General features: G+C 39.0%; 1 protein-coding gene across 2 annotated transcripts; it reads left to right on the forward strand.

Annotated features, from left to right (window-relative positions):
- Positions 1-8,716: 8,716 nt before the first annotated feature.
- Positions 8,717-56,870, forward strand: LOC130605159 (nipped-B-like protein). 2 transcript variants are annotated; one of them, XM_057420424.1, is made up of 9 exons: positions 8,717-8,863; positions 11,162-11,327; positions 12,408-12,538; positions 17,046-17,145; positions 18,664-18,815; positions 19,850-20,010; positions 23,573-23,666; positions 37,215-37,847; positions 54,054-56,870. In XM_057420424.1, the coding sequence occupies exons 1-9, from the start codon at positions 8,800-8,802 to the stop codon at positions 55,727-55,729; spliced, it is 3,177 nt and encodes a 1,058-aa protein (XP_057276407.1). In that variant the 5' UTR covers positions 8,717-8,799; the 3' UTR covers positions 55,730-56,870. The 2 variants fall into 2 exon arrangements, with proteins under 2 accessions (XP_057276407.1, XP_057276408.1); XM_057420425.1 differs by lacking the exon at positions 37,215-37,847.
- Positions 56,871-62,595: the final 5,725 nt, after the last annotated feature.

Below are 62,595 nucleotides of genomic sequence, written 5' to 3' on the forward strand. Positions count from 1 at the left end.
GGAAGATGTGCTCAAAGCAGGTTCTATGGAATGATATTGGACATCTTTCAAAATATTTTTTTTTCCTTATCTACCCCAATACTAGCACAAAAGGAAGGCTCCCAGCCTCGGGCTAAACAAAAGGAGATGCTAGAGCTCCCTGGTTATATTCCAGTCCCCAGCTATAGCCTTGAGAAATAGGACCCAGCCGGGTTGGTGGGTCAGGGAAGAATCTGGACACAGCAACTGAATAATTCCATGATGTTAGTAGGGGTCATCACTGCATATTGAAATGCATTGTTGCAAAAAAATTATGCAAAATAGCTGTAGCTTTTCCCAGAAGTAAGAGGAACCTGATCAGGCATCCAAGCCCATGAACCAAAGTCAGTTTCAGTCTTTCAACAAGTTGCTCTGACAAATTAGTTAATACATTTCTATCACTTACATGTGCCAAAGTAATTTTCTGAAAGTGAACTAATTAAACAATGAACTCCTAAATCAGCAAACAGACAAAGAATTGTATTTCAGATAAACCAAAGTACAATGAAACTAGTAATTTGGTTAAGTTTATTGTTGCTGCTAAGACCTAGATGTGCAACATGCAAAGTTGACTCTTATTGTCAAGAGAAGACTTAAGGATGCTTGAGTGATCAAGAATCAAAATATTTACCTTGGCAGCAAAGACAAAAATAGGAAATAACTCAAGCAGCCTCTAGGCAAAGCAGTATGCTGAAAATGTCTCATATTGTACTGGTAACAGATCAACATAAGAAAGGACTCCAGTGTGCAACTACTGAACTCCTGCTGTCTATCAATAACAGTTTATCCAGCATCTCCTGATAGCAACTTATCCAGCATCTCCTTCTGAAAAAGCAACACCAAAACCAAAGGCCCCATAGAATACATAAAATGCCCATCATGTTAGATAAATGCCATGGGACTTTTATGCTGCTGCAACCTACTGCTGACTACAAATAATAGTCATTATAGGCTTTGAAAAAGTCATCCGGAATTAAAAAACCCACAAACACACAAGCATAGAAAACAGAAAAATCTAGATGCATTGTTTTAGCTCTGTGACATAAAGATGATTAAGCAGAAGTAAATTTTTTAGCTGCACCTGTAAAAATATGAAGAGGACCTTCAAAGAAATAGCAAATCTTCAATCAAATTTCAGATCATGATAGCAGAGAACATAGTATATTTAGGAAGACTCGTAGCAAGCAACGAAAACCTGTGTTTAAAGTTCTGTGTTTTACAGATAATGAAATCCTGTAATAACAATATATACAATGAAGGAGTAACATTCAACATTAGATTCTGCAGTGAAATAATCACTTTTTAAAAAAACAAAACTAAAAAAAACAAGCAAAAAAACCCCAAAACCAAACCAACCCCCCCCCCCCCCCCCCAAAAAAAAAAACAAAAACGAAAAATAAACTCAAAAAACCCCGAACAGACCACCAAACAAAAAACAAACCGACAAATTCTTTTCAGGTGAGATTTGAAGACCCAAAAGGTGTTTTGGCACAAGTCTTAAAAAACATGTACTCATTTGTCCTAGAACTAAACCTTGCGTTACATACATGTTGTTATTTTTGGAAAGACAGTCCTTCAAATATATTATAAGACAACTCAGACATCTCCTTAACACAAACAGCTACAGTTTCTCCCATTACTCATATCTGTTTCAAACATTAACAAAGTAAAATGTCTTGTTCAGAATGCAGTAACTGTAAAACTGGTAACAGCTCCCATCTCAACACAGCTGATCAGTATGGCTATAAGAAGCAGCAGAGAAGGTATTTTTTGAAGCTCTGAAAAGAACGGACAGCAAACATGATCTCCTCATCATAGGCACAGACTTGAAGGGAAAAGTTTCATGGATTCCCCCAACAGCATACATTTGCATTAAAACCAGGATAAAAGGCATTCACAGATGTTAAAACTAGAAGAAAAAATATGTTACGGTTCATTCTGACCTGGGCAAAACAGGACACAAAATTTTACCCTTTAACAAAGTACTATGAAAAAAAAAACCAAAAGCAAAACAAAAAAAAAACAAGAACCCAGAACAAAACAACCAAAACAACCAAACAAAACCACACACACACAAAAAACCCCAAAACAAAACCCAAAAAACTCCATAACCTTCTTCTGAGCTAGAGTGCAAAAAAATCAGAGATCAGGAGAGAGAAAAGCATTGCTTCTTCTGTCAATGCCAAAAGGGACTGTTGGGACGGTTCAGTCTTAATCACGGACTACAGCTACCCCAGAGACTGCAGTGATAGGACAAGGGGTAACGGGTTAAAACTTAAACAGGGGAAGTTTAGGTTGGATATAAGAAGGAAATTCTTTCCTGTTAGGGTGGTGAGGCACTGGAATGGGTTGCCCAGGGAGGTTGTGAATGCTCCATCCCTGGCAGTGTTCAAGACCAGGTTGGACGAGGCCTTGGGTGATATGGTTTAGTGTAAGGTGTCTCTGCCCATGGCAGGGGTTGGAACTAGATGATCTTAAGGTCCTTTCCAACCCTAACGATTCTATGATTCATATAATAGCTTAAGAAATTTTCAAACTTGTCTATAAAATTTGATTAAAATGTTACAAGGTTTATCCATGTGCACAACAAAGGTATGATTTTCGAATTTGAAGTTTATTGAAACAATGGAAAAACCTATGGAATTGCAGCACATATAGCATTAATTTTAGCTTAAAACACATCAATTTTGCTGAGTTTTATAATGAATAGGCATTAGTCCCTTAAGATGGAATGACTATCTAAATGTTGTTTTGAACTAGATGAACTAATTCATGAATCACAGCAATGATGATGTTGCCCCAAAAGTGGGATAGTTACCCGGTGTGCAGAACGCCAATGCATACACAGAGTTGAGGTATTTTATTGTCAGCTATTTAGCAAAACAAGGTGGTAGGTGGAAGCTACACAAATCAACCAAACCTTAGGTTTTTTGTACATCAGATTATATACCTTTCAGAGAACAAAGAAATTACTTTTCATTGGTCAAAAGTTACCAAATCTATGATTAATTAGTACTCTATCATCTACAGGGTAAATTTTCCATGTAAATTAGCACACAAGCTCTGTGAAGGGGGGGAGGAAGCTTTATTGGTCCTGAATTGAGTCAGTGGTTGTGAACTCCCCCTGCCACCTTTACCTTTCACCCAATTACTGCCATTCCTTGTTGACTACTTGTTTTTCCTAGGACTTATTTTGTCTTCAGCACCTTCTGGTGCAGATGTTCTCCTTTTATCAGTCCTTTAGCTCTGCCTCCAAGGTTGAGGTAGTTCGTAAGGAATGTACTGCTTATACAAAGTCTTGTTCTTCTAAGTGATGCTGTTAATCAAGCTAGGAGCAACTGGAATATATCCAGCTCTACTGAGGGATAGATGAGTTGGGAGTCTATGGGTGAGAATTAAGGGACAGGCTAATATGGGGGACACTGTTGTGGGCGTTTACTATAGGCCACCTGATCAGGAGGAGGAAGTTGATGAGTCCATCTATGGGCAGCTGGAAATAGCCTCGCAGTCACAGGCCCTGGTTCTCCTGGGGGAATTCAAACCACCCAGATATTTGCTGGAGAGATAAAATGGCCAACACACACAGTCCAGGAAGTTTCTGCAGGTCACTGAAGATAATTTTTTGTTACAAGTGGTGGGGCCAATGAGGAAAGGTGTGTTGCTGGACCTTGTACTTACAAACCAGGAAGGACTGGTTGATGACATAAAGGTTGGGAGCTGCCTTGGCATTATCGATCACGAGATGATAGTGGAACTTGGGATCCTGTGTGGGGGCAGCAAAAAAGTAAGCAGGACTAGAACCCTAAACTTCTGGAATGCTAACTTCAGCCTCTTCAAAGACCTACTGAGAGGAATCCCATGGGATAGGGCTCTAAAAGAAAAGGGAGTCCAAGAGAGCTAGTCATTATTTAGGCACCACTTCCTCCAAGCCTAAGAACAGTGTAATCCCATGATGAAGAAATCAGGCAAAGGGGGCAGGAGATCTGCATAGATGAGCAGGGAGCGCCTAGTAAATCTTAAACTCAAGAAGGAAATTTACGGGATGTGGAAAAAGGAACAGGCCAAGCGGGAGGACTATAGGAACATTGCCAGGGTACGCAGGGATGTGACATGGAAGGCCAAGGCCCACTTAGAATTGAGTCTGGCAAAGGACATCAAGAACAAGAAGAAGGCCTTCTACAAGTATATTGGCAGCAAAAGGAAGATAAGGGAAAATGTGGGGACACTCCTGAATCAGATGGGTGTCCTGGTAACAGAAGACACAGAGAAGGCGGAATTACTGAATGCCGCCTTTGCCTCAGTCTTTACTGCTAAGGATGGCCCTCAGGAGTCCCAGGCCTCGGAGGTTAGAAATGAAGGCCAGAGAAAGGAACACTTTTCCCTGGTTGTAGATGGTTAGGTTAGGGACAGGCTAGACAAATTTAACATCCGTAAATTCATGGGCCTTGATGGGGTGCACCCAAGTGTGCTGAGGGACATGTGCTGAGCACATGTTGCTCTCCTGCTCTCCATCATCTTTGACAAATCATGGAGAATGGGTGAGGTGCCCGATGACTGGAGGAAGGCCAACTTACTCCCATCTATGAAAAGGGCAAGAAGGAGGACCTGGGAAACTGCCGTCCAGTCAGCCTCACCTCCATCCCTGTAAAGGTGATGGAACAGGTCATTCTGGAAGTGATCACCAAGCATATAGAAGAGAAGAAGGTCATCAGGAGTAGTCAGCATGGATTCACCAAGGGGAAATCTTGACTGACCAATCTGGTAGCCTTCTATGATGACATAGCAGGATGAATCTCAGTCAGCTGATCGGAGCTAGCCCAGCTAGAGCCGCAGCCGGCACGCTTCAGCGACCATGAGGTTCAACAGAGATTAGGAAAATCAGAGGGGATAGCGCAGAGGCATCACGATTCCCGACATCTCCTGATCCCCGAAGCCCCAGCAGCCCTTGCGAGAGAGCGGCTGATGTGGCGGGGGGCGTTCCCACGGTGACGGCGACCACCCCCCTGCCCCTTGCCTTGAAAGAGCCTCTGAGAGGGCAGTGACGTGCCGCTGCCCACCGGGCACAGGGAGGAACAAGCAGGTCGTGGTTCTGACCCTGTTGCTCGTGTCCCAGACTGCTGACCAATATGGTCGCCTCCAGAAAGAGAGCTTGCAGTAAGGTGACTGCAGCAACTCAGACAGAGACCCCGTCCCAAACCGTGGCTGTTCAGGTCTCTGGGTGCAGGGAGTGCCAGAGCCTGCTGCTGCCGGGGGAGGGAGGACAGCATTCCACCTGCGTGAGGTGTGAGCAGGTAGAAGATCTGCTTAGCCTGGTGGCAAGACTTAAGGAGGAGGTTGAGACGCTGAGGACCATCAGGGAGCGTGAAAGGGAGATCGACTGGTGGAGTAACTCCCTGGCGTGCCAGTCGGAACGGTTCCAGGGAGATACCCCCCCAAAGGGGAAGGACCCCCTGCCTTCTCACACAGAGGGGGATGGCTCGAGACAGCCCCTGCCCTGTAGCTGTTGCGCAGAGGTAGGGGACCAAAAAGACGACAAGGGTTGGAAGCGAGTTCCAGTTCGGCGTCGTGGGCAACCCTCCTCCCTTCCTGCCCTGCTTCCCCAGGTGTCCCCTCGTAATAGGTTTGAGGCCCTGGATCTTGAAGGAGAGGTAGGTGAGGATGTGGTGCAAGGCCCGGTCGACTTCGCACCTCAAGACTGCCTCTGATAAGAAAGAAAGAAGGGTCATTGTAGTAGGCGATTCCCTTCTGAGAGGAACAGAGGGCCCGATATGCAGAGTTGACCCTCATCATAGGGAAGTGTGTAGTCTGCCTGGAGCCCAGATCAGGGATATCACCAGGGCGCTCCCCAGCCTGGTGCACCCGACAGACTACTACCCGCTGCTGGTCTTCCAGACAGGTGAGGGGGAAGCTGCTTCCCGCAGTCTGAGGGGGATGAAGAAAGACTACAGGGCCTTGGGGCGGATGGTGAAAGAGTCTGGGGCTCAAGTGATCTTCTCCTCACTCCTTCCATTTTCCATTGATGATGTGGGACGGAATGGGAAAATTCAGTCCATAAATGATTAGCTTAGAGACTGGTGCTGCAGGCAGGGCTTTGGATTCTTTGATAACGGCTGGTTTTATAGGGCACCAGTCTGGACAATGGCATGTGGGAAAGGTTTATCTCACAGAGGCAAAAGGATGCTGGGGCACGAATTTGTGGGTTAGATGAATGGACTGTGAGGTGGATTGAGAACTGGCTGAATGGCAGAGTTCAGAGGGTTGTGATGAGCAGAGCAGAATACAGTTGGAGGCCTGTAATCAGTGGTGTTCCCCAGGGATTGATACTGGGTCCTGTCTTATTCCTGGATGAAGGGCTAGAGTGTACCCTCAGCAAGTTTGCTGATGATATGAAGCTGGGGGCAGTGGCTGATACACCTGAAGACTGTGCTGCTTATTCAACAGGACCTTGGTAGGCTGGAGAACTGAGCAGAGAGAAACCACATGAAGTTCAACAAGGGCAAGTGTAGTGTACTGCACCTGGGGAGGAAGAACCCCAAGTACCAACACAGGCTGGGGGCTGACCTACTAGAGAGCAGTTCAGCTGAGAAGGACCTGGGAGTATTGGTAGATGATAAGTTGACTATGAGCCAGCAGTATGCCCTTGAGGCCAGGAGGGCCAATAGTATCCTTGGGGTGCATTGGGAGGAGTGTGGCCAGCAGGTTGAGGGAGGTAATCCTCCCCCTCTACTTGACCCTGGTGAGGCCACATCTGGAGTACTGTGTCCAGTTCTGGGCTCCTCAGTAGAAGAAAGACAAGGAGCTACTGGAGAGGGTCCAGCAAAGGGCCACAAGGATGATCAGGAGTCTGGAGCATCTCTCTTATGAGGAGAGATTGCGGGAGCTGGGCCTGTTTAGTCCAGAGAAGAGCAGACTGAGAGGGGATCTCATTAATGCATATAAATATCTCAAAGGTGGGTACCAGGAGGGTGGTGCTGGACTCTTTTCAGTGGTGCTCAGCAACAGGACGAGGAGCAGTGGCCATAAACTAAAATACAGGAAGTTTCATTTCAACATGAGGAAGAACTTCCTTACATTGAGGGTGGCAGAGCACTGGAACAGGCTGCCCAGGGGGTCTGGAGACATTCAAAACACACCTGGATGCATTCCTTTGTAACCTGCTCTAGATGGCACTGCCTTGGCAGGGGGTTGGACTAGGTGATCTCCAGAGGTCCCTTCCAAACCTAATGATTCTGTGACCTGTGGACCAACCCTCTGCTCAAAGTAGGAGCAACTTCAAAGTTACATCAGGTTTCTAAGGGCCTTCCAAGTCAAGTTCTGAAGTTTGGACTTCCTTTACAATTGGGATATTTATAGTTAGTGAAAACTGGATGAACAAATTCCTTTTCAGTAGTTGAATATAAACTGAGCTGTTTTACAGGAAATAAACAAGCTAGTTCAGCGGTGACTAAACCTTTTCTTCCTGTGGTGTGTATGAAACATTTCCTGGTTGTAGGTTGACCAGAGTTTGTTTAATATTAAAGAGATATTTTCAGATCAATGTTGAAGTAGCTACTATTTTTAAAATTGTCTTGGCTTCGGCTGGAACAGTTTTTTCTTCCTAGTAGCTGGTTCAGTGCTGTGTTTTGGCTTTATTCTGAGAACAGTTTTGATAACACACCAGTGTTTTAGTTTCTAAGTAATGTTTACCACTTTCAAGGACTTTTCAGTCTTTCATGCCCTGCCATTGAGGAGGGGCACGGGAGGCCAGGAGGAAGCAGAAACAGGGCACCTGACCCAAACTGGCCAAAGGGGTATTCCATACCACAACGCATCATGACCAGTATCGAAACTGGGGGGAGTCACTGGGTAGGGAGCAATTGCTGCTTGGGTCGGTCTGGGTATCAGTTGGTGGGAGGTGAGCAATTTTATTGTGCATCACTTGTTTGTCTTGGGTTTTATTCCTCTCTCTCTTTTTGTTATCTTCCTTTTCATTGCAATTATTTTTTATTGTACTTTATTTCAGCTATCAATCTGTTCTTATCTCAACCTGTGGTTTTTACCTTTTTCTTATTCTCCTCCCCATCCTGCTGGGGCAAGTGATGGTGGTGTTGGGGGTGGCTGCATGGTACTGGGGTTAAACTGCAACAAAAATATACTAAGATTTTTTTATTTGTCACTTTGTTTACTACTTGGTACTTGCATCTGTAAACTAGTACTTCTTTTGGTTTTGCTATATGAAAAATCTCTTCCAAAATTGTTATGTGATTATAGCAACTAATTACTTAAACTGGGTTATGCATTAAGTACTGTCCATTGCAGTATGAACCAACAGAAGTTTTGTTACCAGTTTTTGAGTTTGCTGCTGTATAACTTAAGCAAATTTTATTTTGATTATCATATCTTGTATCTTTTTTGGTGAAGGGCTCTGCTTCTGAGGCCGAAAGCTTGCCTTTTGATTGCTGAATGCCATTTGATATTTTAATTCTACATTGTTTTACTTACTTTTGACTAAATTTACTTAGTATGTGGCTGAGGTTATGGTCTGTGTTTCATTTATGTTATTGAATTAAAAATTCTTTTAAGTAAAATGAGAATTTTAATTTGGTTTTGTTTGTTTTGTGTCTGTGGTTTTTTGTTTGTGTGGTGTTTTGTTGTTGTGTTGGGGGTTTTTTGTTTGTTGTTTGTGGTTTGTTGTTGTTTTTTTGTTTGTTTGTTTTTTTAGTGCTTGGGAGATGGGAAGTAATGATAGCTGGCACCTGAACTAAAATATCTGTGTAGGCGCTACCATCCCAGAACTTCAGGATGAATGGGGATATGCCTCATGTTCCCATCACTACTCTTGCAGGGATTGCTAGTCTTACAGACCGTAAGTACTCTTCTTTTTTTATCTTTGCTATGTTCCCTTATACCTCTTCAGTAAATGCCTGCATTTGAAAATAGAACTGGTTTTAGTGTTTTGAAAAGTTCTTAAAAGTTAATCTGTTAAAAATCAGATTTTGTATTAAAAGTGTTAATTTTGTCATTGCTTGAATTTTAGAAATATGCTAATTTAAACATGAAATGTAGGTTTAAAAAATATTAAATAAACCTGAATATACTTTAAACCTAGTTTTGGGAAAGTATGAAAAAGTTGCTGTAGTTAACAGGTGCAGTTGGGACAGAGATGCATATTGTTTATCAAGTGTAAGCAAGAGTTTTTAGCTCACTTGTCTGTGAGGATAATTGGACTCAGTGACTCAAGTGCTTCTTCTGAGATCTTGTTTTAATTATTATTATACTGTTGAAAATTGGAGACTTTCCGAAAGACACTGAAAGTGTATACCCAGCAATTGAATTCAGTTGCCTACAGTAAAAAAGCAGATGTATTCAAGGGAAAAAAACCCCTACTTCTTTGTCAGCTTGATATTGTGAAGTATCAAATTTGAAGATGCTGCTTATGTATCTAATATGTGTATATATGTATCATTATGTGTGTCTAATAATGGGCCATCAGGATGCAAATCATAAGTTTCTGGGCTACAGGAAGTTTTCCATCACTAAGTATTTGCAGGTGAGGTTTTAAAGAAGTCAAGATACTTCACTGGTAAAAGTCACTTGTCAGAATCCTGGTGCAAGTTTCTTGAAACACTGAATGAAATACTTTTGGTGGGATTAGCCCTTGTGTTAGGTATATTTGCTTCATTATTTGTGGTATTTTTCTGATGCTTAGAAAGTCAGGTGAAAGATAAAGGCTTGTCACTGCTTCACCTTCTCTTGATGTGAAAAGAAGGTGCTGGAATGGACAAGTTCCATTGCCCTAAAAACATGGAGGACATGATGACTAGAGGCAGTAGAGTAGGCTCAGTTAACTAGCTGAATTTATATGGCTTTAATAAATGTGTTTTGCTGATCTTGCTAATTTTTCCAAGTTTCAAGGCACATTCAAGGTAATCTAAAGCAAGTAATAAAAGCTAGCTATTTTAATTTATTATAAACTTTTATTTGAATTGCAATTTATTTCTAAATGCAATAATGATATACATTGCATAGGGGAAAAAATACTGGAATTATGTGTGTCCCCCCTTTCTTTTTTAAAAAAGAATTTAAAAATATAAAAGAGCCAAAAAGAGTCTGTTTCACAGTTGGTTTTCTTTGAAGCTATTTCTAACGTAATCAGTCTGGAAACTTCAAGTCAGTTAGCTTATTTTTGTGGCCCTATGAAAATTACTTTGCTATATAGCAGACTTTTTGGCCTCTTCTGGCTTACTCATCTCTGTAACACTTACAAATCATCTCGTCAAGGCTTGTTTGGTATACTTCCTTGTTATGCTTGTAGACCTAAGAATGCCCTCTAAAAGTATAGTATGCTCATTTATATTCTATTACTGTGATAACTGTTTTCATTAAACAAATCTTTTTACCAAGATTTGTGAATATATTGACTGGATTGACATTTTAATGATCATTCCAACCAACTATACTAGCCTTTTCTTGAGATTACTTACATAAAAATGAATATAACAGGAGAAGAATAAGCCAATAATTTAATTAGTAGCTTAAATTGATTGTGGACTTGTTTAGTTTTTGTGCTGGTATTTTTGGTGGGGATTTTTTGTGGGTTTGTTTTTTTCTTTTATGGTGGTTTTGTTTGTTGGTTGTTTGCTTTGGTGGTGTTTTGTGTGGTGTGTGGTTTGGGTTTTTTTTTATTTTTATCTATCCTCACCATAGGAAGTGAGAACACTGATTAAATATGAAGGTCAGAGTAGAAAACTTAATGTATATGATCAGTGCACTTACAGTACTGCATGCAGCTACAAGGATTTTGCATTTCCTTCCTTCCCTTTATCCATTCATTCAGCTCCAAGAGAAAACTACCATAACATTAAATACTTTAATATTCTGGTATGTTTAAAAGTATGGTTTTATTTACTATACTTGTGTTAGCACAGTTAAATATTTACAATAATATAGTAATATAACTTATGGACTTGACTGCATCACTTTGTGCATGTTCAATATTAAAAAAAAAATCCCCCCAAAAAATAATCCAGAAATCTTTCCTATATTTCAAATGTGGTTGTTAGATTTTCTTTCTTAATCACATGAGGGAATAAGAAGGTTTCCATCTTTGTATGCTCATGTTTCATGAAATGATTCTGAACTCTTTTTTATTTTCTGATAACAGTTTTGAACCAGCTGCCTCTTCCATCACCTTTACCTGCTACAACAACAAAAAGCCTGCTTTTCAATGGACGGATAGCTGAAGAGGTGAACTGCCTTCTGGCTTGCAGGGATGAAAATCTGGTTTCACAGCTCATCCACAGTCTCAATCAGGTGTCAACAGATCACATGTATGTATTTTGAACTTTGACTATATAAGAGGCTAGTTTAGCAGATTATCACTGTGTAAGAGTCAATTGTTTCAATCAGAATGCTAGTAAAATGTCCAAGAGCCCTTATGTAGATCTGCTGCTTGTTCCATTCTTGCTAGTTAGGAGTGCAGCCTTTGTGTTATTGATTGTGCAATAGTCATTTCTGTTCTACTTTGGTCAATAATGCACATAGACAAATTATATACCCCGTATTACACAAAAATATACTTTTATGAGACATCCATGTAAGACCTATGTGAGTTTGGATTACATATTGAACCAGTAAGTATGCTAACGTATTCTCTTTTTGTTAGTATATGTTTTGTTTTATCATTTTTCCCTGGTGTCCTTTGAATTGTCTTATGTTGACAGCCCTTTTTCCTGCATGTTCCAATCAATTTTTTTGATCAAATGGAAGTAGCTCTTAAAAGTCCTCAAAGCAAACAATAAGTGAAAGTACAGATGTATTTATAGAAAATCCGTTACATTTTTGATGGTTCAAAGAGAATCCTGTGATGTCAAAGATATGCTGATTTTCCTTTTTAAATTAAAAGATTCTCAAAGTGTTGGGCTGCAGCCTGAATATTATACATTTTTTATGGAGAAGATCACAATACAAAAGTGGGCATAAGAAACTTTTTATAATAGTCTGAAACTGACAGCCATGTATAGAATCATAGACTGCTTATTAATAGAAAATAAATTTGAACTCTAGTAGAAATACCTCTTCCATTCCTTCAGTAAGAAAGGGGAAAAAAAATAGAGGGTGAGGAACAGTGCTTTGCAGACTTGGTTTCTGGTTTTGTTTGTTTGGGTTTTTATTTGTTTTTGTTTTAGGGGTGGGTGAGGTGACTTTGCTTGTTTACTTTTTGGATTTGGTTTGGTTTAGTTTTGTGCCTTTTTTTTAATTATATATTTTAACAGTAAATTGTCATCATTTGTTTTGGTTAAGCTAGTTGGTTTGTTTGTTGTTTTGTTTGGGCTTTTTATACTTGATTTTTTTTTTTTATAATTTGAAATTTCATTTGCCTCTTTAATTGCTTACTTTCACAATTCCAGAGAACTGAAGGATAACCTTGGCAGTGATGATCCAGAGGGAGATATACCAGTCTTGCTACAGGCTATCCTGGCAAGGAATCCTCATGTTTTCAGGGAGAAAAGCATGCAAAACAGATACGGAGTACAAAGTGGTAAGGTTTTTTGTTTGTTTATTGATTGTGTTTTATGTTGTTCTGTAAGTTTAGGGGGCCGATACTAACCACAATTTTTTATGGAGCACAACTGTGATATTTATGCCTTACCTTGTGTTTGATAGTGATATAAAGCTATGTATCTTGACATCTTCTAAGAGTGATTGTATTAGAATAAGCATGGAAATAAACTCTACTGGGTATTTTTGTAAAAAAAAAAAAAATGCTTAATTTCACTGAAAAGTTTAATTTCTGGGGTGATTGATTGGATTTTATTGTAATTTTATTTTAATTTCTTTATGGCTAGGTTCATATATTTGTCTTAGTAAATAATCAAAGTTGGGGGAAATATGCCTTGATCTTACCGAAAATTTATACAATTATAGTGTATCATTGTTCTTAATGGTTCTGGGGTAAGGAATAAGGATGAATCAGTCATACTTAACAGCTCCTCCCTGCCATTCCTCTTTTCAGCAGTTTGAGAGGCCCTTCTGATTTTACTTTTTCAACAGTTAATTCTTTTCTGTGTTTTCATGAGATATACTGCTGGATAGCAAAGATGGAGAAGGGGAGAGACCAATCAACAGATTAATCAGACAGATTCTACTTTTAGATCTTTATACTTCTTTATTTGCACCTGAAATCTTTTCTTTAAACTATGAAATGAGTAGGAGAATTTCCAGTTTTCTGGTGTGATGATAAAGCTTTGCTAGCATTGTAGAGATATAGATAAAAGTGTTAATGGAGTCCACAGGGGATAGACAGTTTAAGGGTTTTTTTGTAGGGGAGAGATAATAAAATGAGATATTAAATTAATTCACCTAGGCTAGTGAGTAAAAAGCCATACAATTTTTGAAAAGAACTTGCTAATGACTGGACACGTAATGTTCCTTGAAAGAATGCAGAAATTTCCTGGAATGAAAATGTGTAAGGCAGTGCTAAATATCTAGTAGCCCATTGATACGTATATCCTGAAATTTAAGCTCTGAAAACAGTCTCCAGATTCTGAGTTTGGTGGTAGCTGTGGCAGAGTATGATATCCACCCCCCAGCCGTGGGAAATGTGACTGTCCTGACAGTTTTTGCAAAGCGGTTCCTTAAAGAACATATGCTTGAATCAGAGTTGTCCACCAGTTTTGTAGAGTAAAATAATTTTTTGCCAGTGCAAAAGGAAGACATTGTTTTTGGAATTATTTTTTCTAGCAGAGGCTAATTCAGTACTTCAGAGGAAGAAACGCTTTTGCCGATTGATTCAATAGGTTAAGAATAATCTTTAATGAAATAAAAGCATCTCTATCTTTAGTAAATATGCTTTGGCCTATGCTTGAAGGAAGGTACTAGTACAGTATTAAAAACAATTCAACATGAAACTTAAAGTAGCAGTTGATGTTTTTTAAAGTTAACAAAGTTATTTCAGAGAGCCAGAAGAGATCAGACTTCCTTGAATATTTAATTTTATTTTACATAATTCTGAATACTTGTACCAGTGTGAGCCTTGCAATGTAAGATTGAAATCAGAGAAATTGAAAGAAAGGGGGAAGAGGGGAAAAACGTAGCTGTAGACCAAGTATTTTGAGAGGAAGGTGGCCCTGAAATTAATGTTTGGAAAACCTAGGCAAAGTGTCACTTAATTTTCTATGGAAAAAGGCCACACTGTTACCTTGAAATAGGGGGATATTTAAGCTACATTCTGGCAAATTGTGGTAGCCTTATTAGATGTTAATGCATACTATTCAGATCTCCAAGGCCAGTGGAGGATATACTGATGTGTTCTGGAAGCAAAGGTTGGGTTTTCTTCTGCTTTCTGAACAGATATTGTAATCTCTGTAGTAGAGTCATGATTTGTAGAACAATTGGGGGGTTGGTAGAGATATTATGTAATGCATTTTGCCAGTTAGAAGAATGACATTTTGGCTGTTTTCTAGTATTGCAAATTAATCTTTTCCGATTTCCTTATTTTCTGCCTTCTGAATATTGTCCTTCTGCCTTCTGTTGAGTCCAGCATGTGGTGAATTCAGCGATGGGTACTGTGATCCAGTATTTGTAATGCCCAGAATTGAGAAGGAACAAAAGCAGCAGGGACCCCCTGTTTATTTACTCAGCCTGGGGTGGCCCTCTGCATCATGATCCCTTCCTTGATTGTCAGTTCTGGCATTAGTATGGACAAACTGAACTCAAATTAATTTCTCCCAGCCTTTTTTTTTAACCAAAGAAGAGAAAGACCACATTAAATGCAGAATAAAATTCTGGGTTCTGTACAATTTGCCAGGAAATAAAGGCATTTTCAGAAAGCTAAATATTATGTTTTGAATACTTGTGAATATAAGGTAAAACACTGGCAGAATTCTGTGCTGACGTGCTTTTTTTTTTCCCAAGGTCATATTGATTTGTTGCTGAACACTAAATCTGGAGCAAGAATAGTTTTTAGTTATGATGAACAAATAGTGCAAGATTTATTATGTGGGCACTTTTGCTTTGTGTCCTCTGTGCACCCCACCACCACCTGCACCCCCAAAAATTTGCTGGCGTATTTCATTTCAGGTGATGTAACAGCAGTGTTCAGACTCTTATTCCCTGTCTTTTGCTAATAGTCCCATTATTGAAACAGTCTTCATAGAGATCAGATTTTTAGTAAGATTTTTCAGACTGTTTTCTATTACTAGGTTGTCTGAACATATGTGGCAAGAGGCCTAACTTAGCACAAGGGCAGTACGTTTATTTTAGACTTTTATCAGATGACAGAGAAAGTTCTGGGTGCCATCTTTCAGCTGCGTTTATAGTGTGAGTGAATTTTTAATAATTTTTTCTCTTTGGCTTTGTCTTTCAGCAGATATGTGTTGGAAGATCAGCTAAAATAATGTATTGCAGTAGTTTAGTATTCATAACGTTGCTTAGGGTGCAGAAAGGACTTAAAGTTCACTTTAAATTATTTACCACAACTTGTGACTTTTTTGAGGATTAAAATCTTATGCATCTTTCAATAAATGTCAATTACTTCACTTATATAAGAATTCAAGTGCACATATGCCTGTAAATGGGGTAAATTTTGTAGACATGCTTTCAATATGACTGTATATTTAACTGAAAAATCACCTGTTAGTGAGCAGTCCTAGCTTAAGCATGCATGATGCTGTGATAAAGTTTAATTATACAATACTTTTTCTGTGATTGTGAGCTGTGGTTTTACATAGTGAGTTCTTTCTTATTTAGTAGGAATACTAAAATGAATTTAAAGTACACTTTTTTCCAAGAAAAAAAAATTATAATCAAGATTAGGGGTATGTGTTAAGGGAACTCATTCTAGAAATTTTATTACTTTTGATAAAACTGAACATTGCCAACAATCAAAATTAAAGCTGCATTTGAAAGAAATTCTTAAGTATTTTACCGTATGGAAAAGCATTGGAGACATAAATCTGCTGTTTGATGATACGACAACAATGTAACAAAAAATGTACAAGAAACTATTTTAATGTTAATGTCCACAGGCTGGTTTTAACCTCTTTTCAGCCTAAATGTTTGGGGCAAACTTTTACTCCTTCCTTATTACATCTTTACTAGGCAGAATTGTTATCTGTCTGGAAACTTTGGAGAAACTGTTGTGTTTCTGGGGGGATATGTTGTGGGATTTTTTTTATTGGGAGGTTGGGTTTCTGTGGTTTTGTGTTTTTTTTTTTTCTCTTCTTTTTTGATTTGTTTGGGGGGGATGACTGTGGGGTGTTTGGGCTTTTTGTTTTGGTTTTTTCAGTTAAAATCTGGCTAGTGTACCCCATTTTGGGGCTGTTCACCCTGGAGAAGGCTGCATGGAGACCTCATAGCAGCCTTCCACTATCTGAAGGGGGCCTACAAGGATGCTGGAGAGGGACTCTTCACTAGGGACTGTAGTGATAGGACAAGGGGTAACGGGTTCAAACTTTGTCAGTAAGTACCATGTGCCTATAATCCAGGACTTTGTTAATATAATAAAGCACTTCAGAATAGAAGAAAGAGTTCTGCATGTAGTTTCAGCCCAGTTACTGGGCTTTAACAGATTTAATCTCCAGTTATTTGATATCAAAATTGTTTTGGAAATTAAATGCTCTGTATCTGCACAAGAAAACCAGTACATTACTTTTAGATATAAAAGTGATACTGAAGAAGGTTTTTTTTTTTGAATTGTGAATATTACAATGTGCTAAGTCTTCTCAAAATCCTTGCAAAATCTTTATGTTGTATACTTTGCTATTTCTTTCTGTAGAAGCTTACCTTCATAGAGTTGCTATCTAGAACTGAGGATAGTGAAAGCATGTGTTGTATTTTCTGAACTATTTATTTGGTTTATTTTTATTTTGAAAGCTCATATAGATAATTTAATTTTTTTCTTTTTTTTTAATGCTTCCTAGCAGTTGTACGTAGATGTTAATGGCTGTAAGGTTTATAATCTCTTTGTATGTAATAATTTCTGAAATTAGAGATTTCCTTGATTAAAAGGAAATGCATGTAAAGTAATGATGGCTTCTTCTTAATAGGGATGATGATGTCGCAGTTTAATATTTCTCAGAATTCTGTGCGAGGTAGTCCTGCATCTTCCAGTTATCAACAAACCACTATCTCACATAGCCCTTCCAGGTAACTTTCTTTTTAAATGGGGTGGGATTGGCAGCAATCTGCAAATTCTTCCTACAGTGACAGTCAATTATTGTTGCAAGTATGTGAATGGAAAATGTTCATTTTGAAGACATATTTTACATTTATCTGACAGCAGGGTGAGTTTCTTCAGCTAGCAAAGAAACATCTTTTTGTTAGCAAGTTAATCTTAGTATTCTGACTAGTCATGATTCCCTATTCTCTCTCCCTCCAATCATTTTGGCAAAATTAACTTTCTTTCCTGCTTAAGGGCTTTCCCTGCCTCCTGCCACCCTTCCAGCTGTTCTCTACCTGGGACAGAGACTGAAACTGGTGGCAGGAGGATAGAAGAGGCTGTGTGTTCTGACATGTGTAACAGTACTAATGTGACGGGAGGGAAGGAAAGAAAGCTTTTAAAAACATGGAGTACTGCTATAATAGTTATATGAAAGGCTGCTCAGAGGAGGTTAGTCCCAGTTGTTGTTGGTTTTTTTTTTTTTGGGTTGGGTTTTGTTGTTTTGTTTTTTTTTTTAAGACTTTGTCAGCAAGTACCATGTGCCTATAATCCAGGACTTTGTTAATATAATAAAGCACTTCAGAATAGAAGAAAGAGTTCTGCATGTAGTTTCAGCCCAGTTACTGGGCTTTAACAGATTTAATCTCCAGTTATTTGATATCAAAATTGTTTTGGAAATTAAATGCTCTGTATCTGCACAAGAAAACCAGTACATTACTTTTAGATATAAAAGTGATACTGAAGAAGGTTTTTTTTTTTGAATTGTGAATATTACAATGTGCTAAGTCTTCTCAAAATCCTTGCAAAATCTTTATGTTGTATACTTTGCTATTTCTTTCTATAGAAGCTTACCTTCATAGAGTTGCTATCTAGAACTGAGGATAGTGAAAGTGTATTTTCTGAACTATTTATTTGGTTTATTTTTATTTTGAAAGATTATATAGTGATATAGGTTACTAGAATAAGTTGTATTCACTGGACTTTGGGTCAGATCCTACCTAACTGCCTATCACATTCCAGCATCTTACCAGCATAGTTCTGTCAGATGCAGTTCTTTGAAATCTTACTGGAAAAATCATATTTAGAGTAGACAGCTCCTTGTTAATCCTAGTGAGCTAGTTATGTGATAATTAAACCTTAGCTGTCACTTTCATTGAAACTTTTAGGACTAATTTTTGGAAACATATCTTGTTTTAGTAAATCTGCAGATCTTATTGTCTTATTTTAATAAATATTTCTGTTACTGTTTCCTTTCCCTGGTAGAGGTTTTATGAATGCTTTTTATTCTGTTCTTCACTTTTACTAATGGAGTACCCAAGCTCTTAAGTAATAATTGAAGTTGGGGAGTTATTGTTAGTTTAAAATACTACTTTTGAAGGGGTTTCTTGACTGCATTGGAATTTTGTCTCTTACAAAATTTATAATGTTCCAAATGTATAATTTTCCAAAAGAAATATAAATTTGTCTAAATTTTCTTTTCCAACTTTTTAAAAATTTATTTTTAGCCGGTTTGTGTCACCACAGACAAGCTCTGGTAATAGATTTTTGGCACCACAGAACAGTCCAGTGCCTAGTCCATATGCTCCTCAAAGTCCTGCAGGATACATGCCGTATTCACATCCTCCAAGTTATACACCACATCCTCAGATGCAGCAAAGTAAGCCTGTGATCTTTGTTTTATTCTTCTATCTCATGTCAGCTTTACTTTTACGTGCATGTTTTACAACTCTCTAATTTCTTTGAAGGAGTTATGTGCTTTATGCAAATCTTTGAGTAGATAGGGACTTTTTTCGGTATGTTTAAGTTTTGCTTTCCTGACTGTACAGAGTGCTAGTATATACTTTATTAAAAAAAAAGGGGGGAAGGAGAGGGAGGAGAAGAAGAAATAGTAAAACACATGTTCATGTTAAACTGCTCCTCCCCTTCTCCCCTACGTACACTGATTTTTTTATAGCTATCATGTATAAATGAGAACAGAAAAATCAGAACAAAACCCCTTTTATTTGTTATGGCAATTGTTTATCTGTGCTAGTGAAAACCTAATCTTTGCCAGTGCAACGTAAGTTTTACTGTGAGCTTTTTTAGCCTTACCAAACCTTTGTAGTGTAGACTAGACTAAATTGGCTAGAATTAAGCTCAAGGTATGCACTAACTGACAAAGATGACCTTCAGAAATAATGGATTTATTTGTTCTTCCCTTTTCTAAAAACAGTCTTTTTTTTCTTTTAAGTAGAATCCTCATTGGATTCTTTCAAATTATCTGTTCTTGAAGTTTAGCAATGTGCTTAGAATTTATATAGCTGTTCTGTATGTAATGTTGTGTGTCTCATGAATACCTTGCAAGTTACTGAAGTACTAAACTAGTCAATGCAATTTATATAGAGGAAAATAAAGTTTTCTATAACCTATAAGGATATGATTGGTGTAGATGTGGAGGGAAACTTGGCTAATTGTACATGCAGTTTAGGTTTTAAATCCTCTTGAAAATTCAATTCTTAGATATCTAATTTTATTCAAGGTATTTGTGGCAAAAGTATTCAATCAAGAAAGTTGCATCCTTATTCAGATTCCAAATCTCTTGCATCCAGCTTATTAATATCCACTATTATTGTGTTTTCTGTGAAATTTTTTAGAGTTAATGACTGTGTGAATATATCAGTATACTTTATTCACTTATTTTTTGTATTTCAGCTTCAGTATCAGGTCCCATTGTCACAGCTGGGATGAGAAATCTTCATGAAAATAACGTTTCAAGTCAATTGTCTGGAAATTCAGCTAATCATCATGCTGATAATTCTAGACATGGCTCAAATGAAGACTACCTACAGATGGTGCACAGGCTAAGTAGTGACGTATGTTACCTCGATCAGTTTATGATGATAAAGCAAGTATGTGTTTAGTTGCCTTAGAAGTCAGATATTTTACTGTGTTGTTGATGAATAAAACCACTGAAAATGTTTCAGATGTGTGCACTCAACTGTGCAACTTTAATGTGTGTTAATTTTTTCTACATCGCTCTTTCCTTGGAACTGTTTGTAGCATTGATTCTGGTGAAATTATGAAAAGTAAAAATTTGTACTCGTATGTGAGTTTATTTTAAAGAAAGGGTAGAGTGTCTCTGCAATTACTGTAGCAATATCTTGATGCAAACAATACTAGATTCTATATAGGTGTATAGTTAACTTGTCTTTCTGAAGATTCCCACAACTGTCAAATTAGACTTGATGTATTGGAATAACCTATTGGGTAATATAGTAGTGTTGTCAAAGGCAAAAATTCCTTTTGACGCTTTTTCTTACTGGTCTGTTATATGCTTTTATGGCCTGTATTTTTTATAAGACATTTTCCCCCATTGGTTTTAGTTCATGTGGGAGAAATTCTTGTTGAAATCTTAAATATAAAGGAAAAAAAAACAAAAAAAACCTTTCTCCCACAGTGTTTTGGAGCTCTTTTCTTCTTAATGAGCATCTCATCCTGTGGATGAAGCATGTTGGGATTAAGTTTCATTTTCATTTTTTGACTTTAGCTCTTTGAACAGTGTGGTCATAGCGATGCCTACAACAGTAGGCATAACAGTAGTTACAAAACTTCATCAAAACCTGGTGGCAAGCAGAAGCCACCTTTGGTGTCTTTGGGTGTGTGCATTTTATTTAGCTTAAAAAAACGGGCAACTCTTGTTTTCCACTTAACTTGTGGAAACAAAAAGGTGTTGTATTCAATAAGTGTACTATTAATGCCAGGCTCCAGGATTAATACACTAGAACTCTAAGAGAGTTTTTTTTTTTAGTATTTTTTTTAATGCAAGAATTATGCTGATTAAAGTATTAACTAAGAAGAGAGCTCTGTAATGAAGATATTTATCATAAAACACAATCATCAGATGTTTTTCTTAGTCTTTCCTTCAGCAATGCAGAGTCTTCAAAATAAGCTGTTCTTAGCATTAAGTGTATGTATAAACCCCAAACTATGTTAAAGGTACATTTTCAAGAGAGTCTTCATTTTGTTAAGATAAGATATTTGGAAAACTTTAATATTAGGATAATTTATTTCACAGTGTTCAAAGAGGAAGTAGTTAAATATATTCAACCCTAATTTTGTGATCCAAGCAATGCAACCACATCCTAGTTTGTGAGAACTTAGAAATGAAACTCATTCAAAACTGACAGACTATGAAAACATAAAACATACTATCACTGTTTGGTTTAACTAGAAAAATACTAAAGGTAAAAGGTAATTATAGCTTTAAAAGCTGATTTTAGTAGTTATTATGCAGAAAAGAGTTTGAAGAATTTGGATTCGAGGTCCCTTCCAATCTCTAACATACTGTGATACTGTGTGATACTGTGATTAATTAAAGTTTTGCATCTGTGTATGTATAATATGCTTAATCGTAATCTCGCAGCCTCTTCAGAAGCAGCGTGACATTCGGCACAGATAGTTATGAATGAGGATTATTAAATCGTAAATCTTAAAAGCTTTAACTATTGTTTAGTCTTTTTCTTAGTTCTAGGATTTAGTTGCTTTAAAAATTATGAATAGCTACAGGATATTTTATATTTGCATTATATTATTTTACAGAATCAGGAAGTATATCCTTGAATGCTCGCTGCACATATACTCAATTTAAGCACAATTTTTTGATAAACTTGAGAACATTCATAGAACAAAAATTCATGCTTTCAGTTCACCATTTAATGAAATTCTGAACTAGGAAACAGTAAATGAGCACTTCTGAAAACGTCAGCTATGGTAGGAATGGCACGTGTACCTGAAAGGTCATCTACCTAGTCTGCTTAGTTAAGAAAAGGTACTTTTGCCTTGACAGTTATAGGTAGAAAACCTCTCCTGTCCTAATAAAGCATATATGTTAAAAAGTTTCTAAGCTCCACCACCACCAAATATTTTTTTTGTTGGTTTTTTTTTTTGTTTTTTGTTTTTTTTGGGGATTTATTTCAATTCAAAGGTAAGTCAGGTTTGAAAAATATCAGCTCCATGATTTCAATGTATTAAATAAACAAGTAACTTGTACATTCATTTTGACTTGCAATAAAGCACATGTAAGTTTAATGTATAGTTCTTTTTATTGCATTGAATCTGAATATTAGATTTCTTTACACATGAGGCTTTCCTCATGTGAGGCAACAAGTCTTTTTGCAAGCAGTGTTGCAAAAATAAGTGTAATTAATAGCACAGCATGAGTTTGGGATTCATGCTGCTGTGGGAGGGGAAAATAAAATGAATAGACTTGTTTTGTGAGTTGTAATGGTTTAATTATGAACCCAGGACATAAGTGCTCATAGATGGTAAAACTGATGAAATCTGGTTTCTTAAAGATTTATACTCTTTGCATTGTAAGCACCTTTAGTCCATAAATATCAGTCTCTTTTCCTTTTCCCTAATCTGTGTGAACTGTACCTTCGCAAGGTGTAACATGCACGGTGCCTAGTCTACTGCTATGCATGTAGTAATTGGCTGATTGTTAGAGGGAGTGTGTACTTGCCATCCATTTATGTCAGCTGCTGAAGTGGGAGTACTATAGATTTTGTTTGGTCCTGATGTGTGTATGCTGGAGGGTATAAATACAGTGTTAGTTTGCTTAACTGTAAAAGTAAGATGGCTTTCTAATAAACTTTTAAGGGTAGATTAAATGAAAAAATGGCGAGTTCATTTAAAAAAAAAACAAAAAATCAATTTTTTATACTCCTTTCAGTTGGTATTGTGTAGAATTATAGAATGGTTAGGGTTGGTTGGAAAAGACCTTAAGATCATCTAGTTCCAACCCCCCTGCCATGGACAGGGACATCTTCCACTAGACCAGGTTGCTCAAGGCCCTGTCCAGCCTGGCCTTGAACGCTGCAAGGGATGGGGCAGCCACAGCTTCTCTGGGCAACCTCTTCCAGTGCCTCACCACCCTCACAATACCAAACTTCTTCCTTATATCTAACCTAAACCTCCCCTATTTAAGTTTAAACCCATTATCCCTTGTCCTGTTGCTACAGTCCCTGATGAAGAGTCCCTCTCCGACATCCTTGTAGGCTCCCTTCAGATATTGGAAGGCTCCTATTACCTTTCTGCTTTTCAGCTCTTTACTATGAGTGTATGTAACAAAATCCTTCTAAATGGAATCTTAATGTCAACCAAAAGCACTTATTTAGCTGGAAGACATATACATAGATTAATTTTTGTGTACGTGTTCTGGGCCTAGATTCTTAAGGCTGATTGTGCTCTGTAATGTTGCCTATATAGTAGTCTAATAGCAGTCTGAATTACAAAGATTTTTGTATGAATCAATATTTTTAATATTTGTATGCTTTTTCATCCAATCCATTTTATCAGTATATGTACTAATTTCAGTCTTTATTTTATCAAGTGTTCATGTTCATAATGTTATTTTTTTTATCATTGTCACTTTAGGATGGCGATCCTTCAATAAGGAATGCTGCATCTTTTTCCTTGAGGTCACCACAGTCAGTCTGCTCTCCAGCTGGAAGTGATGGAGCCCTTAAAGGTAGTCTAGTGGTCATATATCTCAATGTATTTTTTTTTTCTTCCCCAATTTTCAAGAATAGTGAGTTTAAAGAGGTTTTTAGTTAGTTTTCCTGACTTCTGTATTCCAGTAGTACTAAAGAGTATGTCATTATGTTTTGGATACGAAATTGTTTTGAGCCCTGATCCAGGAGAAATTTCCGAAGGTCTAAAAATTGACTAATCGTACTTCAAAACAAAGCTCAATTTCATAAAGGACAGAACAATTTTACATATTTTCCAATATGAGGATTAAATTCTTTATAACAGTGGTTTCAGTTGCTCTACATAAAAATGGTTTAAAGGCAGCATTACAAGTATTTAATTGTCTTGATTGCAATCATCAGATTTTAAGAACATGGAAAGTACTTCAATGAACACAATATATCTAGCATAAATGAACCCTGAAAGCATGAGCTATGGAGAAGGAATAGGGTGAACTGTCAGTCAACTGAGAAAATAATTCTTTAAGCTAAAATCTGGAATGCATACTGATGTTTTTAATATTATCCCAAAGAAGTAACAACCGAGATACACAAGATTTAGCAAGGTAGGGATTTGGCCATATTCCTGCTAATCTAGGTTTTCAGTACTTATGTATTTACATGGCAGTAGTAAAAAGATGAAACATTACTTTCTTCTCTTTATCCCTGAAGCAAAATTAAGTCTTTTTGGATGGTTAGGTTAGGTGGGGAGGGAGAACAGGAGATGGGTAAGACTCTAGTCTTATTTAGCGAGGGTATTGGGCTTGTGCAGTCTGGATAAAAGAAGTCTTGGAAGTGGGGCAGGACAGGACCTTAGAACAGTCTCCTCATAGGTATGAGGAGATTAACAGGAAGTCTTGAGTCAGGCTTTTCATAGTGTTATGGAGGAAGGATGAGAGACAGTGGACTTAATTTGAAATGAGAGGTTCTGACTAGGTATAAGGAACAACTATTTCATTATCAGGACAGTTGAGCATTGGAAAAGCCCAGAGAATCTGTGCATTTTCTATCCTTGGAGGTTTTCAAGACCAGGCTGGGTAAAGCCCTGTATAATATGTCCTTGCTCACCCTGCTTTGAGAATGAGGATCGGCTCCTGAGGTCCCTTCTTAACTGAATTATCCTATGATCCTGCGACTGCTAAATGATATCTGTGGTTTATCTTCTGTAGGCATATACTGTGTTAGTGATAGAAGAAATGTGGCTCAAATGCAAGTGAGAAGTACTTGTATAGTATGCCAGCAGCATCAATATTTTAGGAGATCTTGTGCTAAAGGACTTGTAAGACTTCTCTAAATGGCAAAGACTGTTTTTCTTTTAACTCAGTACACAAAATACATGTTATCAGTTTAACAGCTAAGTTGCTTCCACTCAGGTATGTGATTGCCACTCAGACAGAAGAATACTTGAATTTTTTTTTGTCAAAGTTGCTGCTGTTTCAATTGCTTGTTTTGGAACCCATTTTGAAGGTATACCTTTTCAGATTTTTCTGAAAAAAATCTGATTGTACAATTCAGATTGTAAAGTTTCAGCATTAGAGGGGCTGAAAAAGTGCAAGAGAAGCTTTTTGATTTATTTACCTCTGTTAATTTTACTTTTTTCATTGATAAAGCACTCAAATGAAATACTGTTACTAATGGTGCTACCATTTTGCCATCTTAAAGAAATTAATGAGCCCCGACTGAGAGAACCTGTTCTTGATGCTTCAAGAATCTTGCCATACATTTACTTCCTCTAATTTTGCATTTTAGAAATGTATTGAAGAGGTGTGGATAATTACAGTGTTACATAGAATACATGATCCTTGAGTTTTTGGCCTATGATTTGGAGTGAAAGCAATTGGTTATGCTGATAAATTTTCCAGTGATGAGCAAGCTGCAAATATCTATGCTGAGCTTTTTTGTTGCTACTCTCATTAGTCCTTGAAGGCTTGGTTGACAAATTGCAAATTTTGCTAAAGAAAATAAGCAAAGTATTTGTTTGGGAAGACAAAAAGAATGGCACTAGACATCATCAGTCCAGAGAAAGATCACAGGAAGGATGTTATATATAAGTTTTCTTATATAATATAGAGATGTGGGGCAGTTATCAAAGTATGGGTACAGACTGCGTTTCTGTACTTCTGACATGAAAGTAGCAAGGACTTCTGGAGACTTGGAGAAAGGGATAGTCCAGCCTTGAATTACTTTAAGGCTGTCTGATTGTGACAGAATCTGAATGAAGAATTTTTGTTTGCAACTCGGGCAAATATTTGAGAGATGGCAGAAGTTGCATTTGTTCTTTTGGGTGGTTATTTACTTATTCGATGGTGTAAAATTTCTTTGTTACATAAATTTTTGCCTCACTTCTGCTCCAGTAAAGGTATCATTGCAGCTGAAGTTTTATCAACAAGTTCTAGGCTGGTCTTTATACTTTCTTTTTAATGTAAATTTTATATTTTTAGCTATGCAAACAGAATAGTGTCTCTGTTTTCATGCTATCATCTGTTACCACATCTGTTTTCATAGAAAATTAATTTCTATGAATTCATCTACAAAAAATTAATATGAAGTATTTTACTTCTGTTGAGCTTGCAAAATATTCCATGTATCCATTACCCAAGATTGATTACTCATCATAATCCTTTATCCATTTGTTCTACTTTCCCACTATTCTGGAATCTTTTTTTTTTTTTTTTTTTTTTGTTGGTTAGTTTGTTTGCTTGCTTTATTGTTTGGGTTTTTTGGTTGGTTGGTTTTTTAAATTAAACCGACTTCTAAAGATTTGTATTAAAGGAAAGCCTTCCACAATGTTTTTAGTCCATTCCTTTCCAAAGAGGAGTTCATGTATTTACAGTCCGGTTTCCATACAGTTTCATAAATTCTTGGGAAAACAACTGTAAGGAATGTCAACAACCCTTATGAAACTATATAATTTTGCACTCTTTTCCAGAAATAAGTTGTATTCCCTCCAGAAATTCTTAACGGGTACTTGATTATTTTCTGAATAATTTGGAAAGATTGCTTTTATTTTCTTAGGTATTTATAGGACTTCTCCAGAGAGATTCCCCTACACTTGGTCTTTGAATGTATAGTGGGTGGCAAGAATTAGGAATCTTCTCAAATGTGTAGTACAAACTTCAGTGCTCTCAAAGGTACTTGTTAAAAAAAATTATCATCTCGCCTTCTCTCCTTCAAAACAAATGTGGAAGAAATTTATTCAAAGATATTTTCTGACAGGGCCAAAACATATATTCATTCTTGTTTCTTTCTTCAAGTCTTATTTTTTTCCATGCAAGGATTCTTCTGAATTCAGCAGTTCTAAGCTAGAACAGCCAAAGCTGAGGCTTTTCATGAGGCATTTGAAGCTCTGGAGAAAGTGGTGTGACTTTTCTCTGAAAATTATTGAAAGAATATATGGAAAGTGAATACAATCTGTTTAAAAAAGCCTCCCAAATGTATGTTGTTCTTTGTCTCATATGCTATCCCTTTAAGTCTGAATATTAAGTTATGCTCTTTGAAAATGAATGTCAATATAGTCTGTTAATCAAAACAAGTAATAATTCTGTTATATCTAGTACAAAACTTGGGAAGATTTCCAGAGGGAAGGTACTGTGATTTTAGTAAACACAGCAGGAAAGGGCTTAGGGGCTTCCAATCTTCTTACCCTTGTGGATGTGCTGTATCAGTGTCACTCCCAGTAACTTTCATCTTTGTTTTGTTTTGTTTTGTTTTGTTTGTTAAAATGTCGGTAATGGAGTTTCCTTACTCTTGCCATGCAACCTGTTCAAATTCTTACTGGTAGAAAGCTTTTCTCCTAATGCTTAGCTCTAATCATTTTTGTTGCAGTTAGGTATGACACTTCTCTCCAGTGGGCAAGGAAAACCAATTTGTCCTTATTGTTTATTATTATTTTATTTCTAGCAGTCATTTACATATCAATGAATGTTATTGTGTCTTGTACTGATCTAATCTTCTACAGACTGAACAGCATGGGTTCTTTCTATCATCTTTACTACAGGAATTATTTCTGAGCTTTTAATTCTCTTTGGTTTTATCTGAATTCTAAATGGTCTGCATTTATCCCAATTCTGTACTGCCTTAAGTCATAGTTACAACTCTATTTGAAGACTTAGAAGGATGAGTAGTTAGAAAAGTACTGTAGATGACCTTGTCATATGCAAATATAGCTGCTCTTTGGTGATAACTTAGTGTTGCAAGCTGTTATAAACATATTGCTGTCTTTCTGTAGAGCTTATCTATCTTCCTCCCATGTTATAATTGCTTTTTCTCAGATGAATAAAAAGTTTGTGCTGCTTCTTATTGAATTTCTGTTGTTTCAAAAGGTTATTCCAATTAGTCAAGAAAACTAAATTTTGATTCTGTTTTTAAAAGCAGTTGTGGGCCTCTCACTTGACACCTAAATCTCATTTTTAGACTAATGACTAAATTCATCTTTAGACTAATAAAATACTAATTCTGTTACATGCAAAATTATTAATGACAATATTTTGCACTAATATTCTTGAGTACTCTGGAAAGCTGCACTTGTTCACTTATATTCTGTTCATCAGTTTTTACCAAGAACAACTGATACTCTCAACACAGTTTTGCAGTAGGGTGTACTGCAATTTTTGCAGTATTTTTGTCTAGATCATACTTCCTGAGTTTGTTATGAGGGAGCTATATAGAAAGCCATGCTAAATCCAGGCATGGCACTCAGTTCTCCTTAATCCACAAGACAGATTTACAGAATAAAATTATTTTGATTTGATGATAGTTATTCATTAAAAAAATCACCTTGTACTACAATCTCTTTGCTATTATCTCAATCCTTATAGAGAAATTGTTTTTCTTGTATGTACTTAAATCACACAGACTATACATAATACTCTGTGCAGTCTTTTACCAGCCTTTTGAATGGACTATTTGGTTTCCCTTTTTGAATATGCTGTAGGCACAAATTCTCAAGATAATTATTATAAATTCTGAGATAGGTTTAACCAGCATTCCAGGGTGAATTTATCTGATTCCATTTTCATGAAAACAATTTATATGAAGGTGGTAAATAGGATTGTATTAAATAAAGCAAACAAAAAAATAGACTTTTTCATTTACATATTGTAACTTATATTTGGCAGTAGTGTGTGAAGTTCCTCAGGATCTGTCATCACCAAGTTCTCAACTTTTTCCAACACATATCAGTATGAGTGCAGTATGGGTATTGTAGTTTTCTCCTCCAGCTTCTGCCTTCAAGAACTTATTTACAGAATAATTACTCAGATGTGAAGTCTAATAATCCACATGTAGAAAATATGCCTTTATTAAATCCTCTCTTTCAAAAGACTTTTTCAGTAAAATGTCTGGAATGCTGTATCCAGGTTTGCTGAACAGCAGTTTGGTATCCGCTTGAATAATGTTCCTCAAGTCACAAGGGTCATTTTGCTATAGATTTAAAAAGGCATAGCAATTGAATGTTCCTGATGTTTCTCTCCAGTGTGTTATGAACCAAGTATTAGCCATCAGTCTTCATTTGTTCACTCATAGGGTTTTTTCCAGCTTTCAAGTATAGGGAACAATACTTCTGACAAAAGAACCTGTAGGATGGGTAAAAGACTTACTTTCAGCATCTGGGTACCTTTACCTGCAAGGGATTTAAAGGAATGTGGAGATACTGTTTTGAGTGACCCATTTGAAGTTGTTGTGCAAGTGGAAAGCTAATACTTCTTTAAAATTCTTTACAATATGTGAATCCTAAGTTCCTGGTAACCTTAATAGTTGGATTTTAACTATGTGGATCATAACAAAGACTGTGATCAGTGGTGGGACTTCAGTGAATCAGCTTTAAAAGGTGAGTGGTCTCTGAAGAGGCTCAGAGATGATCAGAGAAAGTATTGTGAATGTTTAAATAAGATGTGAATAGAATAGAATATTTCTGTTAGAAGTGACCCCCTACAATGGTCATCTAGTCCAACTTCCTGACCACTTCAAGGCTGACCAAAAGTTAAAGCATGTTATTAAGGGCATTGTCCAAATGCCTCTTCAACACCAACAGGCTTGGGGTATTGACCACTCTCTAGGAAGCCTGTTCCAGTGTTTGACCAACCCCTCAAGAAAGAAATACTTCCTTATGTGCAGTCTTAATCTCCCCTGACGCACCTTTGAAACATTCCCACACATCCTGTCACTGGATACCAGGGAAAAGAACTCAGCACCTCCCTCTCTACTTCCTCTCCTTAGGAAGCTAGCAATGAGGTTGCCCCTCAGCCTCCTTCTCTCCAAACTAGACAATCCCAGAGTCCTTAGCCACTCCTCATAGGACATGCCTTCCAGCCCTTTTACCACCTTTGTCACCCTGGATGTATTCAAGGACCTTAACATCCTTAAATTGTGGGGCCCAGAACTGCACACAGTACTCGAGGTGAGGCTGCACCAATGCTAAATAGAGTGAGCTAGTCACCTCTTTTCACCAGTTGGTTATACTGTGTTTGATGCACCCCAGGATGCAGTTTGCCCTCTTGGCTGCCAGGGCATACTGCTTGCTCATATTGAGCCTGCTGTCAACCAGCACCCCCAGATCCCTCTCTTCAGGGCTGCTCTTCAGCCAGTCCTCTCCCAGTTTATACTTGTGTCCGGTGTTACTCTGTCCCAGATGCAGAAATGGGTATTTGGATTTGTTAAATTTCATGCCATTAATGATTGCCTAATGCTCCAGTATATCTAGATCTCTCTGCAAGGCCTCTTGTTAACAGCACCTCCCAATTTGGTATCATCAGCAAACTTGCTAATGGTGCATTCAACTCCTGCCTCCAGATCACTGATAAATATGACCAGAACTGGCCCTAGGATTGAGACCTGGGGAACGCTGCTGGTGACTAGTCACCAGCCAGATGTAGCTGCCTTGTAAACTGGAATAACCTTGGCTAGTTTCCAGTTGGGGGGACCTTCCCAGACTCCCAAGAGCTTTGGTAGATGATTGAGAGGGGTTCTGCTGTAACATCCACTACCTCCTAAAGTGCTCTGGGATGAATTCCATCAGGCCTCATGGACTTGTGAACATTCAGCTGATACAAATGGTCTCTTACAATTTCAGTGTCCACAAATGGAAAGTCACTACTCCTGCAGTTGTGGTCCTCTGACTCAGAGGAACCAGGCAGCCCAAGGTCTATCAGTATTATAAAAGCCTGATGCAAAAAAAGGCATTGAATGCCTCTATTTTTTCTTCATTCCCATTTGTCAGGTGGCCATCTTCAACAAGTATTGTTCAATATGTTCTGGACAGAGCCTTGGGCAACATGGTCTAGTGTGAGGCATCCCTGCCCATGGGGGTGGGGGGGGTGGGGGTGTGGAACTAGATGATCTTAAGGTCCTTTCCAACCCTAAGCATTCTATGAGTAGCATAGCCTTTCTTCTTCTCTGACACAACTCTGTCCGGTTTCACCTCTAGTTCAGTTTGGCCTTTGATTTATTCTCCCTGCATACATGAACCACAGCTCTGTAATCTTCCTGAGAAGACTGACTTCGCTTCCAGAGGTCATACCATTTCTTTTTTCTAAGTTCCATGAGGAGTTCCCTGTTCAGCTACCCTGGTCTTCTGCTCAGCTTGCTTGACTTTTGATGCAATGGGATTGCCTGCTCCTGTGTTTTTAAAAGGTGGTTCTTAAAAACTGACCAGCACTTATGGATCCCTAAACCCTCAAAAGCAGATTCCCAGGGGACACTGCTAAGTAGCTCCCTGAAGAGCTTCAAGTTTGCTATCTTAAAATCCAGGGTAGCAACTATGCTGTCCTTTTTTCTCATTACACTGAAAATTTTAAACTTGACCATTTTGTGTTCACTGTGGCCAAGACAGCCACCTGCCATCACATCTCCCATGAGTTCTCCTGTATTCACAAAGAACAAGTCTAGGAGAGCATCTTTCCTAGTTCACTCCCTGAGTTCTTGTGACAAAAAGTTCTCTTCTACAAACTTCAGTGATTGCCCAAACTTGCCCATCAGAGCAGTATGGTATTCCCAGCTGATGTATGGGAATTTGAAAACTTCCATAGGGACAAAGGCTACTGATCTAGTTTATTTTTCCTAAATTGCCTGTAGCACAACTCATTAGTGCTGCCATCCTGGCTGGGAGATTGATAGTAGACACCCACTGTGATGTCTCCTTTGTTTTCCATCCCTCTAATCCTCACCCACAGGCTCTCAACCACATCATCCCTAACTGTAAGGGCTATGCAGTCAAACCTCTCTCTCTTATATACAGTGCAACAACCTCCACCTCTCCTGCCCTGCTATCCCTCCTAAACAGCCTTTTGGCCCTCTGTCCCAGCACTCCAGTTGTCAGACTCATTTCACCACATCTCCCTAATACCAATGGCATCATAACTCTAGGAACAGATTAAGGCTTCTAGTTCATCCTGTTTGTTTCTCATACTGCTTGTGTTGGTGTACAAGCATTTCAAATGTGCTCTTAGGAGCAGCATAAATGTTCACACTAGCATTGCCATTCTCAGAGGATGCCATGCCAACCCGTGGTTTACCTTCAGCTCTCCTGATGTTATCCCTCCTCCCATTGTTTCTAATTTAAAGCCCTCTCAGTCAGTCTTGCCAGCTTATAAGCAAAGTGGTGTTTCCCCCATTGGGACAGGTGGATCCCCTCAGGACCCAGTATACCTTGTGTTTAGAAGACTCTTTCATGGTCATAAACCCCAAAGTTTTGGCAGAGGCACTAGTCCTGGAGACAGGTATTGATGTCTTCAGCTCATCAGTTTCTTCTGAAGTTTCTTCCCATTAATGGGAGGATTGAGGAAAATGCTACCTGTGCTCTTGAACTTTTTAGCATTCTTTCCAGGGCCCTTAAATATTTTGATTGATTTTAGACTTTTTGTTGCAGTATCATTAGTACCCACATGAAAGAGCAGGAGTAGGTAATAGTCTAAAGGCTGTACTAAGTTTGTCAGTCATCCCTGATTCAGACCCTAGGGAGGCAGGAAACTTCTCTGAAAAAAGATGGTGTGGTCTGCAAATGGGTGCTTCTGTTCCCTCAGGAGGGAATCACTGATGACCATAACTTGCCATTGTTTCTTCTCAACACTAGTCTTAATGCAGTTATTTTTGCAAGAGATTGGTTGACCTGACTTTGGCGAGACTACTTGCATAGCTTCTTCCACTTCTATCTTATCATGTACTTTGTCTACCATACCCAGGACCTCATACCTATTCTGTAAACATACCTGAGAGGGTAAGGGTTTCTCTTATAGCTCTGTGCAGAGTATTGTAGGATAACTAGAAAGTGTAGAAACAGAAACTGTAAGATTTAGATGTCAGTGATGTGTGCAATCACCTGGACAGAAGCTTGTTTGTTTACTACCCAAGTCACTGAGCAAGTGATGCTATTCCATGGTAAAAAAACAAGAAGTGTTTTTGAAATTGCATTTTTAAGAAGGCTAAGTTACTGTCAGTGTAATGCATGTTATAATTGCTCACATTATAAAAGATAAATCAGTTAAGAGTCACAGGAAAGAGAAGTGTTTGCAAGATTTGTAGTAGATAAAACTTCTTCCATACTTAGTGCCATCTACCACTAGGAATCAGTAGGATAAACCAATTTGTACAGAGAACTGGTCCTGGGATTTTCATGGCTGGTCAGAATGACTGTTACTGAAAAACGATGGAGGTAGTGTTGATGGTGTTCTCTGTAGAGACCTTATTTTCTATGAAGTTACCTGCTTTGCAGATATGTTTGGCATTATGCAGCTGGATGGCCGCATGCAAAGAGTTGTGGTCAATGGCTCAATGTCCGGCTGGAGACCAGTAACGAGTGGTGTCCCTCAGGGATCAGTGCTGGGACCAGTCTTGTTCAAGGTCTTTGTCGGTGACATGGACAGTGGGATTGAGTGTGCCCTCAGCACGTTTGCCGATGACACCAAGCTGTGTGGTTCAGTTGATACGCTGGAGGGAAGGAATGCCATCCAGAGGGACCTCGACACGCTTGTAAGGTGGGCTGATGCCAACCTTATGAAGTTTAACCATGCCAAGTGCAAGGTCCTACACTTGGGTCAGAGCAATCCCAGGCACAGCTACAGGTTGGGCAGAGAAGAGATTCAGAGCAGCCCTGTGGAGAAGGACTTGGGGGTGTTGGTCGATGAGAAAATGAACATGAGCAGGCAGTGTCTGCTCGCAGCCCAGAAAGCCAACCGTATCCAGGGCTGCCTCAAAAGGAGCATGACCAGCAGGTCGAAGGACATGATCCTGCCCCTCTACTCTGCTCTTGTGAGACCCCACTTGGAGTATTGTGGGCAGTTCTGGTGTCCTCAATATAAAAAAGAAATGGAACTGTTGGAACAAGTCCAGAGGAGGGCCACGAGGATGATCAGGGGACTGGAGCACCTCCCGTATGAAGACAGGCTGAGGAAGTTGGGGCTGTTCAGCCTGGAGAAGAGAAGGCTGCATGGAGACCTCATAGCATCCTTCCAGTGTCTGAAGGGGGCCTATAGGGATGCTGGGGAGGGACTCTTCGTTGGGGACTGTAGTGACAGGACAAGGGGTAATGGGTTAAAACATACACAGGGGAAGTTTAGATTGGATATAAGGAAGAAATTATTTCCTGTTAGGGTGGTGAGGCACTGGAATGGGTAGCCCAGGGAGGTTGTGAATGCTCCATCCCTGGTGGTGTTCAAGGCCATGTTGGACGAAGCCTTGGGTGATATGGTTTAGGGGGAGGTGTCCCTGCCCATGGCAGGGGGGTTGGAACTAGATGATCTTAAGGTCCTTTCCAACCTTAACTATTCTATGATTCTATTCTGTCTTTATAGCCATCAGTATTTCCTGTTCAGCAATGATACAATGACCTTCCCGAATCAGTGGAGAATCTGGTTTTATCTCAAATTTTACGTATTCCTGCCGTATAGAAGGAGTTTGGAGAAAGTTCTTTTACTGATACTACAGAAAGTCAGTTATTTTTTCATCAATTACTACATGGCCATAGATTTAGACTCAGTATCTGCCTACATATATCTCTGTTCTAAAAGAACATTCTGAAATTTGATTCAGTCCCAAAGGTCAGTGTATGATCCATACAAATGTATGATCCATAAAAATGTTTATTCTGTTATCAGCAAGTCCTGTAAGAGCTTTGTTCTCAGACATATAATGGCTCAAGCCTTCTCCCATAGGAAATATTTCAGAATGACTTCAACATTAATAGGCACAACTCTCTCTGTAATGGGTGATGTTTTGTCTGAAGTGTAAGTATCCAACAGAATATGGTACATGTTCAATGTGTACCTGTTCAAATCTGTTAGTGTTTGTGGTAGAATGGAAGTGTTGGAGAATGCTTTTTCTTTTTCAATTTCTTTTCACCTCAATATATAGGTATTTTAGTTTGTAAGCTCCTTTGTTGCCAGAGGCTTAGCCATCATTAGACATCTCAGAAATATGTGAAGTTATTGCCAGAACATGTACTCTTAAAATGCAGCTTATAGGCCTTACTGTCAACACCTTTCAGGAATTTCCTTCAGGAGGAAGTTACTTTCAAATACCTGCCTAGAAGAGGAAAACTATTGTTTTTTCATTTACTGGATTCCAAGTATGTTTGATTGAATGCACTGCAATCCTTCTGACTTCCACAAGTCTACCCAAAGATAAAAAAACCACCTTATCTGTTGGTGCAGTGGGATTTTTCTTTTTTTTCAGCATGAGAAATACTAAATGAATATAACAGTCTTGTCATATTTACTTAAAAGTTTAGGACAAGGGAGAATCAAATCTATGTCCTATTTGAAGTGTAACTGAAAAATGGTAAATGGTCCATTGTTGCAACTTCAGAAATATTCATTTAAGAGAGAATTCAAGAGTAAGATGTCAGTAAGATCTCTGAAAATTTTGAACTGCCTCTAATATTTGTAGAAATAAAAATGCAGCTTGTATTTTCAGTAAGTAGTAGTCATTGCCTTTAAATTAGTAGCTAGCAGTTTCTGCTATACATTACACTGAGATAGTCTCATAAATTATTGTCAAAAGAGACAGTAATTAGAAGTGTGTGTGTGGAGGGGGCATGAGAAGAATAGGCATGTCTGGTGGAAGGCAAGTGAGAGATCTTCCTAGGGTGTAGCCGTGTCTTCAGTACTAATGATTGACTGTGGTGTGTAATTTGAGGGGAAAAATGGAGTAGTGAAAATGTCTTGAGAATGAGGATGAGTCAAAACAGGGCTTCCCAACATTGTGGATTTTATTGGCATAATATGGAGTTGTTGCTGATGGTCAAAAAATGGCAATATATGCTCATTTTATATGTTGCTCTACATACAGAGTTTATAGGACTTCTTACAGAATATACCAGGGAGAGAAAATAAGTATAGCGGTCTGTGCAAAGAAGTCATCAGTAAAGGCACATCTTTCATGTGAATTGAAGCTTTGCTAGAGGTATCCATTCTTATTTTCATCTACAAGTTAGTACATTGCTTAATGATTCTTGATCTTTCTGAAAATATGATAGAAAATTAAGCTTCAAAATAAAGCTACTTTCTTGTTTAGCTGTGTATCTTGAATGAAGCACATGGGGACTTATATTCCAATTAGTTTTTGAGTGTTGTTAGAAGTATCGACCTATGATGACCTAAACCAGAATGACTAATAATAATCTCAGTCACTGCTTTCTGAAGATCAGTATTCCCCAGTGGATGAATGGGATCAGATAAATGTTTTCTTTATTTAACAAGAAGAGGCTGGCCTTATTGGTCCAGCCAATAGGCTTTTTTTTTTTTTTTCCTCTCACAACAATGTTTCTTTTTAAGCCAGAAGTTATAGCTTAAAATTATAATTGGGACAGGTTGAAAAGCATTTCTTTTTTTAGAAGCTTTTTCTGGGCTAACAGTTATGGGGAGCTGGTTTAATTTGAGGAACAAAAAAATTTCATGTGAATAACTGGAGAATGTTTTAAAAATTTCTCTCGATATACACAAAGCCTGAAATGGATTAATGTACAAGTAAAAATTCCTACATTTAAAAATAAAAAAAGAGGGAAGATAAGGCAGGGAATGATAGAAAAGTGGTTTAGAGACAATTAGTGTTTTTTAGATAGCAATGAGTGGAGGAGGTTGGAATGAGCTTGCTTAAAATAAAATAAAGAAAAAAAAGTTGTGTGGCTGAAATGGTTAATGCCTATATACTGATCATTAAGTCGTTATCATTGAATCTTTATTAATAATCTTTTTGAGATTTCCTTTTTCTGTAATAAACTTGCTTTCATTGACTGTTTTCTTATAGTTGATACTCTGAACCTGCAGGTACTTCTTTTATTTATTCTTTTTTGGTGGTTGGGTTTTTGTTCCATTTTCTTTGAAATGATCCCTTCTCTACCTTCAGTGAATGGCTAGAATTCCTAGGAAATACACTGCAACTATCTGGATTACATCTTGATCTAGGAATGATGTGCTTCCTACCAATCTCACTTAGACCTTTTGTGAACACAGATATATGTACATATACATATTAAAATTATGTAGGTTATATTTAGTGTGTTTATATATAAACATGAAACAACATAACTGTTCAGTTTTTCTGAATTATTATTCTAGGACCAAGACAACATTTAATCCAACAATCTCAGCCTCAACCTTATTCATCACCTAGAGATGTTCCCCCAGACATATTGTTAGATTCTCCAGAAAGAAAGCAAAAGAAACAAAAGAAAATGAAGTTAGGCAAGGATGAAAAAGACCAGACTGAAAAAGCTGCAATGTATGATATTATTAGTTCTCCTTCCAAGGACTCCACTAAGCTTACATTAAGACTCTCTCGTGTAAGATCTTCGGATATGGACCAACAGGATGATATGCTTTCTGGTTTGGAAAACAGCTGTGTGTCAGAGGGTGATATTCCTTTTAATGTGCAGTACCCAGGACAGACTTCTAAAACACCCGTTACTCCACAGGATATTAACCGCCCACTAAATGATGCTCAGTGTTTGCCACAGCATGAACAGACAGCATTCCTTCAGGCGCAACAAGTGCCTGTTTTACAACAGAACGCTTCAGTTGCTGCAAACCAACCTCAAACTCCTGTGGTACAGACACAGCAACATGTTTCTCAACAAGGAACTGTAACGTCATATGATGAAGTAGAGTTGGATGCATTGGCTGAAATTGAGCGAATAGAACGCGAATCAGCTATTGAAAGGGAGCGATTTTCAAAAGAAGTACAAGATAAAGGTAAAAGGATTGTGTGTGTGTATACACTATATATATTTTATAAATATATATATGCATATAATCCCCATAGATATAAAAAAACCTTCCTGGCATTGTCACATAGTTCAGTTTTGTTTACTCAGTGTAGGTGGTTCTGTGCCATTCATCTCCATTCCCCTCCAACAGTGAACTGTAATCTCTCTTGCATGCATTTTTTTTTTTGTTATTTTTTAAATATCTGGTATTCTTTATTTGGGATCTTAATGGCTGGAAAGTGAAGTTCTGCTTCAAAATTCTTTTTAAGCTACATTTTTTTGAACCATGAGACTGAATGAAGTACAATTGACATTATAGTTTCTAAAATCCTAGCAGTACCATAAGTAAAAATTTGTAATACATTTTGGTAGTTGAATTATTAATTAATTCTATGCTGCATAATTTAAGAAAATACAGGAAAACACTTTTATACCATTTCTATTCATAACCCAATTTGAATCCAATATGAAGGAGGTGTTAGACTCAAATCACATCTGTTTTTTTAAAGGCATTGTAATGATTACATAATATATTCTACTATATTGTCTTCATTGTTTGTTCAACTGGATATTCATTATTATGTAGGCATGACAGGCTTTAGAGAACTAACATATACCCATATGGGCTAGCACAGAACCAAATGAGCCTCTGAAGTATTTGTTCTTCACTTCAGTAGCTGTAGTGGTTGTCTAAACTGATTTTCATTGAATTTATCTTCTTTGATTTTCTTTCTCTGTTTTTTATCCTATTATTTTTCTAGTCTTTCTTTTTTCTTCAGAAATATTGAAAGTGGATACAAAACCCACATGTAAATTTTGAAGATGAGATATGGTTTATAAAGTAGATAGTGATAGGTTAACATAAGTATTTTTCAGAAGCTTACTCTGCACTGTTTAACTTAAGAGAAAAAAAAAAGTATAATGCTAATTTATTAGATCATTCTCCAAGAAAAATCTTGTAGAATGAAAAGCAGCACATATTTGGAAGTTCATAGGTGAAAATAGTTGATGTTGGACATACTTGTGCAGAGGCAACTGAATTTACATACAGTTTGGGTCTTTAACCAGCAGAGAGCACAAGTTCAAGCATTTTTATTGCACACACACCCCCCCCTTAAAGATGCCTGGAGGGAATGTGTGTGAGAGAGTGAGTTTGTTTTGTTTGTGTGTAAATATTCTTGTTGCAATTACTAAAAGGATTACTTTTTTAGATATTTCTTATTTCGTAACTAAATCAAGTTTTGTTAGAAGACACTGTGAATATACTGGGAAAATGGGTGCTCATCTCAAAAGAGATCTCTACTGCCTTTAATTTTGATTTAATGAAGTGGTGGAATTTGTTACTTTGCTTACATCTCTTCTAATTTAAAATTTATTTATGGAGAGCTTGTGGTTTGTCTCCTCCTGCTTAAAATGCTACTTTTACATCCCCACACTTTGAGTAGATTCTCCAGCATATTTTAGTTGCAAAGCATCTCAAAAAATGCAATGTATTTTTGATGGTGCACAGCAGTCTTCAAACAGTTAGACTAAAACACTCATTCTCTTTTGTTCTGGAGATGTTGAATATTAGTTGTGAAGTTTGTTTGCCATAGTTACATAGCCAAGGGCAGACTCCGATTTGTTTCCTTTGGGGAAAGGAGTGATTTTTATGGAATGTGATCTCTCCCCTTCACTACTGCTCAATAACCATCTTACCAAATAAGGATTCTAACCTTATGCTTCCCTTCTGCCTGCATCCTCTGCCAGGTCTCAGTTCTTCCTGAGTTCCTCCAATTGCTATGGATCAGGTGCAAGAATTGCTGCCTTATATTGGGACAAATGATCACCATTTATTCACTGGTGATAAGTTGCCCCTATGCTAGACAGCAGCTCTTCTCACTTTGGCTGCTGAGCTTTCAGCCATGAATGAATAGTATTGAGTAGAAGGATTTTTAGTAGTTTTGAGACATGTTTCCTGAAAAGTTGTTACCTTGGAGAAATAGGATTCTTATTTTTTGGTAATGCTTTTGCTGTTGCTTGTAAGTTTCTACTGTGTCTACAATTTGATATACTCCAGGATTGTTCTAGTTATAGCAATTTGGTTTGGTGGAAGCTTCCTCTATTATTCCTATGGGAATATGTCTGTTAGAAATATATCCAGTAACTCCTAAATTTGTCATTATTTTTTGTGAAGTTGCTTACTGTATTTATGCAAAAGCCTGGCATTTATGCATTTTAGTATGTACACTGTAACTTCAGTTCACATTATGTCAAGAAAATAGCATGACTGTAGCCTGTACTCAGTCTAATTAGAACAGAAATGTATAGTGCTAGCTGATACTGTACATAGCAAGCATCCATCTAGAGACCTTACTCTAGATGCTAGCGCATGCCAAAATCTAGGAAAACCTTTGCTGCTTTTGTAGGCTTGGGAATACATATTACAGTCACACTACACTTTCTGTGTAGGCATGCATTGTTGTCTTCCATAAATTATTTTGAGTAGAATTGTATTCACAAGTTCTGATAGAAGTGGCCACTTCTATCCTTTTTTGTTGTGTTTTTTTTTTTGTTTGTTTTTTGTTTGTTTTGTTTTGGGTTTTGTTTGTTTGGGGTTTTTTTTGTTTTTTTTTTTTTATAGACATAAAATCTCCAAAGTACTATGCTTCATCAGAGGTTTTCAGATGCTTTTTTTTTAACAGTAAGGCTTTTGTTAGGTATGACATGTGACATGTTCTTTCTGAGGGAAACCATTAATGGGAACCATTAGTGTGGTGAAACTTGTTTATTCTAAAGGAGAGGCAGAAATGTTTTTTGGGGATGTTCTTATACAACTACTGCACTTGTCTATGGCAATGCTGAGGTTTTTTGCTTTTTTGGAGTTTTTTTGTTCAACATTTAGGTTCTTTTAGAATGTTTGGTACATGTGGGACATGTAGATTAGAATCCTTTGGAAATTATAGTACTTTCAGTAATTCCTAATTCTAATTAAAATGTTAAAATATTTAGCTTCCACCAAACAAAGTTTCTCAAAGTAGGAGGCAGTCTCCATTTCAGAGGTAGAACACAGGGTTTTGCAAAAGTGCTACCTTCTTTGAAAAGCAGCATATCTTTCTGGAACCTGATTGTCACACTTTTGCTTTCTGAAAAAGGAATTCTTAGTGCAAAAATTACTAATGCAAAATCTGGCAGATTTGACCTAATGTTTATCAGATATGCATAAGGAGAGATTTATATAGCAAAGAACTTTTGCCTCCATATCTGAGCTCTTTTCAGAGCTCTGTTTTTATAATTCTGTCCTTTGGTCTATTTGGATCTTGGATTAAGTGTATTATATGGTGTTTTCATCATGATAGAGAGGTAAAAAATTGGAAAAAGCTGTTTTCGTCCTTGTCCTCTGTGTGGAAGGACAAGAGTCAATCTATTCCTACTTTTTCCATCAAGGAAGTCTCTCTGTATTGATTAATTTTGCAATTAATTTGTCTGTATCTGTTAATGAAAGGAATAATTGGAGATTTTGGAGATCAAGGCGCTTGGCATCAAAAGTTACATTCTAATGCATCTATTATGTTTAAAAGCTTCAGAACAAACAAATAAGTCCATGGAACATGACAGGCCTCAGGTTTTCATTTCCCATTACCTCCCTCATGATGGCCTCTATATCCTCATCAAATACAAGTTATCAGTCAATAATAGATCACATCTTCTCTTTTGAAAGGATGTGTAATATATAACAGGTAGATCAAGCTATTGTTTATCAAGACTCAGATTATTTGAGTTGAAAAAAAGTGATTCAGAAGGTTTAATACAGAAAGGAATTATCTTTTCCCACAACAGTTGAGAACAAGTGAATTATCCTCTGCTTAGGTACATCAGGATACCTTTGTAAAGAATTAGAAATAATGAAGCTTCACGCACGCTTTCTTCTAATCACTGTCAGTAGTCACATTTCCCGTATTACCTGGTGCTCTTGAATGCTTTTGAAACAAGCAGAGGTCCATATTCTGAACCTATTTTTTTCACTTAACTGGGGCTGTGCTTAGTTCACATTCTGAATTTGACTACTCTGAGAAAGTACAGGAAATCCTGTGGAGTTTTAGAAAATTATGGCACAGGAATTTTTGCTCTTATCAGAAATATTTTCTTCCTTGGGGTGGGGTGGGGTGTGGGGAGTGTTGATGGAGAAATTGCATGTTGGTAACCTCAGTTCTTTTCATTAACTCCTGCTTTGCCACTGTTCAGATACAAATGGGTTATTTTTGTTTGTAGTCAAGTAGTTCAAAGCTAGTCAGTCATTTTCAGTCTAAACCTTTCTCAGAACATTACATTAAGTTCTTGTTTGTCAAGATTTAGATGTACTGAATTAATTTTCAGGTTCAAGGTTTCTACCTCAAGATATGTCATGCTTTCCTAAAAACCCCAAATACTACAAATAAAAAATATTAAAGATACTAATATTAAAAGGAGCATTGAGTCTTTTAGAATGGGGAAAAGGAAATATAACCTTGAAAATTACTTGAAAAAACAGAAAGCAACCCATCTTTTTTTCAGAGACTCTTTTTCACATTGCTTTAGTTTTTTATTTTGTTCAGATTTGCTCAATTTTAATTTGAGCTTTTCCATACATAGTAGATTTTAGGCTACTTTAAAGACACTTATATAATGCAGCTGTGTTAACAGACTGAGTTCTACTTTTACTTGTAAAAGGCACTGTTCTCTAGAGTTTGCGAGAAGAGTCAGGAATTCATTAATCAGTAACTGTTTTACTATTAGGCAATTTTTTTTAGTTTTCTTGTTTTGGTTTGGTGGTGGTGTGGTTTTTTGTTTGTTTGTTTGCTTTAACTTAAAAGCATTAGAAGCTTTTTTTTTTTTTTAAATGAGACAAACCTAGTAATTTCTGTGGTGTTTTTTTCCCCACTGTATAGTTTACCTCTGAGGATACATTTTACCCACTTTGGAATCTTACTGTAGGTTCTTTGAATTAGGAAGAAGTGAAGCTGTAATAACTATTTCCGATAATTGTATCAGTTAGGGGGCATTTGGATGTCTGCTGTGGGCCCTTCTTTTTTTATTTAACTCCAAGCCCATAGTGGCAGACACACACATCCCAAGAGTGTTAATCTGCTGGAGCAAAACTTGAAACTACAGTTATAGGTAAGTAAACTTTTTCTCTTAAAAGATAAGTTCTTATCCAGCTCTTCTCCCTTTCTCCCCATTACCAGTCTCCCCATGAAAATCCCCCAAAGAGGAGACTAACAGAAGAACACTATTAAAAATTGTTTGTTTACATCTAGTTTTATGTAGACCATGAATGAAATGACAGAATGTGTAATTATACCCAGTATATTACCATTCATTTAAAAAAAAAAGATGTTTAATTTACTTAAAAATGGAGATACGAATGTAAGTGTAGTCATTTGTATAGCAATCTTGCAGAAGATTACAGTCACTAATACCAGAAGATGAAACGAGACAGTGTAAAATATAAATGATTGTGGCTCTATGTAGTAGGACAATGAGATAATCAGGTATGGTGTATTTTGTGTATACAAACATTCATTTGGTCTGCATTTTGTAATGTTTTGTAATGGTGTAATGGATGAAACTGGTACCTCATATAGCTTTCCCAAGAAAAAGCAGGTTTGCAATGTCCAGTCCTATAGATGAGAGGTTTTTTTTGTCTTGTGTTCACATGTGTTTTAAGAAAATTAAGGGGAAGAAATTCTTCTTCTATCTAGAGAAATTCCAATGAAGTGTTGCAATGTTTTCATCTATCTAGGAAAAAGTACTTTATATTTTCTTAAAGAATGAAATATTGAGTGAAAACACTCAGGAGTCCGTATTGGGACCAGTGCTCTTTAATATCATAATTAATGACATAGTGGGACTGTGTGCATCATCAGCAAGTCTGCAGATGACACGAAGATGAGTGGTGCAGTTGACACACCCAGGGGATGGGATGCCATCCAGAGGGACTTGGACAAGCTTGAGAAGTGGGACCATGTGAACCTCATGAGGATCAGTGGGGCCAAGTGCAGGGTCCTGCATCTGGATCAGTGCAACCCCTGGTATCAATACAGCCTGGGGGATGAAGGGATTGAGAGTACCCCAGAGGAGAAGGACTTGGGGATACTGGTGCATGAAAGACTGGACATGAGCTGGCAATGTGTGTTTGCAACCCAGAAGGCCTATCGTATCTTGGGCTGCATCCAAAGGAGCATGGCCAGCAAGTCAAGGGAGGTGATTCTGCCCCTCTACTGCACTCTGGTGAGACCCCACCTGGAGTACTGCATCCAGTTCTGGAGTCCTCAGTACAGGAAAGATGGACCTGTTGAAGAGGATCCAGAGGAGGGCCACAAAAATGATCAGAGGGATGTAACACCTCTCCTATGAGGAAAGGCTGAGAGAGTTGGGGTTGCTCAGCCTGGAGAAGGTTTGAGGAGACCTTATTGCGTCCTTTCAGTTTGGAAAAGGGGCCTGTAAGAAGGATGGGGAGAGAATTCTTAGCAGGCCCTGTTGCAATAGGATGAGGGGAGATGGTTTTAAGCTAAAAAAGGGGACATTCAGGCTGGATGTGAGGAAGAAATTTTTTACAGTGAGGGCGGTGAAATACTGGCACAGGTTGCCCAGAGAGGTGGTAGATGTGCCATCCCTGGAGACATTCAAGGCCAGGCTGGATGTGGTTCTGGACAACCTGATCTAGTTGAAGATATCCCTGCTCATTGCAGGGGGGGATTGGACTAGATGAGTTTGAAGGTCCCTTCCAACCCAAACTGACTCTATTTTATGATCTTTGACAAAACGTCCACAGATGTCAACATAATGTCCATTTAGTTCATTTAGTCCATGTCTCTGGACTCCATCTGTTATGGTGGTCATTCAGGGCAGGAGAGGTGGTATGTTGTGCGGAGTTACTGGGCACCAGAGCCAGCTCAGGTCAGGTTACTGGTGCACTTGCATTGCTTCTTGTAAGGCTTGTCCTCCATTAGTTCAGGTGGTTCCTGCTGAACTAATTCTCATAACTTACAACTCAAATCACAGGTTGCAACAATTGAAAGGTATTTCCATTACAATCTCCACCCTCTTTGGATCAGACCATAGGGTTTAACACTGAAATGAACTCCTCCCCTTGCCCCTGCTTTGGCTTGGACTTACCCACAGACTACAGTTCCTTAGGGGTGTACATGCTCCTAGCAGAGCCTTATCTATGAGCCACAGATGCTTCAGGGTGTCCTTCTGCCATGTGGACTCATTCACAGGTGTCATGGTTTAAGCCCAGGTGGCAACCCAGAGCCACACAGCCACTCGCTCACTCCCCCCCTTCCTCCAGGGATGGGGAGGAGAATCGAAAGAACGTAACTCCCATGGGTTGAGATAAGAACAGTCCAGTAACTAAAGTATAACACAAACCCACTACTGCTACCACCAATAATAATAATTCATCTGTGAGTGAGGGGAGGAAGGGGGGGATGTCTCCTTCACAGGTTGACCACCCGAGGAGGGGAAAAGAGATGTGTAATTGCTAAACACTTCTATTATATTCCTCCCAAAGTATAGAGGTGGTGACCACACTGGGAATGCAAGCCAGATCAGTTTCATGATCAATGAGTCTATTGTATTACAAGTCATTACCATAAAGTACAGTGAAACAAGAACATGTTTCACAGTCCCTTCAACTTGTGTTCACACTGGAGTTCCAGCCTGTCTAGTACAACAGCACAGAAACAGCAGTGATTCCCTGGCCATCTGCTAGCCCAGACACATGGCCACTGCTGTTATCAAAATGTTCCCAGGCACAGCAGTCTAAGATGATAAGCACTGCAGCAAACAGCAAAAACAAAAAGCAGCCATTAATGAGCACTAGACTCTGATTTACAATAAGGCAAGCAAGCCCTATGGCAATCACAGGAGCCTGTCAATTAACAGTTAAACAGCAATAACAGCTGTAAATTCAATTGTCACATTCCAATCAAACCTGTCATTATCTTGAACCTTTTGAGCCCCATGTTGGACAACAGAAAGGACTGTTGTGATGAAATTCCAGCCAGCAACTTAAGCCCCACACAGTTGCTCAGTCACTCCCCCCTAGTGGGATTGGAGAGGAAATTGGAAGGATAAAAGTGAGAAAACTCATGGGTTGAGAAAAAGACATTTTAATAGATAAAGCAGAAGCCACACACACAAGCAAAGCAACATGAGGAATTCACTCACCACTTCCCATCACAGGCAGGTGTTCAGTTATCTCCAGGAAAGCAAGGCTCCATCACATGTAATGGATCAACTGCTCTACCCCTGTCCATCAGTTCTGTAGCCCCATCCTAGAAGGCGACCAAATTGGTCAGGCAGGATTTCCCCTTAGTGTAGCCATGCTGGCTGTCACCAACCACCTTGTTGTGTTCCTAAGGTCTTCATTCTCACAGTCCCCGTGTCTGCCTTCCGAGACTTGGGTGGTGTGGTCAAAGCATTTGCCAGTGAAGACTGAGGGAAAGAAGTCATTAAGAACCTCAGCCTTCTCCAAATCCAGGGTCACCAGTTCTCATGATAGCTTCCAGAGAGGGCCCCTGTTGTCTCTAGTCTGTTTTTTATTCGCAATGTACCTATAGAATCCATTCCTGTTATCTTTCACATCCCTAGCCAAGTTTAATTCTAACTGGGCCTTAGCTTTCCTAACCAGTTCCCTAGCTTCCCGGACAACATCCCTGTATTCTTCCCAGGCAGCCTGTCCTTGCTTCCACCATTTATAAGCCTCTTTTTTCCCTCTAAGTTTCCTCAGGAGCTCCTTATCCATCCAAGGAGGTCTTCTGGCTCTCCTGCCGCATTTCCTTCCAGTTGGGATGCAACACTCCTGAGCTTGTAGCATGTGATCCCTGAATATCAACCAACAATCCTGTGCCCCCCTGCTCTCTAGGGCTATATCCCATAGAACCTTACTAAGCAGGTTTCCTGAAGAAGGAAGTTGTCTTCCACACAATCGAGAAACCTCCTGGATTGCTTGTGCCAGGCTGGACTGTCCCTCCAACAGATATCAGGTTGGTTGAAGGACATGAGGACCATAAGGACAAGGGACTGCGAGCATGAGGCTGTTCCTATTTGTCTACAGAGCAGTTAATCCACAGAGTCCTCTTGATCAGGCGGTCTGTAACATATTCCCACAGTAATGTCTCCCATCACTGTTCTCCCTTTAACCCTGACCCACAAACATTGTGTTGACTGCTTACCTGTCCCCAGACAGAGTTCCATACTCTCCAGCCTATCCCTAACATAAATAGCAACTCCCCCTCCCCATCTGCCGGGCCTCTCTTTTCTAAAGAGCCTGTAACCTTCCATTCCAACACTCCAGTCATAGGAGCCATCCCACCATGTTTCTGTGATGCCTATTATATCATAACCCCATAGACATGCACACATCTCTAATTCCATTTGTTTGTTCCCCATACTACAGGCGTTTGTATAGAGGCATCTGAGCTGAGCTCCAAATGAACCCATCTCATTGGCCGGAGCGGCTGGAATATCTCTACATTGCTCCGAGCATTTATTGTAGGTGCTGGCAGCTGACTGGGAGTGCTGGGATGGAATGATGCTCCCCTCCCCCAACACATCTAGTTTAAAGCCTCCTTGACCAGTCTGGCAAGCCTCCTACCAAAACCGCTCTTCCCCTTCATTGTCAGACCAGCTCCACCAGTCTCCAGTAGACCTGACTTCCCAAATTGAGTCCTATGTTCTAGATACCCAAACCCCTGACTATGACACCACCCTTTTAACCATTTATTAACCTGCCAAATCTGCCTAGCCTTTTTAAGGTCCTCCCCTTTATCCTGGAGAATTGATGAAAAGACTATCTGAGCTCCAGAGCCCCTAACCACCTCTCCCAGGGTTCTGTAGTCTTTTATGTTCTCCGGGCTACTGCTGTCTATATCACTAGCACCCACATGGATGACTGGAAGTGGGTAATAGTCAGTGGGACTTACTAGACCAGGCAGCCTGTCTGCAGCATCCCTTGATCCGAGCCCCTGGTAGGCAACACACCTCCCTTGAGACTGGGTCAGGCCGACGGATGGGTGTCTCTGTCTTTCAAAGTAGAGTCCCCTGTTACTATGACCCATCACACCAGTAGTGATCTTTACTGATGATCAGCTGGTTGTTCATGTTTCCTCGTTACCCCCCTGCAGAACTGCAAAGGGGTTCTGGGTGGGGATATCAGATTTAGGAGGAAGTTTAGATTGGATATAAGGAGGAAATTCTTTCCTGTTAGGGTGGTGAGGCACTGGAATGGGTTGCCCAGGGAGGTTGTGAATGCTCCATCCCTGGCAGTGTTCAAGGCCAGGTTGGACGAGGCCTTGGGTGATATGATTTAGCGTGAGGTGTCCCTGCCCATGGCAGGAGGGTTGGAACTAGATGATCTAAAGGTCCTTTCCAACCCTAACCATACTATGATACTATGACCTCTTCCTCCTTGTTTTGTTGTGTTTTTTGGTTACTAGTTCCCAGCTTCCTGGGTTAACAGCCTCCTTCTTTCCTCCATGAGCTACGATGGACGCTTGAGGCCCCTGCACATTTTAGACCTGGAGCAAGCAGTCCAGCTTCCTCTCAGCCTGACATCTTTTAGCCTATTGACAGTGTCCCACAGCTCAGCCACCTGCTGCAGGAGGATCTCCACCAGGGAGCACCAGGTGCAGCCCTGCCCATTGTGCACCCTCACCTCAGAAGACCAGTGCAGGCACTCTCTACACTCTGAGCTCTGCGCTGCAGCCTCCCCTCTCATCAGCTCTGTCTGAGTACCTACGTTGGCCACTGCTGGGGCAGCCATAGCAGAGCTCCCAGACCAGGCCCTGGTCATAAACGAGTTCTCACCGTCCTGCTCACCTGCCAGCACAAACTACATCACCACACTCCTGACCACTCACACTCCCTGGGGCAGGTATTTAACCAGTCAGGGTGATGCCATTCCTCCTGGCACTGCCCCCTGTGAGTCAGCTGCTCCCATCCGCTGAACTGCTGGCTCCTGGGCAAGTCCTGTTGAGGACTTGAGGCTCCCTTGGTGGCTCTTGCTGCTCTGAATTGAGACTCCTGGATGCTGAGCTTACCCCTGCTCAGGTGTTGAAGGCATCTTCTCTCGAGCTACTCACCTCAGCAGTCTTCCTTGTATACAGTTTATATTTATTGGTTCAGATTCTTGCAGTCTACACAACACGGTTGGGGGACAGGGAGCTTGGACAGCATTGGAGAGATCTGTGAAAAAAACCTATGAAATAAAAACAGTTGTCAGTAAACATAGATAAGCTTGTAATTGGCCTCTGGCTGACTTTGTCTCTGATGTTCAAAAACTGAAGGTTTGACAATAAGTAATAACTACTTAGGACTGGTATATTTGGCATCAACTTATTCATTGCTGATTTAAATAATGTAAATAAGTGGTATTTCAAATGAGTGGAGGCATGTCCCAGTAATCTCTGAAGAGTGTTAGAACTTTAAAATATAAACTCTTAATTGTTGTGTGTAAAAAAAGAAAGTTTGTACTGGAGTTATCAAAATGGTTCATCTAGAATTCAGCGTTAGAGTATCAGTCTTTTTTGCAGTTCTGAAGAGGAGTACATTCACGTTTATCCATCTTGGATATGAAGTCTCCAACTGAAACCCTTAGGAGGTGTAAATGGGGAAGTGGTAATTTTTCTGTTGTGTATTCAAGATCATTCAGAAATCTCTGGATTTTAAAGTCTACCAAACAGTATTAATAGAGTGGAGTCTTACGATTCTTCTAAAACAAAGCTCAGCAACTATGCCCATGTTTATTATTTAGACTTGTTGACTTTCTACAGGTATTTACAAAAGTCCCATTTCCATTTGCTAGGACAATCAGTTCTAGAAGTTTTAAGCTATCATCCTGTTAATAGTCATTTGTTGAAAGAGTTTAATCTGTTTAATTTGGGATCTAAGACAGTCATCGGCTTTGCAAGAAAGCAGTAGTATTGGAGACTCCAGCACTAGTGGTGTTCTGGTTGCTGCTTTGGAAAGATTTCAGATTAAATGGAAGAATGGAGATACTTCTTTAATACAACTCCCCTTGTCCAGCTGCTGGATGCTCAGCTTCCAAGTATATCTGTTTTCAGGATGGATGTTCTTCAAATCACAATTGGCTTGCAGTTTCAGCAGAAATATATTTGAAGATATCTGTGGTAATTCCAGTGCAATGTGGTTTTGCACAAAGGTTCTGCAGTAATTGATTTCTAAATCTGAAGGTACTCATTTTTTTGACACACAAATATTTCCAAAGATGAAGGCCACAACCAGTCTCCAGTAATACTGTTCATAACAGGACAGGTGAGACACAACTGCTTGGAAATCCAGCTAACCTTTTTTTCCATTTTGAACTTGTGGTTCTTTTAATATTTTGTTTCTTGCACTATAGTGACACATTTAATTTTACAGAACATCTTTCCTAGTTTTTAGAATAAGGTAGCTTATGATATTGTTTTAAGTACCAAGACACTGCCTTTTGGTGAGCATGTTGCAATGTAAAGAGAACATCCATAGAGATTGGCCCAGCCAAAAGATTGCATACATAGGAGAATAACTGGGATCAGACTGTACTCCAAACTGTTATAAATTTGTTCAAGGAAATGTAGGTACATTTTGGATGTTGGGGGGGGGGGGGGAAGGAGTGAATAGTGTTTCTAAAAATGAAAGAATCTGAGAAAAACAAACTTGGATACCTGTTCTCTAATATAGTCAATATAGTCAGGAAGCTCTTCTGTGGCTTACTACATCTTCCTTTTATTAAGAAAACTGTTACAAAGAGTGAAGGAAAAGTATCCTGATCACACTTTATTGGTCTCAAAAGCTTATGGGCCTACCTGTTCAGAACTTGTGGCAAGCTTTGAACCTAGGTCTGCAGGACTTGAAAGAAAAACATTAGTGTAATATTTTTGCAAAGTCCTGGATCATGATAATAAAAAAAAAAATACTATTTATGGAATAAAGTGGATGAAGTTTTGATACTGATGCCTTGAAGGTTATGAAGTATATTTAAATGAATATTGTAAAAGTTGCTAAGATCATCTGTTCATTAAGACCCTAAGGGGTCTTGTTACTCATGCCTTAACAAGGCAGATTTATGCAAATTTGTAAAAGAGAAGAACTGAAGACATCTGTTTAGAGGTTAATTACTCTTATTTTTTCTGATACTCTATTAATTCTCATATAGTTCAAAGTGAGTTCAAGATTTGATAAAAGCCCTCGAAGCCCAAAGCCCGATGGTGTTTTTCACCTTTCATATTTCTGCAGCTATGATGGCAACCTAAAAAGTTTTTCTGCTCATTCAGTGGAAATTTTCCATTATGCTCGATGAAGATAGTGGTAATATGTACTCATCCTACCTTTGATGTCATCATTCAACCTAATATTTTCATATCCTTGGGTTAGCTTTTTTGACCTAGATCCAGAAATCTTATAGAGGCATGTAATGATCAATTCTAGTTTTCAGGATCGCCATCAAGATGCACTGGAAATATATGAAAAATCTGTGAGAAAACTGTAACTGTCTGCAATTGCCTTACCATTTGGGAAAAGAAAACTTTGAAGGCATCCCTTTCTTCTCAGATGTCAACAGGTTGTGGTTATAACTTACTAAAAGATCAGCACCCACTTGTCAAGAGAAATGAAGAAGGTGCATCAAGAGAGCTCTGTATTTAGAGGGAATATGCCATGTCATGATGTAATCAATTATTTATGCATTCTCAACTTACAATTTCATGTTTTGGATGATGATGAAGGGCAGCATTTTGAGCCTGGTCAGTTATAGAAGTTCAAGAGAGAAAATTGGTCCTACCTGAATTGTTTTGGTTGTTTTATCTTGGAGCCCTCAGCATGAGGGTTCTGAAAGGTGAGTTTTGGTTGATCCAGCTACAGCAGTTTAAGGCATCACAGCTCCTGGCCATCTGCCTTGCTCCTGTAGTAGGGGTAGCAGAAGGAAACATTTGCTTGGCTCTTGGCTGACATATTCAGTCTAGTAGGTTAATGCAAACCTAGCACTAGTGCCTTCAGATGATGCACAGGACAGTGAAACACACTTGTGGAAATGTGAATGTGTGTTCCCTTCTGCTACAGGTGATAATCTCAGTTAAAGGAACATGGCAGATAACTGGTATCAGTCATGTCTTAAAGGCTACTGTTAGATCCACCATCAGAGCTTTACGGTACTTTTTTGGTGTGGTTGAGATTTCTGGATTCAGATGAAAAAGCTGACTGACTTTTTCCTAAGAATACAGGCTTCTCAATTTGTGTTTCAAAATTTAAAGAGTTTTAATTGAGAGATAAGGTAGTGATATCTATGTATATCTGCATATATTAATGTATATGTTAAAAAAAAAAATCAAATTTGAAATCTATCCATCTGGCAGCTTCTACTTCATGGCCATTCCTATGACCTGCCATGAAGCTCAGTGAGGTCAAACATCTCTTCATCACAGGGAGAAAAAGAATTTTTATCACTGCATGAAGGTTTCAAAAAATACATTTATTTTAATAAGTAGTGTAGGGAAGTTTATATAAGCTTTCATATCAATCCAACAGTTGTAAAGAAAAAGCAAAAAAGCTGCACCTTCAATTTAGCAAATTTATTTTGATCAACATGTCTACCATAAAGCTGGCAGGCATTCCTACAGTTTTTTGTTGAACTTTGAAAAGTTCCTTACTTGCAGGTGATCAGTTTCTGCATGGAGTTTATTGTATCTGTCCTTACTGTCTCCCAACCATTAAATGTACATAATTTTAGAGTTTTAGGGAGGGATATAAAAATAGACCTGAGAATGAAAAGGATGGGGGAAAATCCCCCACAAACCTGTTCATATCACTGAAATTGATCATGTTGCTACTTGTTAGTGTGCTGTAATGTTCATTTTTGAGATGATCTTTCAGAGTTTTAATTCTTCTGAATAAGAATCTTCTACAAGTATAAAAGAAATTAAAAGTAAAATGTTATATTTCCAGTTTATAGCTTGAGAGGTTGGGGTTTTTTTTGGTTAGAGTTTAATTCCCTCTTCCTTCTCCCTTCCCCTGCTCCCCAAAACAGAGCTGGCTCATTGCATCTGGTGATAGGGCACCACAAATATAGTTACAAAATAAGTTATTTTTCTTAAATTGCATTTGTGGTCTAGATGTTTTGACAGTAGATCTACAACAGAATTTCCAACCTGTGTTTGATCATTACTTAGACTTAAAAAAAATATTCCCTGATTACAGAGAAAATAATTGTGGATTTTTTTTGATAAATTATGGAATGATATTTGAGACATGAGAATATAAGCATTAGTGCAGGCAGGGCTTTTGAGTTTCGTGGCAGAAATTAATTTTAGAGTACCATGTTGGTAATGTAAATAGGTTGTATTTTAAACTAATAGAACATAGTTCTTTTGATATTTCCATGTGCTTCTCATTTCTATGAAGTCTACCAAATTACAGGGTGTGTGGTTGGTTTACTTTTTTTTCTGTATTCTACTCTTAATGATTTTTTTTTAAATGTAAACTGAAAGGATTACTGCAGAGTCAAGCTTTTGACACTACATAAAATTATCACCGAACTTTTTATTTCATCCATGAAAAGCATTATGGTTGCAAAGGGAAAATACTCTAGCTTTTATGTGTGTAGGGGCCCCTCACCTAACACATGTGTGTTATGGTATAGACTCCAACTCTTTATTTACTCCTTGTTTCAAAGAGAAGCATGGGGTGTTGAAGTTATTTAAATAATTTTTGTTCATTGTTCACGTGTTCCCTGGCTACAATATGTGTGAAGTCCAGCTGATGCACTGAATCAAATAGGGAGAACTTCCATCTTAATCATTGCAGATCCTAGGTTAGTTCATGTATAATGAAGCAGGCTGAATCTGCAAAAGAGAATCTTTTATAGTAGTATTCCTCAAAACCTGCTTCATGTGTAAATTGATTTGTGGACTTGGATTTCTTATGCTTTGAGGGTGTTTTTTTAATGATTAATTGGCACATGTGGTAGACTGGCAACAAATGATAGTATGAACACATTTAAAAGTATTAGAAAAGTTCTATTCTTTCTTTTAAATTCAGTGGGTTTTGTTGTGTGTGCACATACATGCTGAGGAGGATTAATTGGTGGGGGTAGAAGGGAATGGATGTTTTTGCTTGGACATTTAACTGTTTCTATATATAGCATGTGTGATTTTTCTCTTCTAATTTGTAGATAAGCCTCTGAAGAAGCGAAAACAAGAAAACAAACCACAGGAGGCTGGAGGTGCTACTGGAGGAAATAGAGCAGCTTCTCAGGAGACAGGTTCTGCAGGAAATGGGGCGAGGCCAGCGTTGATGGTTAGTATTGATCTTCAGCAAGCAGGAAGAGTAGACTCTCAAGCAACAGTAACTCAGGATTTGAACACCATCAAAAAACCTGAAGAAATTAAGCAGTGTAATGATGGATTTGTGTGTGTTCCACAAGAAGACACTGTTGGAGTTCTTAGATTTAATCCTGAAAACAATCCTGAGATTTTTAGGAAAACATTGGACTTTGAGGGTCAAAAGATGGATATCCAGCAAAATGAAAACAGACAAATGGAATTTCAGCAAAATGTGAGCAGGCAGCTGGAAAGTAAACATAATGAGAAACAGGTAGAAGCTAAATGTGAAAGCAGACAAATGGAAGTGAAACACAATGAAAATAGACAGACAGAATCAAAACAAAATGAGAGCAGGCAAATGGAGATGAAACAAAATGAGGGAAAACAAAATAGTGGCAAGCAGGAAATAAGGCAGAGGCCTGAAATACTGAAACAGAAGAGTGAAGGCAGGCCCGAAATGCCTAAACATAGACATGATAACAGGAGGGACTCAAGTAAATCACTGTCAGATAAGAAAATTGAAATAGCTAGGCATAAACTAGATGTGAAATCTGATCCTTCAAGGATAAAATCTGAAAGTAGATCTGATCCAACAAGACAGAGGCCTGATGGACGTTCAGTTTCTGATACACTGAGGCATGACCATGATACCCTTAAACAAAGATCTGAGGACAGGCAGGAGTCAGAGAGATACAGAGGAGATCCATCCAAGATTAGAAGGCCTGAATATTTGAGATCCTCAAACAAAAATGAACGTGATTCTAAGCATGGTATTAAATCTGATGGTTCAAAAATTGAGAAATTTGAAAGGAAACATAGACATGAGTCTGGTGAATCAAGGGAAAGGTTTTCTTCTGGGGACCACAAATCAAGACCTGACAGCCCTCGCATTAAACAGGAAGGTAAAGGAGATTCTAGTAAATCAAGACCTGATAAACCTGGCTTTAAATCACCCAACAGCAAGGATGAACGAAGGACAGATGGTAATAAGAGTAAAGTAGATACTAATAAAGCACATGACAGTAAAGCAGAGTTTCCCAGTTATTTGTTGGGGGCAAGATCTGGTGCATTGAAACATTTTGTCATTCCAAAAATCAAGCGTGATAAAGATGGCAATGTTACTCAGGAGTCAAGGAAAACTGAGTTTAAAGGTGAACAGAAGGACAAAATAGAGAAGACTCTGCTAGTTGAAGATCTAAATAAAGGAGCTAAGCCTGTAGTTGTCCTTCAAAAGCTATCATTGGATGATGTGCAGAAATTTATTAAGGATAGAGAAGATAAATCAAGGGGCTCTTGTTTTAAACCTAACAAGAACAAGTCATCCAAATCTAATAAAGGTAAGATTTTATTTTTTTTATTGCATTATATCTTGTACACTCCTGTTCTTTTAGATTTGCTACTCCTGTGGTTAGAAATTAAACACAAACATTTGATAGTTTATATGTGTGCTTATATGGTGATTTTGGGGAACAGAGTGAAACTTGCCTATGGGATTATCATTATTGGAAATCTTGCTACAGTGTAACTGAAATAATTTGTTTTTGCAATGCAAGTGCCTAATGTGGGAGCAATTAAATATTAAGCTGTACTTCAGCTACATTAGTTTGATCTGGTAATTTATCTGTTTAAACATAACAGCTATATGAATGGTTTAAACTGGTTTCAGTGTGTCTATATAAGGGACTGTTACTACTGTAACTAAATCAGTGTAGTTGGAGTGTTGTATACTATGTATACAAGCCCTAAGATTCTTTTATATTTTTAATTGAAAATTAAATGTGATTTTTCCAAGGGATGTTTTGACATGATGCAATAAGAATGCAGTTACAAAGTCCCATCTGCCTCTCTTATACTATAAATAAAACTCTGTTGGGAAGCCTCCACATTTTAGTCCCTGTGACAATAAGCTTATAAAAAGGTTCTCTCTTTAGGAGAATTCAGGTATTGTTGTCTCTATGGTCAAGTGTATGAGGAAAGAGGAAAGAAACTGGTAAACAGTGGGCCAGCATTTTCAAATTAGAAATATGAATAGGAAATTATTCAGAATAGTTTGTAGGTTTGATATTTGATTGATTGTCTCTTCTGCAAATTTGACACTTTTAAAAATAAGATTGCTTTTCTTCTTGGTGCTGTAATTTTGGCTTTGGTTTCAGACTGAAGCAGATCATTTCACATTGTGAAATCTATGTCATTAACTGGTCAGTGTTCCTTTCTTATTTAATGTTATTAATTTAAAACATTTACATTTCCTATGTAGTTATTTTTATAGAGCTGTTGTATAAAAAATAGACAAAGTGGCAGGGGAGAGGATTTCAGCTGTATACAGGCTTATTTATGAATGCTGTTTCAGGTATGTCACTACTTATGAATTTGAAATTAAACTGTTTCCATAAAAAGTTGATCTGATAAGAAATTATGTAGAAAACTTCTTTGTGAATGTATAACTTCATGTGCATGTGTACAGAGTTGATATCTATAATGAATTTAGCACGCTGTGTTTTTTTCTCTACTAACCTTAGACTTTTAAAGACTTAATTCAGAATGAGTATTACTTATTTGTAAAAATATTAGCCTCCTTGATAAATATTTTCTCTTTATCCTGGAAATATGAACATTTCCCCTCTTCCTTTTTGAGGTTTAGAATAGGAAAAATTTCAATTTCTTAACAGTAATAGGTAGCTAGACTTGGATGTAAAATTGCTGTCAGTTTAGTCTACAGATTACAAATAAAACATTTATGTTCTTAATACGGAATACTGAAAACTTTCTGCTGGAATTGTGTTCTAGTCTCAAAAGGATAGACTTTTCTATCACATAAATCTATGTGCAGAAACTCAGGAATTTTCAGAGCCCTCAGAGATACATACAGTGAGTGTATGCTTTCTAAAATGTTTCTTAACTATACTTTCTTGTAGTCTGTATTGTATGTGGTTATTAATATAGTATATTTTAGTAATGTGTAAAGGTTTTAATGACTCTAATTGGCATGACTCTAGTAGCTGTGTCACACATGAGCAATGAATCCATTTTAATGTCAGGTTTATAACTTTTCTGCAGTTTTTGAGTATTTTGTTTTTTGAAGGAATATTTTATACATATTCTGAAATAACTTTGGACATACTTTTAAAGGGGAAAAAAAGGTTTGAATCCGATATCAGTCTGCTATTGTATCACTGTAAGAATCTTATTCTAGATACTAGAAATAAGTTTAATGGAAGAAATTATGTTGTAACTATGTTTCTCTTGCAAATCAAGCTTTGAGTGTTCATCCAGGCAGTTTTGGGAGAAAGTGTCTTGAACTTCAGATTTTTCACGTGTATTTTTGATTTTACTTTTTTTTTTCCCCTCCTTCCTAGGATATATTATGCAAAATAATTAGGTGAAATTCAGTGTTTTAAGAGGTTCATAAAGATATCTCTTCATAAAGCAAAATACATTTCCAAGAATCACAGGAAGAAAAGGTTTAGTCACCACTGAACTAGCTTGTTTATTTCCTGTAAAACAGCTCAGTTTATATTCAACTACTGAAAAGGAATTTGTTCATCCAGTTTTCACTAACTATAAATATCCCAATTGTAAAGGAAGTCCAAACTTCAGAACTTGACTTGGAAGGCCCTTAGAAACCTGATGTAACTTTGAAGTTGCTCCTACTTTGAGCAGAGGGTTGGTCCACAGGTCACAGAATCATTAGGTTTGGAAGGGACCTCTGGAGATCACCTAGTCCAACCCCCTGCCAAGGCAGTGCCATCTAGAGCAGGTTACAAAGGAACGCATCCAGGTGTGTTTTGAATGTCTCCAGACCCCCTGGGCAGCCTGTTCCAGTGCTCTGCCACCCTCAATGTAAGGAAGTTCTTCCTCATGTTGAAATGAAACTTCCTGTATTTTAGTTTATGGCCACTGCTCCTCGTCCTGTTGCTGAGCACCACTGAAAAGAGTCCAGCACCACCCTCCTGGTACCCACCTTTGAGATATTGATATGCATTAATGAGATCCCCTCTCAGTCTGCTCTTCTCTGGACTAAACAGGCCCAGCTCCCGCAATCTCTCCTCATAAGAGAGATGCTCCAGACTCCTGATCATCCTTGTGGCCCTTTGCTGGACCCTCTCCAGTAGCTCCTTGTCTTTCTTCTACTGAGGAGCCCAGAACTGGACACAGTACTCCAGATGTGGCCTCACCAGGGTCAAGTAGAGGGGAGGATTACCTCCCTCAACCTGCTGGCCACACTCCTCCCAATGCACCCCAAGGATACTATTGGCCCTCCTGGCCTCAAGGGCATACTGCTGGCTCATAGTCAACTTATCATCTACCAATACTCCCAGGTCCTTCTCAGCTGAACTGCTCTCTAGTAGGTCAGCCCCCAGCCTGTGTTGGTACTTGGGGTTCTTCCTCCCCAGGTGCAGTACACTACACTTGCCCTTGTTGAACTTCATGTGGTTTCTCTCTGCTCAGTTCTCCAGCCTACCAAGGTCCTGTTGAATAAGCAGCACAGTCTTCAGGTGTATCAGCCACTGCCCCCAGCTTCATATCATCAGCAAACTTGCTGAGGGTACACTCTAGCCCTTCATCCAGGAATAAGACAGGACCCAGTATCAATCCCTGGGGAACACCACTGATTACAGGCCTCCAACTGTATTCTGCTCTGCTCATCACAACCCTCTGAACTCTGCCATTCAGCCAGTTCTCAATCCACCTCACAGTCCATTCATCTAACCCACAAATTCGTGCCCCAGCATCCTTTTGCCTCTGTGAGATAAACCTTTCCCACATGCCATTGTCCAGACTGGTGCCCTATAAAACCAGCCGTTATCAAAGAATCCAAAGCCCTGCCTGCAGCACCAGTCTCTAAGCTAATCATTTATGGACTGAATTTTCCCATTCCGTCCCACATCATCAATGGAAAATGGAAGGAGTGAGGAGAAGATCACTTGAGCCCCAGACTCTTTCACCATCCGCCCCAAGGCCCTGTAGTTTTCTTCATCCCCCTCAGACTGCGGGAAGCAGCTTGCCCCTCACCTGTCTGGAAGACCAGCAGCGGGTAGTAGTCTGTCGGGTGCACCAGGCTGGGGAGCGCCCTGGTGATATCCCTGATCTGGGCTCCAGGCAGACTACACACTTCCCTATGATGAGGGTCAACTCTGCATATCGGGCCCTCTGTTCCTCTCAGAAGGGAATCGCCTACTACAATGACCCTTCTTTCTTTCTTATCAGAGGCAGTCTTGAGGTGCGAAGTCGACCGGGCCTTGCACCACATCCTCACCTACCTCTCCTTCAAGATCCAGGGCCTCAAACCTATTACGAGGGGACACCTGGGGAAGCAGGGCAGGAAGGGAGGAGGGTTGCCCACGACGCCGAACTGGAACTCGCTTCCAACCCTTGTCGTCTTTTGGTCCCCTACCTCTGCGCAACAGCTACAGGGCAGGGGCTGTCTCGAGCCATCCCCCTCTGTGTGAGAAGGCAGGGGGTCCTTCCCCTTTGGGGGGGTATCTCCCTGGAACCGTTCCGACTGGCACGCCAGGGAGTTACTCCACCAGTCGATCTCCCTTTCACGCTCCCTGATGGTCCTCAGCGTCTCAACCTCCTCCTTAAGTCTTGCCACCAGGCTAAGCAGATCTTCTACCTGCTCACACCTCACGCAGGTGGAATGCTGTCCTCCCTCCCCCGGCAGCAGCAGGCTCTGGCACTCCCTGCACCCAGAGACCTGAACAGCCACGGTTTGGGACGGGGTCTCTGTCTGAGTTGCTGCAGTCACCTTACTGCAAGCTCTCTTTCTGGAGGCGACCATATTGGTCAGCAGTCTGGGACACGAGCAACAGGGTCAGAACCACGACCTGCTTGTTCCTCCCTGTGCCCGGTGGGCAGCGGCACGTCACTGCCCTCTCAGAGGCTCTTTCAAGGCAAGGGGCAGGGGGTGGTCGCCGTCACCGTGGGAACGCCCCCGCCATCAGCCGCTCTCTCGCAAGGGCTGCTGGGGCTTCGGGATCAGGAGATGTCGGGAATCGTGATGCCTCTGCGCTATCCCCTCTGATTTTCCTAATCTCTGTTGAACCTCATGGTCGCTGAAGCGTGCCGGCTGCGGCTCTAGCTGGGCTAGCTCCGATCAGCTGACTGAGATTCATCCTGCTATGTCATCATAGAAGGCTACCAGATTGGTCAGTCAAGATTTCCCCTTGGTGAATCCATGCTGACTACTCCTGATGACCTTCTTCTCTTCTATATGCTTGGTGATCACTTCCAGAATGACCTGTTCCATCACCTTTACAGGGATGGAGGTGAGGCTGACTGGACGGCAGTTTCCCAGGTCCTCCTTCTTGCCCTTTTCATAGATGGGAGTAAGTTGGCCTTCCTCCAGTCATCGGGCACCTCACCCATTCTCCATGATTTGTCAAAGATGATGGAGAGCAGGAGAGCAACATGTGCTCAGCACATGTCCCTCAGCACACTTGGGTGCACCCCATCAAGGCCCATGAATTTACGGATGTTAAATTTGTCTAGCCTGTCCCTAACCTAACCATCTACAACCAGGGAAAAGTGTTCCTTTCTCTGGCCTTCATTTCTAACCTCCGAGGCCTGGGACTCCTGAGGGCCATCCTTAGCAGTAAAGACTGAGGCAAAGGCGGCATTCAGTAATTCCGCCTTCTCTGTGTCTTCTGTTACCAGGACACCCATCTGATTCAGGAGTGTCCCCACATTTTCCCTTATCTTCCTTTTGCTGCCAATATACTTGTAGAAGGCCTTCTTCTTGTTCTTGATGTCCTTTGCCAGACTCAATTCTAAGTGGGCCTTGGCCTTCCATGTCACATCCCTGCGTACCCTGGCAATGTTCCTATAGTCCTCCCGCTTGGCCTGTTCCTTTTTCCACATCCCGTAAATTTCCTTCTTGAGTTTAAGATTTACTAGGCGCTCCCTGCTCATCTATGCAGATCTCCTGCCCCCTTTGCCTGATTTCTTCATCATGGGATTACACTGTTCTTAGGCTTGGAGGAAGTGGTGCCTAAATAATGACTAGCTCTCTTGGACTCCCTTTTCTTTTAGAGCCCTATCCCATGGGATTCCTCTCAGTAGGTCTTTGAAGAGGCTGAAGTTAGCATTCCAGAAGTTTAGGGTTCTAGTCCTGCTTACTTTTTTGCTGCCCCCACACAGGATCCCAAGTTCCACTATCATCTCGTGATCGATAATGCCAAGGCAGCTCCCAACCTTTATGTCATCAACCAGTCCTTCCTGGTTTGTAAGTACAAGGTCCAGCAACACACCTTTCCTCATTGGCCCCACCACTTGTAACAAAAAATTATCTTCAGTGACCTGCAGAAACTTCCTGGACTGTGTGTGTTGGCCATTTTATCTCTCCAGCAAATATCTGGGTGGTTTGAATTCCCCCAGGAGAACCAGGGGCCTGTGACTGCGAGGCTATTTCCAGCTGCCCATAGATGGACTCATCAACTTCCTCCTGATCAGGTGGCCTATAGTAAACACCCACAACAGTGTCCCCCATATTAGCCTGTCCCTTAATTCTCACAGACTCCCAACTCATCTATCCCTCAGTAGAGCTGGACATATTCAGTTGCTCCTAGCTTGATTAACAGCATCACTTAGAAGAACAAGACTTTGTATAAGCAGTACATTCCTTACGAACTACCTCAACCTTGGAGGCAGAGCTAAAGGACTGATAAAAGGAGAACATCTGCACCAGAAGGTGCTGAAGACAAAATAAGTCCTAGGAAAAACAAGTAGTCAACAAGGAATAGCGTAATTGGTGAAAGGTAAGACTGGCAGGGGGAGTTCACAACCACTGACTCAATTCAGGACCAATAAAGCTTCCTCCCCCCCTTCACAGAGCTTGTGTGCTAATTTACATGGAAAATTTACCCTGTAGATGATAGAGTACTAATTAATCATAGATTTGGTAACTTTGACCAATGAAAAGTAATTTCTTTGTTCTCTGAAAGGTATATAATCTGATGTCTAAAACTAAGGTTTGGTTGATTTGTGTAGCTTCCGCTACCACCTTGTTTTGCTAAATAGCTGACAATAAAATACCTCAACTCTGTGTATGCATTGGCGTTCTGCACACCGGGTAACTATCCCACTTTTGGGGCAACATCATCATTGCTGTGATTCATGAATTAGTTCATCTAGTTCAAAACAACATTTAGATAGTCATTCCATCTTAAGGGACTAATGCCTATTCATTATAAAACTCAGCAAAATTGATGTGTTTTAAGCTAAAATTAATGCTATATGTGCTGCAATTCCATAGGTTTTTCCATTGTTTCAATAAACTTCAAATTCGAAAATCATACCTTTGTTGTGCACATGGATAAACCTTGTAACATTTTAATCAAATTTTATAGACAAGTTTGAAAATTTCTTAAGCTATTATATGAATCATAGAAT

This window comes from Pezoporus wallicus, unplaced genomic scaffold, assembly GCF_028554395.1.
Source record: "Pezoporus wallicus isolate ANWC-B61680 ecotype Strahan unplaced genomic scaffold, APGP_CSIRO_Pwel_v1 contig_11361, whole genome shotgun sequence".
NCBI classification, from domain to species: domain Eukaryota; kingdom Metazoa; phylum Chordata; class Aves; order Psittaciformes; family Psittacidae; genus Pezoporus; species Pezoporus wallicus.

What these genes read in the sequence shown, in the direction of transcription:
- LOC130605159 (XM_057420424.1), top strand. Translation starts at nt 8,800, where the DNA reads ATGAATGGGGATATGCCTCATGTTCCCATCACTACTCTTGCAGGGATT. An exon ending in ATCTCACATAGCCCTTCCAG is followed by an intron (nt 17,146 to 18,663) that starts GTAACTTTCTTT and finishes ATTTATTTTTAG; the next exon opens with CCGGTTTGTGTCACCACAGA. An exon ending in AAAAGAAGTACAAGATAAAG is followed by an intron (nt 37,848 to 54,053) that starts GTAAAAGGATTG and finishes TCTAATTTGTAG; the next exon opens with ATAAGCCTCTGAAGAAGCGA.